Below are 72,089 nucleotides of genomic sequence, written 5' to 3' on the forward strand. Positions count from 1 at the left end.
TGTTAGTATGTGAGGCTAAATGAAACCTATTCTAATCATAAGAGGTTCACTGACTTGATTGGTATCGTGTCACCGTATCCTGGTGATATGGGATGCTGCTCATTATATCAGTCACTAGATTGTCAAGTTCAGACGAAACCATTTCAATACATTCGTCATAAAGCTTGAAAATTGGTGAGTTTGGTGTTGAACAAGACATCCAGTCAAGCAATAGAACCAGTAAAACAATACGAGGGTATTCTTACCAGCACAACACATGTATGAAGTATCTTTTAACTAACATGACAATGTTTACACTTCTGCATGTCGCATTATGTGAGATGGAAGTGTTGCAGGACGCTAACGGTTTGGTAAACCGAAAGCAATAATGAGGTCGAACCTGAGGCTAAAAGACACAATCATAGAATTCTGGCTACCCAAGGGACGCAACTCTTCAAACTCCGACTGGACTTTTCTCTTTTAATACGTTTCTTATAAACAGGCCAGTGGGCCATCGTACCCCTTAAAGAAGAGGTGAATATAGGAGAGTGTCAAACTAATCATACGTGATTAGTGTCCGCAAGGTCATGAATTTCTTTAATACGAGTAAGGGAGGTTCTGCTATTGTACTGGAGTGAGTCGCTTCTCTTCTGGAAATATTCTAGTATTCAAAATGGCGGTGGACACAAGACATTGGTCTTTACATATCATGTGGAGTATGATCCATTAAGCACGAGAAACCTCGACACGATTTTGTAACATGCAAGCAACACAAATGAATATTAGTTTTACTGTTTGTTTACTATTGTCGACACCCCGAAGAGACCAGTGACGCCATCACAGCCTCCAATGTCCATGATGTCCATGATGTCCTCGGTGTCTGGACTACTGATGTCCCCTGGACTCTTCTTCCCAAAAGATTGATGACGTCCTCCCAACAAGGCATCGAAGGCGATCCTCATCACCAAGACACTTTTGTTGTTCTTCAATCACACTTGCTGTTGCTGTTCCTTGGGCCTCTGACAAACAACGACGGGCACGTGTGAGTGATGTACGATGTAGTCGCTAACGCTGCCGAGTATCTTCCTACTCATCATGCCGCGTCCGCGCGTTCCCGTGACGACGTAATCAACCTCTTCTTCCTCCGCTGCCTTCACCAGAGACGAACCAGGATGACCATTCAGGCGCAGAATACGACCCGGTACCTACATGCATAGACTGACTTAGTCCCACAAATAACGTCAATATATTCTTTAAAATATGTTTATAAAAATGCATAAATATTACATAAAAGTCCAAAACAATTCTAAGATCTGAGGCAATATAGGCTTGCACAGTAATTCTGGAGTTGGACTTCTTTCTGCATTCAAACTATGGGCTACAAAGCTATAATGCAAGCCCATATCTTAAAGTCACTTATAATGTATGGACCCCTTACAGCATCTGATCTATGTCGTAACATTATCTATAGGAGATGTCTGTCAGTTAGATGTCATTCTGAATCGCGGAATTTACCAAACTGCACAAATCATTTTGTCAGCGAAATATACTAAGCAGCAAATTTTCCTTCGCAGAAACGTATAACTGTAAACACATTTAATGTTTTGATTGTATATGTTGGACACCATCTCCAACTTTACGTGAGCAAAGACATTCCTTCCCAAACTCAGAATTGAACCCAGGAAATGGTCTCAAAAACGCAACCTGACCTCGGAGATGGTACGGTGTTCTCCATGTTTTTCATGCAACTCATGCTGCACGTGCTGTTCACAAGGTCCAGCCCTATAAATTGCCCCCCTAAACCTGGTTGAAACAATCACATTACAACGTCAGCAGGATGCCCCTTCTCACGACAGCTCAGAGGAACCGGGCGTTAGGAAGAATTGAAGCTGGCCACACTGCACAAGCTGTTGCCAATCACTTCCAGGACAACGTTCTACAGGCTGCAGCAACCTTTCTGGGCCATCAACACCACAATGATCGCCCCGTACTGGCAGACCAAAACAAGACCGCCATGTTGTGCGACAGCATGTACAGAATCCCTTTATGCAGGCATCCGAAACAGCACGACAGACAGGGGGAACACACGGAAGACCAATCAGTACTGATACAGTACGCCGACGTCTTAACAGCGGGAACCGCCATTGCCGTAGACCTTACCGTGGACCTATCCTCACCCTCGTCCTCGGAGTAAACGTCTACAGTTTGCCCTACAACACCAAAAACTGGCGATTCAGGCAGTGGAGAACTGTTCTTTTAACAGATGAGAGTCGGTACTGCGTATCAACGGCAGAACAATAATATGGCGACGACGTGGCCAGCACAACTCAGACCAATGTTGTATGGAAAGAGACTCATGGGGAAGTGCAAGCATCATGGTAAGCGATGGAATAGGCCTGAACCAGAAAGTGGGTCCTGTGGCGTTCCAAAACCTTGGTCCAGGGAGACGAGGCGGCATCACAGCGGTGCGCTACGTCGACCCATCTCTCACACCCAACGTCATACCAAATTTCGCACGTCAGCGGAACAATATTTTCCAGCATGATAACGCTCGGGACCATACTGCCAGAGATACACGGGACTTCCTGCAGCAGAACGGTGTCAACATTATGTAGTGGCCAGGCCTAAGTCCTGATTTAAACCCAATTGAACATCTTTGGGTTGAAATACAGAGGAGACTGAATAATGTCATACCAAGGCCAATCACAGCCGATTTATTTCGCCAGGTTTTTGTCCGCGTGTGGTTCCATGTGCCAATGGCCTTCATCGATCGATTGGTGCCTTCCATGCTTAGACGCTGTGCTGCAGTTATTGGTCGCACTAGATACTGAACTCAAGGGTCTGAATGGACTGCAAACGTACACGTAATGTCTTGAAATTGTGCTGAGTTATTCATTGATGTGCCAAGATATTGCACACAAAAACAATTTTTGATCCGCTTATTATGTCAATTTCTGTAATGATTTAATTACAGTGCCTATCTAATTTTGAATTCGTACTGGCGTTTGGGGTTTTTTTGCTGCTGAGTATACATGCCTGCCCCCAAAAGCATTGCAATAAATACAACATTACTTGGTTTCTGGTTTACCTCCACACTGAACAATATTCCATACCTCTTGTGATGTACTCATACTTATCTATACATTTAATAACTAACACAATGCATTAAATAAACTAAAGCATTTATATGCATTACGATTGGAACTTTGGAAATACAGTATTCGAACAAAGCTCGTGACATAGTAGCCGCGTGACTTATCTTACCCCGGTTTTAGTCAGCCTCTCCCGCAGTTTGTCGACAATGACGCCGATTTTGACAGCCTCTTCTCGAACGAGCTCGGCAACCAGGGACGGATCGCCACTGATACCGGCTGAAGATGAAGATGGGCAATATGTTATGGTTACATACGTAGTCATTTGACTATTCAGAAATAAACACTAAATTATCTCTAGGAATGGATTCCGGGCGCACTCTAATAAACCTAAGCTTGAGGGTCTTTCCAAGCGTACTGCTGAAATATTGCTAAAATTGACGAAAACCCTAATCCACAATAAAGGCTCTAATTGTTATTCAGTTATGGGTAATAAAAATTCGTTGGATTGATTGTGGACCTTTGTTACTCACGCGTGTGATAGATGGCGCTGTAGTCGGGACAATGCGCCACCACTACGTCATTCCCCATCCGGTGAAGCCTGTCCATGTACCCTGCAAATATACTTCAAGGTAAACACGTTATGGTGGTACAAGAGTGAGAGAGTGAGTATGGTTTTACGCTGCTTGTAGTTACATCACAACCAGTGGGCTTCACACAATGTACGCATGTGGGGAACGAACACTCTGACCACTACGCTGCACCGCCGCCCCAGGTGGTACAAGAAAAAGTATACAGATGCACACGTGGTCCTCTGTCACGCAATCAGGTGCGTAGCAAGCCAATGTTTTCGTGTAAGCCCCATAGGTTGAAAAGCTTTATATTTAGATAATTTTGAGGGCTTGCCCAACCTTTTCATCAACAATCATGTGTAGCCCGGATCTGTTTTTCATAATGGTAGCTACGCCCCTGACAATCTCTGTGTCATCCTCGATAATCTCTCGGGCATTCGTTCCGATAAATCACTAGTACCCTAGATGCATCTACGGTAATTTAGTTACCTCCCTTTGCTTGCTTTTTATCTAATCAGGTGTCTTCGTGGGAAAGTTGAGCGTACCAATCACAACTCACTTCCGTTTCTTCGGTAAACAGTTGTTAAGAGGTTGGAGTTATTGCCTATATATTTGAAGGTTTCTGACATGTCAATTTATCAGTATGATTTTCCCAATAAATCTGATTCGCACAGCGATCAAACCTTCGCGGATGCGGCCGCAATCTTTGTTGACACTGGCAAGCTCGATTGTAACGGCTTAATCTGATTGACTACTGTGAGAAGGCGGAGCCAGCAAAGGGAGTAATAAAAAAATATCGGGCCGAGCCGTAGATGCATCCAGGGTATACCAGGTATACCCCGAAGATTATCGAGGATGCCTCTGTGTTGATGGTAAAGCTGTTGTGGAGGTTGTTTCATTTATATCATGGCGTATCAGCTTAATTAATGTGGGAAGAAAAACAGTGGGTGTTTATCCCGTAAGGGGATCAAACCAAGCTGCATACCAGGATTCGACCCCACTGTGAACAATGTAAAGTGCAAAGCAGCCACCAATCAGCCACAGCGGATGAATGATTGTTCTCATACTTATCAGGTTCTTTCATGAGTTTCCGGTAAAAATAATATTTAATACCAATCGTTATATTGCGAAAGACATTCAGAGATAAACTGAACTTAAAAATGAACTGTAAAGTCGACATAAAATTTTGGCAACGTATTGTTATCAATCTGTGACGTTTCATCCTATTGCACGACGAAGCATTGCTTAGAATGAACAAGTAGAATCGACAAAACAAACGCAGGAAAAAGTGAAAACTGTTATATTATTCATGATCTTTCATCCTTAAGATTAAATATAACTAAATTCTTTAACGCTGTACTCAATTTCTCATAAATACCACACGAAAGGTAAATGGGCTTCTCCACATCAAACCAGTGGTGAAGGTCTCAAGCTTTTACTGGCGATACCAGTTCGACAAGATACACAGAATACCATAGGTGTACGCTAGTACCATAGGACATGTAAACACACACACCACACACGTGACCTGCTAGGCAAGGCACTAACGTTCCACGAAGCAATTTATGCGTCACCACAGCCTGAGTCTATTAAGGATGGGAGCTCCGGAGACCACGTCGCTGGGATGACTTTGTGAATCGTATCCCAGTACAGATATACCACAACAAACATTGGAATGAAAACATGTCTGGAATTGAGGGAACGCTATACCGGGGATAACCTGTCGCTCTATTTAAAAGAGAGTGAAATATATAACTGACATATATGTTGATACGTTAACTGACAGAATCCATACGTCTACCAGTCTTCTGATTGTGAGAGAAGTGCTATCGACGAAGAGGAATTCCTCGTGTGAGAGTACAATATACCACTGTCAACACTAACAGAAACCTGCATGTTCCAAATATATATATTGCACATGCTCTGTTGCAAAAGCAATTTATCCAAAATGCCAGTCTCTGTAATCAACCTGCCCCTAAATCACCAGCAGCCTGTACATATTCCGCATTTCATTGTAGCTGTTATTGACTCGTTAGCACGAGAGCCTTTCAACAAGAATTACCCATCAATTACACATTGATATATTCGATCGCGGTAACAGATTAGCAGGATCGATCGCACTGTGCTGAGATATTATCCCACGTTTTTCCTGGGGCCTTATTGAATCACTTCAGCGGCTTCACACATTCACTAGAACACATATCAACATGATTAAAATTGACACTCTGGTTAACATTGTACAACTGTGGTGTTGCAGGCGTTGTGTCTCGCCGATGATGTTGTGCACGGGCGTTCTATGAATACCTCAGTTCAGCAGTTCTACATACTCGCCGATCATGTTGTGCACGGGCGTTCTATGAATACCTCAGTTCAGCAGTTCTACATACTCGCCGATCATGTTGTGCACGGGCGTTCTATGAATACCTCAGTTCAGCAGTTCTACATACTCGCCGATCATGTTGTGCACGGGCGTTCTATGAATACCTCAGTTCAGCAGTTCTACATACTCGCCGATCATGTTGTGCACGGGCGTTCTATGAATACCTCAGTTCAGCAGTTCTACATACTCGCCGATCATGTTGTGCACGGGCGTTCTATGAATACCTCAGTTCAGCAGTTCTACACACCAGTTCATTACATATCGGAATTTCCAGTGAGCTGTGAAGTTATGTATTACGTACAAAACTGAACCGTATCTTAATAGTAGCAAGTTTATATATAGTATTTTATGAAAATTGCAAACCATCACCCCTGAGTAAGCTCCCCTTACATACACACGCACAACATGCATCACACACATAAGCTACACGCCACCCACCAAGAAAATATACACTAAGCAAAAGACATACTATCGCATACATACTCCCACATACACATCTAAATATGTTCTCCGTACATACAAACATACAAAGATACATACATACATAAATACATACATACATACATACATACATACATACATACATACAGACAAACATACATACATACATACATACATACATACATACATACATACATACATACATACATACATACATACACATACACATACATACATACATACATACACACACACACACACACACACACATACACACATACACACATACAATACACTATTTGCATACATATAAACGGTAACCACACAAGATATCACACTGCTGACTGTCAGGTTCCCTGTACACAAGTATCGTGAGATGTCGATGTACATAAGACTTACTAAGAGGCACAATGTTAACAAGCTGTATTAATCCAACCGTAGACGATAGACAAGCGACTGCTATCGAGAAGCCGCCCTCCTGTCATGTTGATGCTAGCATCATGTCAGTGTCGCTGCACTCCAATATACGGCCAGAGTGGTAACTAACCTACAGGTACTTACAGTCAAATGCGTAGTTGGAATGGTCGCTGCCATCCATGGCTATCAGAACTTTACAACAGTGCTCGGCCGACATTTTCCGAGTGTATATCACGTGAGAGTCGACGAGGTTGAATGGACCGACTTTGAGGGCCGACCATGCGGGGGCAGGTCACGTGATCTGTCATCAGAGGTTGACAGGGAAGGTTGTAACAACAAGATGAATGAAGGGAAACGAAAATTTATTCATAGATCCCCTTTGGGGGAAACAGCCTTCTGTTGTAATCAGGGTATATGTAGTTTATGATACTCCTGCAGAATCACCAGAACTGATAAAGTACATCAAGCAACGGCCGTGACTGTGGGCAAAGTGGGAGTAGGCTATGTATATAGGGGAGGCTGTCAGTACGTCACCGGTGAGTAAACGATGCCACATTTCCGGGAAATTTCTCTGCCAATATGTCTTCTGTGACGTCTACATTGGCCGACATTATACTGCGTTCACAATAACACACCGGCTCTTCTCGTTATGATGTCAACATGAATGGTTTCATCTTATTGCGTCTGTAAGTAAAAAAGTTTATGGGAATATCTCAACTGGGTCATATACTCTGAACAAGCAGAGTGACAAGCAAGCTGACTGACAGCACGGAGTGGTGAGAGGGAGAACTTACTGAGACTATTCATGTTTAACTGTATGTTTTCTGAATATTTTATGTCTGTTTCAGTTGCTAATCCCAGTTGTCACACGGGAACATCATATTGAAAACGTGGGTCACCTCTTAACAAATAAACATTGGACATATTTGTTGACCAACAAACCTGTGTAATAAATAACGTTGCTTTATGAAGTTTAGGAACAAAGATTGGTTGTTCACCGAATGAAATAAAAATCTATGAAGTTTAAATTTATGCTCGTGGACGTACAACGGTTAAGAATTAATTTTTCAAGAATAAATTACCATTCATTCGTTTCTGTCCCAACTGCCTAGATCGATGTTATAATGTCAGTCACTGCATTGTCTGGTCCAGACTCCATTATTTACATGTCATATAGCTGGAATATTGCGATGTGCAGTGTTAAATATAAGCAAACAGACTAAACAATAGAGACAACAGAAGCTGGTAGGCCCACATTTCGGGTAGCCCTAACTCATTAAACACTGAAAGCTTTGCTAGTTGTTGTTGCTTGCAGTGTTTTAGAGGTCGCCTTCTGCAATTGCAAATATCGGCTTACCTCCTCCTTTCTGTGACCACGGGTGTGCTAAGTTGTAGGTACACATATCAATAGGGAGTTTTAGTATTTAAATACTAAAAGTAAACAAGACTTCTATGTTAGTAATGTTATCATTTAATGTTTGATTTTTAGAAATTGAAAAACAGCAACAATATTTGGCTGTTCTATTTATCAACGTTCCAGAGACCATCTTTCAGAAATAGATTTTGGCCTTCTCAATTGGATCTCTTCCCTTTTAGCAGTTCTGTGACAGATACCGGATTTGATTGCAATTCTTGTTTTAATTGAGTGGGGTCTGGGGCATGGTCTCGACATTACAGTAAGAGCAAGCAACCTATGCAGGTTTATGTCAAGATTTCCTTTCATATGAGTCTAGCATTACTCACATGTATATGAATATTTTTCTCTCACAAAACATGTATAAATGTGATATTTGTCACAAATGGGAGCTCTCAAACAGAATTTGAAAATGATTTAGAGCTGTAGTTTGTGTTTATAAATATAACCCAGTCATGTACAGCCACGTATTGGCGGTTGTTGTGTTAGCAGGAACTGATTTAAGCTTGTATACACAATACCCTTTTCCTCACAGTGTCGTATATCCATTAGTCAGTCATTGTTGGGAGAACAAAACATGAAACTCTGGAAATGTCTCCTTTCCTCGATAGATTGTGATCCTGCGTGAAGTAGGTCCCCAGCAACCCTTGCTTTCTTCCTCGTACGGGGTCGGGCACAGAAAATGTCTCGAGTAACCCTTGGTTGTCTCCCAGCTGCGAGTCAGGATTGATCACAGTAACCTATGCCAGTCGCAAACAGCGACAAAACTGATCGGGTGGTCAGTTTCCTTGACGTCGATGGACCCTACGGGATGGACGTTTCTCATAATTATAATCACTGGTTTGCCTGGTTCAAACACGATTTACAGGATGAGAACATATACATTTAAGCTCACCTGTCTGAAAGGCTAGTGGGTTTATGACCCACGTTTCCGGCGAGGAGAGCGCCTGTACATACCTGCTACTCAGAACCACCTGACCAAGGCTGAAACTACACATGCTAGTTCCTTACAATGTTCCTGATTGTGTTCCAGAAGTTCGTTCCCGATTTTGCACAAGGCAGTTGCGACCTGTATTTGGCTATTCAAGTTTTTACTGTAATCATGACATTTTGTTGGGGGTTGGGGGGTGGGGGTGTTATTTGTTATGAGACCAGACACATAGTTTCAACTTTGCTTTTGTGATATTTTAGAATTTGACCTTGATCTGGCCTTTGCACCATTTTACCGTGCTCTTAAATTGGGTAAAAAATATTGTTTACGTTTTGCAAAACACAGCATGCAGCGTTACTTGTGTCTTTCCTTTGTGAGTTTTTCAGAAAATGCTGACAGCAACCTTCGTTAAGTGTCTGGTTTTGATGGCATTTTAAACTGTTTCCGCCATATCCCGACTAGCTACTTGCCCTGGCACTATGTTTCTGTTGCTCAAACATATATGAGGCACATATTAACACTGGTTTTCGCCACAAGTATAACCTTTGAATTACAATTATGAACAGCGGGCCACGCCGTACATTGGACTCGTCGCCTGACAAAACTTCTCTAGGGGCGGTGCGTATCTCACTTATATGTCCTAGGAGGTTTCCTGTTAAAGTCACATGTTTCGAATGACCAGGAAACTGATACTGATTAAAATAGAACTAGTCAGATATATTCGCACACTAGTCACCGCCTACTGGCCACTGGGTTCCAAATAACGAGAGAAAAGGACGAAGTTTTCTGGATATTTCATAACAAAGGTCAGTAATGTTTGTGTAGCGGCCATAAAATTTCCGAGTCCCGTGCTGGGATTCGAACCACGGACCTTCTGATCCGAAGTCGGACGCCTTGTCCACATAACCAAGTTAACCCCGTCAGCAAGCTGACAATGTAAGGATGTCATCTGTGGGATGACTCCACGCCCTGCTTACTCCCCGTCATCCGAAGTTAGGTACTGACACTTATTTTGCTCAAATTTGATATGAACGTGCTCTTTGTGTAGCACATTTCCGAGTCCCGTGCCAACCTTCTTATCCGAAGTCGGACGCCTTGTCCACATGACCAAAGACGTTAACCCCGTCAGCAAGCTGACAATGTAAGGATGTCATCTGTGGGATGACTCTACGCCCTGTTACATTTGCAAAACGTATCCCCCCGAGAAACAAGGGTATCTTCTGACTATCTATTCGTGGGTATGGGTGCTGTAAGCTGTGAAGTCATATGTATCTCCTGCACTGCATATAATGTGACATCAACTGGTCGCAAATACATAGCAATGATAAACTTATGAAGATTTGCAGCTACACTCAACCACCGATTTGTCGAACGTATAGTTGTCTCCGACTAAAAGCTAGGTCCCTGTGTATTCCTTATTTAGGCATCCCGTTACGGTTGTGTCGAGCGTATGGTTGTCTCGAACTAAAAGCTATGTCCTGTATATTCCTTATTTAGGCATCCCGTTACGGTTGTGTCGAGCGTATGGTTGTCTCGAACTAAAAGCTATGTCCCTGTGTATTCCTTATTTAGCCATCACGTTACGGTTGTGTCGAACCTCGGAAAACTCGAAGCATCTGCCTAAGTCCCTTCAACTTCGACACAGCGGTGTTCGACTGTAGTTGGTGGGTAAGACAATTAACTCTGTCATCCCGGAGCACCGAAATTACGTGTAATATAGATGCAAAAACTGAGACATGTATATACTGTTTTAACAGCAATTAGTTTCCCTCTAAGCTGCGTCAAACTGTTGTGATAAAGGTATTCATTTCGTCTTATGGTATTCTCAAAGCGGAACACGGTGAAAAACGAACTTTTAGGCGAAAAGAGCCCAAGAGCTACGGAAGCGTAGGAGGGCCACCGTGAATTTTTTTGGGGGGTCACTATCTCCTACGTAGGACTTAGTATCTCCTACGTAGGACATACTATCTCCTACGTAGTACTTAGTATCTCCTACGTAGGACTTAGTATCTCCTACGTAGGACTTTAGTATCTCCTACGTAGGACTTACTATCTCCTACGTAGGACTTTAGTATCTCCTACGTAGGACTTACTATCTCCTACGTAGGACTTAATATATCCTTTTTAAGGATGGTTATTAAGTTGAGAAATGTTTGGCTATGCAGGACGTTAGATAGTCGAAATGTGAGTCAGTGAATATTCATGACACTGACGCAGTGTTACTGTACAGTGTTATTGTGTGTGTATTACGTTAGGGTGACGTGGACCCTGTTCTAATTGCAGTTATGGAGGTTTGGGTATGGTTATGTTTAATCTATCATACATACATCTATTCACACACACAAACAGACACACACACACACACACACACACACAGGGGTGGGTGGGATGGTTGGGATGAGGTTGTGATATGAAACGTGGGTTATAACACGACCTCCGCAAGTTGTTGCTTGTCTTTATAGGGCTAGGTTGGATCGGATGCAACGCTCGTTTGCGGTTTTATTCGTAATTGTTTACAGGTTGACTTGACTGGGGTGGACAAGTGTTGAGTGCGGCGTAAAACAATACGAAATTATAAAAGGCAAAGAATTGTCATTATAGTTATTTGTATAAATATAAGGGGATGCGTGCACATAGATTGCCACCTATAGTCTAAGACACGTCTGTACACGCAAATTATGATTCATGTGCAACGACCTCTGAAATATCCAATGCATAATAGTAAAGTGTAACAAAGTGCAACATATAACAGTAAACTAACTGCAACGCGTAATAGTAGAGCAAACTGAACGCAAGGCAGTAAAGTATAACAGTCGGTCCAAAACCGTACTAATGTGCAACAATTAGTTGAACACATGACTCTAATAGTGAAGGAAACAGTAGACTCTAATAGTAAATTGAAACACATGATAGTAGACTCTAACAGTAAATGAAACACATAACTGTAGACTCTAATAGTGAATGAAACGAATGACTGTAGACTCTTACAGTGACTGAAACAGTGAAACAGGAGATTGTGTGCGTGTCTGGGGCTTTAAGTCGGCCGTTTCAGATTAATCCATATAAACGTATATCGATCATCTCCTACAGGAAATTTTAAGTACTACGTAGGAGATACTAAGTCCTACGTAGGAGATACTATGTCCTACGTAGGAGATACTAAGTCCTACGTAGGAGATACTATGGCCTACGTAGGAGATACTAAGTCCTACGTAGGAGATACCCACTTAGGTGATACTAACTCCTACGTAGGAGATACTAAGTCCTACGTAGGAGATACTAACTCCTACGTAGGAGATACTATGTCCTACGTAGGAGATACTAAGTCCTACGTAGGAGATATTAAGTCCTACGTAGGCGATACTAAGTCCTACGTAGGAGATATTAAGTACTACGTAGGAGATAGTAAGACCAAAAAATATTTCACCGTGGCCCTACTACGCTTCCGTACAAGAGCTGATCAAGAAATAAACTGAATTATTTTAGTGTGAGACATCTTTTCAGCACCTCCTCTTACCGCTACGGGAGATATATTACTTTGTTTTCTACTTGGTGGTCGCCCTACTCAGTGTACGAAGGACCTCGACTATGAAACATGGGCAATGTGCATAAGCCGAATATGCAGAACTATTAAGTTGTGGTAACGATATTTCTATGAATGTGTATAATTTCTGACATGTGTAAATACCATACACATAATACCATATGTGTATATTCATGTAATACCATATTGATTTACTTGTTGTAATGTACTTGTGAACGTTATATTTATATTCATATGCTATGGAGGAAATAAAGTATATCTATCTATCTATCTATAATATACTTAGTTTAGGCACTTGGCTCTTCCGAGATGAAAATTATACCGGTGTGATTAGGTATGTGTTTCTCATCGCCAGGCCGTCTATGGTTTGGCCGCCGACCCGCCGAAACAATTTCTAAAAGAAAGAACCTACTATTCGTTTGTTTTGTATATCTGGCTAATTAAAACCTGGAACTTGTAATACCACGTGTCACGTCGTGTAATAATATACATCAGCTGTTACAACCCTGCCTTCATTGTCATCCACAGATTCCAGAATGGGGTATTCCTCCACACCGACGTTGTCGTGGACATTCTGTGTGACGGTATGTTTCTGTGTATTGACCAACACAGACGGGATGAGTGTCTGGCGTAGCAGGTCAGACGCATTGACTAACGGGAAACATGGCTCATTCTGCTTCCGGCACATCTGTGAGTGTTCGGGGCCATTGGCTAACTGTGGGTTTGGTCACCTGACTTTTATTCCAAGCTTGTGGGACAACATTACTCAGCTGAACTTCACAGACAACAGCTTGCATCGGATATCGAGGGCTACGTTCGCCAACATCACACATTTGAAACTGGATTTCCTGTCTCTTGCGTGGAACAAAATAAGGAACATTTCTGATGACGCTTTATCTGTACTGGTTGAGCTTAAACACTTGGACCTCACCGGAAATGATCTTCTTACCACGACAGATCTAGCGACGGCTTTTCATGGTCTCGATAATACACCTCTCCAAAGTCTGACATTACGTGCTATGAAGTTGAAGCATATACCAGTGGACATGTTTCATGGGATGAGGAATAACACACTCAAATATCTTGTCCTAGAGAGAAACCATCTACAGGAATATAACCAAGAACCGTTTTCAGTACTCAGGAATATACGTGTTATAGAATTAGGGGGTAACAACATACGGTCATTGAAGTGGGGCCATTCTCCCCATCTGAGCAGTCTATCGCTTCCTGGCAACAGAATCACAGAGGTTCCATCCTTCTGTGGTTTCAACTCAAGCTTTTATCCCATGTTAAAGAGACTTGCTCTAGAACACAACCTTTTAACGGACATGAGGCCACACATGTTCAGATGTTTACCACACATCAACGTTTTGGGACTCAATGATAACCCTATAGAAGGGATTGAAACTAACACCTTTTCAGAATTATCCACACTCAAAACTATCTTTCTACAAAATCTTAAAGGATCAACATTTTTCATCAAGAATTATGCGTTCAATAATAGTAACATCCAACGCATCAGTATGAAAGGTACTCGGATTGTATACCGCTAAAAATGAATCAATATCGAATGCATTTCTTAACAATATACTGTTCCGTACATCATCCAAAATAGAAGGAATGTTGCAAATTTCATATTTCGCGCCCATTAGCAAACAGTCAAAATCTTACAGTATATTATATTTTCCACCAATCGGATGGCCCAAATCAGTTTCTGCGGATATGCTCAGATCACTTGAAAGTCAAGGCCATCTATGGCGGACAAGTGGTTTTGTAGAAAATGCCTGCTTACTGTCGAGGAAATGATTTGTAGATGTTGCAATACGTTTTTAGACCCTTGGAAGGCCGCTGCCGATCGAATCTAGCCCTACACAGGTGCTGTCAACGTGGCTGGAATTAATTGGTCATGATTCAAATACATATTTAACTACGAATAGAAAGAAGTTTTGATTTTCTAACTTGATGAAAACAAATCATAATCTCATTAATTCAAACAGACTTTAGCCCGTGACTTCACGATTTTTTATAATGGCGGCGCCCTGTCGCGAACTTCCGCCAGTCTGAGAATAAATGCTATTTAGGTTTGTTTTCACCGAGTTACAAAATCAAACTACTTTCTACTGGTAGTAGGGGCGGTGGGGTAGCCTAGTGGTTAAAGCGTTGGCTCGTCACGCCGAAGACCCGGGTTCGAATCCCCACATGTGTACATTGTGTGAAGCCTATTTCTGGTGTCCCCCGTCGTGATGTTGCTGGAATATTGCTAAAAGCGGCGTAAAACCAATCTCAGTCAGTCAGTCTACTGGTAGTAAAATAGGTATTTGATTGATGGCCAATAGGACTTTGCATGACATAGCTTATAACAATTTCCCTCGTGGAAGCGAGGTGGGTGTGAATATTATACTACTTACAATATTATTGTCACTTCGACCACAACCTCGCTTCCGAGGAAGAAATCGTTATGTTACAAGTTGTGTCATGGAAAATCTTTTTGGTCATCAGTAATATACATATTTTACTGCAACTAGTAAGTATTTTTGATTCTTTAACTTCCGTGAAGCGATCTGAACACAAGTAAGATATCGTTCCAGGCTGCAGTGCTCTGGCGACAGAGTTCCGTAACCTCCCTGTGGTTTCGTTGGCGGGCGAGAGTGAAGCAGGCGACTTTTTAGCAACTTTAATTGCTCGGTATTAATTAACGACAAGTTTTTTAAAGAACCACTAAACTTTGTTTTTTGTTACTCTTTTAACCATTACATATGAAAGATTTGTGGTTAGTCTTATGCGAAACACCAAATTTATTCTTTAAAAACTTGTGGTTAATTAATACCAAGCGATTAAAAGTGGCCAAAAAGTCGCCTGCTTCCTCTCGCCCGCCAACGAAACCACAGACAGGTTACGTAACTCTGTCGCCAGAGCACTGCAGTGACGTCATATGAGGAACGATTTTCAGTTAGTTGTATAGAAAATGTGTAGCACGCTCATCATTTTGATGATTTCTCGACATCAACGACGACATGCCGAATCGTTGCTTTGTCGTCAGTTGCTCCTAGGGGTCGGGCGATGGTGTCCCCATGTACAGATTTCCACAGGACCCCGCAGTTCGTGCTAAATGGGTTATGTTTGTGAGTGCGAAGCGAGCGTTGTGGAAGCCTTAAACGATATCTTACTTGTGTTCAGATCGCTTCACGGAAGTTAAAGAATCAAAACTACTTACTAGTTGTAGTAAAATATGCATATGATTGATGACCATAAAGATTTTCTATGACACAACTTGTAACATAACGATTTCTTCCTCGAAGTGAGGTTGTGGTCGAAGTAACAATAATATTGTAAGTAGTATTATATTGACACCCACCTCGCTGCCAGGAGAGAAATTGTTATGATATACGCTATGTCATGCAAAATCCTATTGGCCATCAATAAAATACATATTTTACTACCAGTAGAAAGTAGTTTGATTTTGTAACTCGGTGAAAACAAACCTAAATAGCATTTATCCTCAGACTGGCGGATGTTCCCGACAGGGCGCCGCCATTTTAAAACTAAAAAAATCTGTTAGAATTAATGAGATTATAGTTTGTTTTCATCAAGTTAGAAAATCAAGACTACTTTCTACTCGTTGTTAAATATGTATTGGAATCATAACCAAACGGATTTTGCATGACACAACTTATAACATAACGATTTCTTCCACGGAAGCGAGGTGGGGGTCGAAGTCACAATACTGCGCGATAAATTTCTTGTTACATTCCCATGGTTAATGTCCACTCACCAGTATGTAGATACTAGTCAATGTGCGTCTTTAAATTTGGTCTTATAATCCTAATTAGTTTATTATCATACTTGTATGCATTTTGAAACTAAATAAAAAGCAGACGATCTGCTGATACTTATAGTGAATTTATAACAGAACTGTAATATCTAGACATTTTATAGTTTGCCAATGTGAATCATAATTCGCACACACACCCTAGTGCATGTTGTCTGTCTCATTACACTTCACGGCGAAAACAATGATTCTGTTGAATGCTACGACAAATGAATAAAAACAAAATGCAAATATTAAAATTAAAACAGATTAAAGTTATAGGAACAATATCAGGCCATTACCTTGTTCGAGGAATGTATCCATCAATATCCACAAAACTGTTCCAAATGATGTGTCTTTTAACAGTTTAATATACGAAAAAGTGATAAATCTTTTCAGGTATTGGTGTATAGTCTCATTGGTCACCCAAGATAGCACACCTGGCAACTAATTGCATAATGTCCGCCTTTCTTTAAAAACAGTAATTTAGTTAGCCAATAATGGGCAATCAATCAATGCATTGCCGGTTAATCCTTTGAAAGAAGGACGTTGTTTACACGACAGTGTATTCAGTATAGATTAGTAAATCTACATACATAAACACTACCTTTTGACAATTCCGCTGTGTAAGATAAAAGTAATTAATCAATCAGCGTGTTATCGGTTAATCCTTTGATCGATGTTTATAATGTTGAATATTTACTCCAGACACAAGAAATGCCAAATGGGAACCTTTGTCGGGTAATTTAAGTGTGTTACCACTAATTATACCTGTTATAAATTCATTAACTGACCATCAAGTGAATGATGACAAATAACATGTGTAGTATTAATTGCTGTATTGCATGTGAAAATGTGCTTATTGCATGGAATGGGCCGACACTGTTTTGAGAATACAAACAGATTTTTTACATGACATGATTAAATATCGAGGTAAAAAAACACAGAAATGGGATCAATTTAGATCAGTCATTATACAAATAGGGCCTAAGGACACCAATCGATTTTGACAGAATCGTCTATGAAAACAAGTTGTAACTCGGAAACTAGGCAAAGCAGGAGACAAAATTAAATGACAGTAGATTGTGAGAACATATAGCTTTCATTTTCCACAACAATTGTCACGATTTCAGGTTTATACAAGCCTGTAAACAAGATAATTTAACCCCTAAAATGTAGATGAATTCTGCACAGGCCCTCCAAGCTATTCCTCATATGACGTCACAGAGGCGCGCCGCTCTGATTGGTTGAAATTTCGTTCGCGGGTGAGAATTGTGCACTGTTGTCAAAAAGGTCGATTTAAGTCAATTAAAGGTCGAAATGAGTAGTTTTAATGACGGGGTTTCATTTATAACGATGCGAGTTAGTGATTTAAGTATTTTTACCCCCTAGGGTTTATGTGACCTTTAAGAACGAATTTGGTGTTCCGCTTACGACTAATCACACCCCTTCCATATGTTATGGTTAAAAGAGTACAAAAAACAAAAGTTTATTCGTTCTTTAAGTCTGGGCTAGGCCAAGCAGCCACACATACACAAGCATGTACATCGTCCTATGAGCGACACGTTTTATAGTGCAACTCACTGAGATACCATGCCGCAATTAAACATGAATACCCCACTCAGTCACATTACACTGACTCCGAACCGACCAGTCCTTGTTTTACCAAACAATGCCGAGCGCCAGACAGGGACCAACAAGTACCATATTTTAACGTCTTTTAGTACGACGCGGTCGGGGATCGAGCCCGCGACCTTCCGCTCTCGTAATACGACGAACCAGTTAGGATCCAATAAGTAGCTCCTAAGAGATCATTTACTATTAGCAGTTAAGACACCAAATTAGAAACAAATTGGTGAATGTGGCCATAAGCTGGGTTACCAAAGTAAGAAACATTTTATGCTCTAATGTATTAATGTATGTATGGGCAAATCAAGGGGTACAAAATATAAACTTATTTCTCCAAGAATTTAAACAAAGAATGAGAGATCTATTCATATCAGATTGGTTTAATTCAATCCATAACTAACTACAAAACTACAAATTGTTTAAGTATAGATTTGAAACTGAAGAGTATATAAACTCATTACAAATAAATAGGTTTTGTCAAACTGTCGTTGTGTGCAATTGAAATAGAAACTGGTAGGATGAACGGTGTTGAGAGCAAAGACTGTGTAAATTATGGAAATCGGGAAATATAGAGGATGAATACCACTTTCTTTTGGGTTGTAGATCATTTTCAAACATTAGAAAACAATATATCAATGTCACAACAATTTCTATACATCAGTTTGTTTACCTAATGTCAAACAAAAATGAAAGCACTATTAAAAATGTTTCAATGCATTTAACATCATGCCATGAATTATAGAACTTCTATATTATTACCACACACGTGGATTATTGTATCAATATATTACCCCACATATGAATATGCATATTTTACGCATGTGAAATGCTATCATATTGTCTATGTAATCTATGTTGTAATAGGCCGTTGGCCTAAATATCAACTGAAATAAAGAAACAAACTGATCACTGGATTGTCTGATCCAGACTTGATTATTTTCAGACCGCCGCCATATAACCAGAATATTGCTGCGTGCCGCATTAAACAACAAACGAACACAGTTCGACACAACGGTGTTCGGCTGTAGCAAAGTTTTAAATTGTAGGAGCAGGTTTAATACTTCCACCTTTCTCCCTGCCACGTAGGCCCTGCTGTGGCTGTTGTCTGGTTTGATTCTTCCTCGCTCGTCTTTGGCTCTGAAACAAAAAAGGGGAAGCTGCAGATGAGGCATTCCTGCCATGTACGGGCCAATATTGAAGGCGTGGAGGAGTAGATTTGTCTTTTCATCCTCGGGATTTGTCTCGTGAAAGCAACAAGAGTCGTTTATATATGGACATTCTGTATTCTGTGATTACAGTGACTGCCATACATCTTCATTAGAATGTGCTGCTGTTCGGAAACGATTGTTTTTAACTTTGTATATATTTTCTGAAAAGATGAACCGCGTAATGTTTGAAGATCCGAGTTAGAATTGGTCTTCAGCAACCAATGCTTGTAAGATGCGACTAACGGGATTGGGCGGCCATGCTCACTGACATGGATAATACATGTCATCGTATCTTAGTTGTGTAGATATCGATGCCCATGCTGTTGATAGACTAATATTCCCATAATATCTAGTATGTCCAACGAAATCACCTTGTTGATGACCGCTGGATTAGCCTACCGCCTCTAATTCCTTCTTCAATTGTTTCTTCATTGTCACCAAAGCTTCGAGTGGAATTACAACATTGCAAATAAATATACCAACGTGAATGTCATTAAGGAAAACCAAGTTCTATGAATAGTCATTCAGTGAATGCCATTCACGTGATTTAGTAATTGGCTGGCGTGAGTGCCTTTGAATGTCGCGCTGAGACAAATATATCCAAGAAAGCCCACGCTAGAGTCTAGAAAATGTGGCAAGTCTAGATTGCCACAGCTTCTGAAAATGGAGAAAGTCTCAGGGCTCCTTTTCATTATAGTTTATTCTTTTTACTATGAGCTTTTTTTCTGTAAAATATGTTCATTTCAGAGACTAGTTGTTAGTCTAACTGCATATATGCAGAGTAAGATATTGAAGTGATAATCCTCTACAAATCTTTATATGGAATGGCTGGAATGTACATACCTGGTGAGACTGTAGCCTGATTCCCAGGGGATGACACCCCCCTGACTGTGTTGTTTACGCACTGCCGTTTGCATGCAATGAGTAAGTAACAAAATAGAATCAGACAGGAAAATGCAATCCCCACATACTTCATGATAATCCCGATGTTGATGCTTGACGAGGATCTACAAGGGAATAAAATAGTCTGATGTGTAAAAGAAACTAAACTGATGCTCCGAGAAACAAGTGAAAAAACAAAACATTCAGGCGCGAAGCAAGCCATTTTTTTCGTCTAAGCCCGATAGGTTACAAAGCTTCATAGTTATGCTAAACGTCATTAGTGAAGGGTCACCTATATAATTTGATGATTTAATTTACAGCAGTTTTCATCAATGTTGATAATGGCTTTGTAGTCTCCTAGCCATTAATTAACATTGCACTAGACCTTACTTTGTCGCATGCTCTCCTAGCCATTGATTAACATTGCACTAGACCTTACTTTGTCGCATGCTCTCCTAGCCATTGATTAACATTGCTCTAGACCTTACTTTGTCGCATGCTCTCCTAGCCTTTGATTAACATTGCACTAGACCTTACTTTGTCGCATGCTCTCCTAGCCATTGATTAACATTGCACTAGACCTCACTTTGTCGCATGCTCTCCTAGCCATTAATTAACATTGCACTAGACCTCACTTTGTCGCATGCTCTTGTGTCTCCACGGTTGGTTAGATCATAATCCCAAAAAAGGAAGTTTGAATGAAGATGAATTTTCCTGAAATTTGGTGTGTTGTTTACATTGCTCAAAACAGCTCACGCGAACACATCCAGTGATGTGCCAATGCACGTGGAAAATGTGTAATGGAGGTTTTCAAGTGACATCGGTCTTTGCACTTGAGATCCTGTATCTTTCCTCACAGCGTGCTTTCAAAATGAGGCGTTTTCTGAGTGTTGAAGAACGAGGCCAAGCAGTAGGAATGCTTCATACAGGACAACGTCAACGACAAGTTGAGTGTCATTGGTAGACTGTGGCAACGATTCCAGGCGAAAGGAACTGTGGCATATGCTTCAAGGCCAGGTCTACCTCGTGTCACCACGCAACGTCAAGACAGGCACCTCAGAAACGTCGATCTCCATAATCGATCCATGACTGCAACAGATCTTCAACCTGAACACTTTAACGCCAACAACACCGGGATTAGTGTATCCACCATACGCCGTCGTTTACGCTCTGTGGGTCTTAGAGCTCGGCAACCAGCAGTCAGAACTGGAATGACCCCTCGTCATCGTCACGGATGACGTTCTGTCGTGCTCATATTCGTTGGAATCAACGCCAGTTGTCATTTGTCCTTTTTTCCGATGAGAGTAGGCTTAGCCTGTCATTTAATGATGGTCGTAGACGGGTTTATCGATGTCGTTTTGCTGATGCAACTGTAGCAACACATGACCGATTTGGTGGCGGTTCAGTGATGGTATGGGGTGGGATAACGGCTACTGGGAGGACTCCTCTTTATGTTGTCGAAGGAAATCTCACAGCTCAACGATACAGAGACGAGATTATTGTTCCATCTGTGGTACCATTTATGCGCCAACTTCCTGCATTTCGTGAGTCTCCCCAGTTTCAAGATGACCACACAGTGGACGAATTGTGAATGACTTCCAACAGCAGCAGGGTATCATGAGAATGGAATGGCCAGCTTGCAGCCCGGATCTTAACCCACTTGAGCATGCTTGGGATGAGTTAGGCCGCAGAGTTTACAGAAACCACCCTATTCTAACATGACTCTTGCTGACCTCCGTCTAGCGTTACATAGAGAATTATCGGCCGTGCGACGTTGTTGTGACATTAGCTGTTACGTTTAATAATTAAACTTTGATCCATGACAAACCTTGTTTGGTGTTCTATCAATTGTGATTGGTCAGATTAAATAATATAAGCGACCCTTCACTAATGATGCTTAGTATAGATAGTGTTGAGGGCTTGCACAGCCTATTTAGCAACAATCATGTGTAAGCCCGGGCTTTTTTTGTTTTTTTTGTTATGGTAGCTACGCCCCTGACATTGCATGTTCGAAGGAAATAGTGGTAAACACGTGATGGTCCAAAATATCTTTCAAAACATGCGTCCTACATCATTATATAATGTCTGTGAAACGTCAGTAAACGCTGGACAAATGTCAAGTTCGATCCCCTCGTTTATCAATGCACGGTTCAACACGTTGTTGGAAGTCCATTCAAAGAGGACAGATCACTCCATGGCCTGGCGGCTGACTGGTGGTACTAGTCGTCAACAAACAGCATCATATGTGAGACTTACCTCCTGTGCCTTGTCAAAGGTTTCGACATGCTCCAAGTTCTAACTGAGTTCCATGAACCAACTGGTTTTTCGTGGCAGCAGTCCCTGCTATAGACTGAGTCGCAGCAGTAGTTGGTGCAGAAGTAGGTGGTGTAGGAACTACTGTCGGTGAGGCTGTACTGTTTACAAAGCTGAATTCCATCGCATCCTGGAAGCAAGAGGTAGGGATGCAAGAGGTATGCCCTGGGTTCCAAGCTGAAGAAGTGCTGTTATAAACTACCGGGCAAAAGTAAGTTATCTAGTTAGCTTTTAAAGTAATGGTATAAACAATAAATGCTGGTACAGGTTTGAACCCAGCAGAAAACATTCGCCAAAACGCAACATGGTCCCAATAACAACGCAGCTGACCGAAAGCTTTATACGAATCGTGCATTTCAAAATGTGAACATTGCATGTGCATGATGCTCACATGACTTTACTGTTAGAAAAAGAGTCCGACAATATTTCATTCATATCGTGAGGTAGAAAGAGAACCCAGGTTCCAAGGACCAATCATGTGGAGTTTGTTTCCTTCATAAGGAAGGAATTTGTCTCCAGTAAATGGTCGTTAGGTTACATCCCAGAAGTGCGGTTATATGGCAATGCACTTATTGTTAAACGGTGTTGTAATTGTATTACATTGTTTCTGTTGAGTTACAGTAGGAGATCATAACAATTCGTTTTAACAAGAATCAGTTGTCAGGAATGTATCAATGTCAAATGTAAGCAGTGTTGTACAGATGTTTTGTGCTCCTTCAGTCGTATGTCAAATGGGCGGGATGTTTCACCTATGTATGTGGAGACACAATCACAGTGTAGTTTGAATATGCATCCCCTGGGTCTATTTGGGGTTTTTTAGTAGAGGAAACACGTCCATTGGCTTTCAGAATGGTTTTCAGGGTCTTATCAGAGTGGAATGTCACGTCGATGCTGTGGTTTTCTTTATGAGACGGCCGATGTGGTGACTAATCTGGCCATGGTAGGGTATGTTGAAACTACCCTTCCTTGATGTGTCCCTAAAGAACTCTCAACAAGATCACCCCTACAGTCTACCGGAAACCCACCCATACAGATCAATACATCCACTACCTCTCCAACCATCATCCTCAGATCAAACGAGCCATAGTAGCAACCTTGACTAGACGAGCCAAAGCCATCTGTGACCCTGCCCATCTCCCAGCTGAAATAGACCACCTCAGAGCAACATTTGTCAACCTCAGCGGCTACCCCAAACATCTGGTAGAAAGAACTATAGCCTCAACTCTCCAGCAGCAACAAGATGAATGCCCTCCTAAACCTGAACCTTCTCCTATCAGAATCAATATACCCTACCATGACCAGTCAATGGAGTGCGTAGGGTAAAAGGAATAAAGAAGAAGTTGTCATCCATAATATTTGCGTTCTACTTGAACACCAACTTCTAAATGCCTCTCAAGAACCTCACCAAAACTATGTAGCCAATCCATGTGGGACTTAATTATAATTATGTATATGACGCTAATCTGCCTTCTTGAGATCCTTATCACTACTGCAGTGAACATTGTCTTGTCAGCCACCCTGTACTACTCTGTCACTTTCATTAATTAATGTACATGACATTTATGGCCTTAATTGGTCATCCCCCTTGGCCGTGTCTGCCATCACATCAACTGGTTCAAGGAAGTGCTATTGTCTCTCTGTCTGTCCATTGTTGAGTGTTCGCCTCTCCATTGTCGTCAAAAACATTATATATGCTCACATCTATATTGGCAAGCAGTTCGGAATTCCGACTGTCTGTGTAGGGACAACCGCGAACAGGATAATGCTGCTCGTAGGAAACGCCCTAGGGTTGAGCTGGAACTCCGTTCACCTCATTCATGTATACTTGTTTATCATTACTGTATAGTCAACTAGAGAGGTTTGAACTCAACCTATTCCTCCGTCTTCGTCAACGTATTGTACGTATAATTCTGAGCTGGTTCCCCAGTCGACGCGTTGACAATAGTTTTGCCAGTCCTGCTAAAAAGGCTGATGACGTCACTTGTGCCATTCTTCTTGGATGGTTTTTAGCAGTTCTTGTCGGTTCCTGGAGGATGAAATCGGTGTCCAACTCGACCATCCATGTCGTGGCCATGGGGACATGTCAGGGCCATGGCAACATAATGTTGCTGGCAGCAAGGACGTTCTCTACAATTCGGGTTGTATGTGGGTCTGTCGTATTGATGAAGGACACCACGTGGCAACTGTACATGTTACACCGTCTCCTCCATTTGGCACGACATCCTCAACGCAACATGCTGCCTTTCGTACTTCCCTTCGATGGTAAACTGGCTATCTTCAATCAGCTCGGAACAGGCAGAACCGACTTTCATCAGGGAGGCTACCCTCTGCCAATCACGTCGCTGCCAACAACTTGCAGCTCGGACCCATCTCTCTGTAAGGTCGCATTCATCGATGATGACGTCAATGTCCGAAATTACTTTAATCGGCGTAGTTTTCCTGGGTCTGCCTGCTGTTGGTCTGTCTCATGTCAGCCTTGTCTGACTGTAATCAGTGGTGATGTTTTTATCAGTATGAGTGTCTCATGTGCCGTCCGTATCATTGATGATGCCAGTGATGTGTTTCACGTTCCACGGAGAACATCGTTGTGTTTGGGCGGTACGTTTTGTTTTGATTTAGTTTGAACTTGTGTTTTTATATTTTTGCGGCTTCAGTTTTAAAGTGGTAAAGTTTCTTTTGTCCGTCAGTTAATTTAGTCTTCATAAATGGGCAAGCACATGCCTTTCTCTCTCATTATATTACACCAAGACCAGCGTATGTGTCAAGATCACATCTTCAACCTGAATATCCAGCCATCTTGGCGTCTTGACCAAAGCTGCTGCTAGATGACGTTATTACTATTTCCAATGCTGCCTGACTATATACAACAGAGAAGGATAATGCATATGTGAGTGTATTGTATCTTGATTTCCGAAACACTGCACATCATATATCTTTTCAAATCGGGAAAGATCCGGGAACTTCGGTGATTAAAGAGCGGATTCCAAGACATCATGGCGTGTATTAACCTTGTCTAGTTTAGAATTTGTTGCATGTTGTATATTACCGAAGATAAGGTGATAACTGGCATACTGGTAACATGAAATATGGTGACAACCGTCCCAGATACAAATGTGCATAGCAGTTAAAGGCATTACGACATATTTAAATATTTGCAGTTAAATTATTTTTACTTATTTCAAGATTACTCAAATGTATAATTGTGGATGCTCACCTTTCATCAAAAGAAGTATCAGACCCAGTAAGGTGAACTTTCCTTCCATCGTGCAGCTATTCAATCTCCTGTCGAGCTGTATATTTAACGCACATGCCTGTCGGTGTTATTTCTTAAAACACATTCCTCGTATGCAGTGTCGCTGAAACTACCAGGAAGTAGATAGATTTGTGTACATTGAGCTGTTTTGGATATGACCTATCACTTCGCACACATGTGTTACAGATAGGTTATCAACAATTCGATTGTGTGTCTAAGTTATTGATAACAATGTTTATACACTACGGAGGCATTCTGTATGAAGGAGGTAAGACGAAGACATGACAGCGGTTCGAGACATATAACGCTCATCTTGAAAGGCAAACACCACCGCATATTAACATTGGAAAAGTACACTGCACGTAATTGTAAACTAAACGTACAACGATGCAGAAAGGCATTTGACTATTAAATCACTACCCGCCACAGATTCCAAGAATCACTTAAACCAGTCGCTGTATTACAAATGCATATACAACACGTAGTTTCATGACGTCATGACGTCACATTGTTTGATGTGACTTCACTTGTTTGTCACATCGTTAGCACAACGAGATACCATTTTGAGAGAGTGATTATGGTCACAAGGCCGATCTTTATGTCACACATATACACCACTGATCAAAAGAATATATACCTCAAATTATATTTCATATGAAAGGAAAACGAGCAAATACAGTCACTCATTTCATTTGAAATTTATTCGGAATATAAAACGCCTGAGAGTAACCAGTCTCGGTTATCTGCCGAAACAGATTCATGTCTGACGTAAAAGGAAAATAGCAGTTACAATTATATCAGTGGCTGGGTAATGATCAGTGATGACAGCACCAACTGTACGCGAAAAGGGTGACCATATTCTACCATAACATCCATCGTTTAGGATGGTTAAGCCGTGCACAACTTTTCACTCACTGAGGTAGGTCTGATAACAATTTATTTGAACGCTTCCATAGCACCTCGGTAATGGAATCAATTTTTTCTGTGTGACCTCCTGACGCAACTCTTGACACAAGTTCCCTGATGATAGCATTGGATTAGCGGTCCCACTTCGCCAATAATACACGCTCCTCTAAGACACGCTGTGGCACTTTGTACTGCATGACGCTTCTCCTCTGTCGTACACCAGTTATCCTCTATTGGCGTGATATCGGAAGAGCTAGATGCACAGGAAAAACCCATGAAGGTCCGGGATGGATTTGGTCTTCAGTAACCCATGCTTGTCGTAAGAGGCGACTAACAGGATCGGTTGGTCAGGCTCGCTGATTTGGTTGACACATGTCATCGTATCCCAATTGCTCAGATCGATGTTCATAATGTTGGTCACAGGATTGTCTGGTCCAGACTGAATTATATCGAACATTCCACAACGGAGCACGCAGCCCGTGAACTAAATGCAGCACGTGCTACACGAGCCTGTGATATTGATCGTCGCTGCTACTAGAGGAACCTGACAATGTGATTGACTATGGCCCTATTGGAAATACTCAAACAACCGCTTCCTGGTCTCTAATGACGTTATGGCTTCAAGTTGTTTGTCAAATCGTTCTCACTTAGAGCTACCATTTCTGAAGACCGGTTATGACAAATATATTTGTCACACAAATAAATACTGATCAAAAGACAGCACACCTCGAAACGAGAAAATACAGTCACTCATTTTATTTCAAATTTATTCTGAATATTAATAGTCAAAACAGAGATTCACCAGTCTCGGTTATCTGACGAAACAGATTCATGTCTGACGTAAAAGGAAAAATAGCAGTTACAATTATATCAGTGGCTGGGTAATGATCAGTGATGACAGCACCAACTGTACGCGAAAAGGGTGACCATATTCTACCATAACATCCATCGTTTAGGATGGTTAAGCCGTGCACAACTTTTCACTCACTGAGGTAGGTCTGATAACAATTTATTTGAACGCTTCCATAGCACCTCGGTAATGGAATCAATTTTTCTGTGTGACCTCCTGACGCAACTCTTGACACAAGTTCGATGATAGCATTGGATTAGCGGTCCCACTTCGCCAATAATACACGCTCCTCTAAGACACGCTGTGGCACTTTGTACTGCATGACGCTTCTCCTCTGTCGTACACCAGTTATCCTCTATTGGCGTGATATCGGAAGAGCTAGATGCACAGGACAAAACCCATGAAGGTCCGGGATGGATTTGGTCTTCAGTAACCCATGCCTGTCGTAAGAGGCGACTAACAGGATCGGTTGGTCAGGCTCGCTGATTTGGTGGACACATGTCATCGTATCCCAATTGCTCAGATCGATGTTCATAATGTTGGTCACAGGATTGTCTGGTCCAGACTGAATTATATCGAACATTCCACAACGGAGCACGCAGCCCCTGAACTAAATGCATCACGTGCTACACGAGCCTGTGATGTTTATCGTCGCTGCTACCAGAGGAACCTGACAATGTGATTGACTATGGCCCTATTGGAAATACTCAAACAACCGCTTCCTGGTCTCTAATGACGTTATGGCTTCAAGTTGTTTGTCAAATCGTTCTCACTTAGAGCTACCATTTCTGAAGACCGATTATGACAAATATGTTTGTCACACAAATAAATACTGATCAAAAGACAGCACACCTCGAAACGAGAAAATACACACATTTTATTTCAAATGTATTCTGAATATTAATAGTCAAAAACAGACATTCACCAGTTTCGGTTATCTGACGAAACAGATTCTATCGAGCATAAAACGGGAAAAGGCGATGAAAATTATAAATGGATCACTGAAAATCCGTGACGACACCAAATGTTCGTGAAAACTGTACTAGGCATATTCTGGCCTATCGGTAGTACTGACAAAACAACATGATCGCTGTTGATTCGCTGACCAAGTCATTCCACATCTCTGAAGAAGAAGAGCGGATGGTCATTTATCTTGTCTAATCTAGACATGGATCATGCCTGGCAGTGCTGACTGTGCCGGTGTCCTTGCAGCTGATGGTGAGGTTGATGCTGGGCCGGTAGTCCCTGGATATTGGTTAGAGGAGGTGATACCTGAAACTGAAAGTTGAGGACGTAGCTGAGCGCTGTGTAGTTGTCAGTACATCATCATACCTCTTCATCATACCAGCTTCTAAATGCCACTTAAGGAAGTTGCGTGTCAGGGCTAAAGGTTGACATGTGGTTTCGTATTTGACCTTGTAGCTTCGGACGTTAGTCATTATGCATGATTTTATTGATAAAATATAACTTTTATTGAAGAATGTTGTCTGCTGTTTACACAGTTACCGTTGATATGTACATTCAATCCTGGCAGCAAAGTATTGAATCATCATCATATTTGTCACACTATTCTAGTATAAAGAACTTATTCCAATGCGAAACATATATCCATAAACTTGAAAATAGAAACTTAGTTAGATCGATGTGTAAATTTCGTATATCTCTTCATGATTTCAGGGTAAATCAACAACGTAAAAAGAAAGTCAATGATAATTCTAATATAGAATCTATTTGTTTGCACTGTGATATGAATGTTGTAGAAAATGAATACCATGTTTTCTTTATCTGTAATAGATATTCTCTACTCCGTAATGAATACTTCTTGTCCATCAAAAAATATTGTAAAATTACATTAACTTTGCAACAAATATTAAACACACATGATGTAAATATATTACGTATATTAACATCTATATATCTGCTAAAAATATTTAGCTTAAGATCTTCTTAATGTAATTTTGGTCATGTGACAACGATTGTATACCTTGCAACAAAATAGTACTATGGGCCATCCGGCCTAAAATACGGAATAAAATTTGAAATAAAATGTACAGTTACCGTTGTACCTTGTCATACAAGTTGCTATCGGAAAGAGAACTCAGATTGAAGGGATTTATTACCCTGGGGTTTGAGGCTGGCTTTTTGTTCGATCTATCCGTTTAATCAGAGCTTCAGGACAAACAGAGCAAGGATGAACCACCAATGTGTCGGGACCGATATGTCTTGGCAGTTTAACATTTACAGTACATCTTTCCTTAAAATTGAACAGAATCTAATGTTCTCGGATTTGTATGTCTTTCATCAAGTAAAAAAGCGTCGAATATTTGTACTTGAGCAAACAAAGCTTGATAAAACCTGTGTAGTGACTAACGGCCGGAGGGAACCTCACCTTGTGCAGAACACGAGGTATACTGCACGTACTGATCAATGTGGTTGACTTGAAGAGTGCCTCGAGAACGGGCGAAATACACCAATTTGACATCCTGAACAGGGCAAGCGAAATACCCTCGTAATTCAGAATATTGGCCATGACTATAGTTAAGATGATGATGATGATGATGATGATGATGATGATGATGATAATGATGATGAATGGAATACATTTAACAATTGCTTTGTAGGTGGAATGTGACAGGTTTCGGATTGCAGCAGGTTCCACGCAACTGCCTCTGCCACAGAGGACGTTACTCCATAACTTCATACAGGGGCCGTGATGATTTTTTTCTGACAATAACGTGAACTGGATATTTGCTTGTGAAACAACTGGGTCACACCCGTAACTCGGAGTTACTGTGGGCCAGAGGTACCTTTCACGAAGCAACCGTTACTAAGGTTAACCTTAACACCCATTCTTTAACATTGCACTAAGGCTACCTTAGTGACTTACGATCACCTTAGTGCTTTGTGCAAGGAGGCCCTGGAAACTAAATGTGATGATTTCTGACTGTTCTTGGAATTCTTATAAATATACCTTTAGCAGAACTACGGCAAGACGGCAAGTGTAGATAGAAGTGACAAAAGTCTTTCCTCATTCATAAGAAATCTTTGCTAAAAGCAGAGATGATTGTACAGCTGTGACTACATCATGAGCATATATTTGTTACAGCAGTACTACATCTGTACGATGTTAATTGTAAACAAACCAAGTCTGGGCCAGACAATCCAGTGCGCATGTGCGAAAAGGTGATTATATCCTGGCCCACTGGACATCATCTTTGTCACAGATGCATCAAGTTTCGAAATGTCCTCCATATGTCCACCGTAACGTATGAAAGCTTTACTCAGGCCGTGAATGTTGTAACCTTGATCAAACAACTTCTGAGTAAGAGTGGTATGAAGGTATTTGTGGTGGTATGAAGGAATTGGTAGTGGTATGACGGTATTGGTAGTGATATGAAGCTATTGGTAGTGGTAGGAAGGTAGTGGTGGTGGTATGACGGTATTGGTATTGGTATGAAGGTACTTGTGGTGGTATAAAGGCATTGGTAGTAGTATGAAGGTATGTATTTGTGGTGGTATGACGGTATTGGTGGTGGTATGAAGGTATTGGTGGTGGTATGAAGGTATTGGTGGTGGTATTAAGGTATTGGTGGTGGTATGAAGGTACTGGTGGTGTATGGCGGTATTAGTAGTAGTATGAAGGTATTTGTGGTGGTATAAAGGTATTGGTAGTGGTACGAAGGTATTTGTGGTGGTATGACGGTATTGGTATGACGAACACACGTACCTGTTGGGTGGGTATCCAGATTCCTTGGGTATGATTGTACCCTGCTTTTCTTCTTGCTGATTGACAAGCAGGCACAAACTAATGTAAGAAATGTTGCAATGCCGCCGATCGAATACCCCACAATCTTTCCAACATTGCTGGGACTAGATTTGGATGAGGAGCTGAAAGGGTTCAAAGTAAATATATAACGTTAACGCCATGGAAAGATAGGTCTCGAACAATATATTCAGTTTGACTGAAAATGGCCATAGTCATGGTAACACTTCAATACGGACAACTGAAAATTCGAGAAATGGCAAATATGACCACGTGTATCACAATTATCCTTTTTCATATTGCTATCTGGAAACGTTTCTTGGTATGTACAATTTAATCAATTGCTGACGAGATTATTCAAAATTACACGAAAGGATGAGACACAATGAGAGATCTAAAACAAAAAGAATTATAAAAATGTGATAACGCATAATGACGATGACATTACTGGGAGGTACACAAGAATATATTTCACAATGGTGACATTACTCGGAGGCACACAAGAATATATGACATTATGACGATGACATTACTCGGAGGTACACAAGAATATATTTCACTATGGTGACATCACGATGACACTACTCGGAGGTACACAAGAATATGTGACATCATGATGACATTACTCGGAGGTACACAAGCTATGTGGCATCATGATTACATTACTCGGAGGTACACAAGAATATATGACATCTTGATGACATTACTCGGAGGTACACAAGAATGTGTGACATCATGATGACACTACTCGGAGGTAGACGAGAATATATGACACCTTGACAATAATATGAAGGCAATCAGGGCTACACAAGAATAGGTAGACGTGTATGAACTGTAGGTGAACATGTAATATCACTGAGTCACACAGAGGAACATAAGAAGAGAAGTTATAAACAGACTTCACACAGAGACACTTAAGGTGAGATTGTACAATAATATGATTTGGAGCTACTAAAGAAAATGTGTCATCAGTACATGTCAAGGAGCCACAGAAGTAGATGCCATACAATAACGGCAAAAGTAGAAGCTACATAATAAGGAATGATAGCATGACGATATGGCTAGGAACTACACATGAAGATGTAATTTAACATAGCAGCTCTGAGTGAGTGAGTGAATGAGTTTTATTTTACGCCGCTTGTAGCTTGTAGCCATATTCCAGCAATATCACTGCGGGGGACACCAGAAATGGGTTTCGCACATTTTTGCCCACGTGGGGAATCGAACCCAGGTATTTGGCATGACGAGCGAACGCCTTAGCCACTAGGCTACCGGATCGCCCCAGGGCAGCTCGGGCTTACCCATAATGAGATGAAGTAATCATAAGAAAGTGAGCAAGAAGGTGTGATATAACAAGAAGATGGCTGGGACGTGCACAAGACAATGTGATATGATAGCACAACTAGACACTACACAAGAAGAGCTTTCACTAATATCCTGCTATTCTGTGGCCTCATGGCAAACATGTACGTACATATATGTGACTTACCCACTCCAGCGCGACGGGCTCGAAGTGCTCGAAGTGGTCCAAGAACTCCAGGAACTACGTGGGTCGTAGAAGCAGCAGTCGTCGTCATATAGTGAACCGCAGCAGTAATGAGGGCAGTAGTAAGTGATGTAAAAGCTACTACCGTGGGAGAGGTACTGTTTACAAGTCCAGCCACCTTCAGACGCTGGAAGTAAGACGTGGAGAGCGTGTACAACGTAATTATTCCATGACGACTACAGGGGCAAAAACAATGGGCCATACTTCCGTCATTAAAGCTGGGATAATGCTGAACGGCATAAATCAAGAACAATTTTTAAATTAATTAAAAGCATTATTTTAATATTATTATAGGATATTTATATAGCACACATATCCACGCAAATAGTACATGCTCAAGGCACTGAACTGGTCCCCGATACAATCTATACACCGATACACTTCCAGACAGTTCGAGGTATTATAGCATGTTTAATTTATCCATTCTTTCACTGTTTTCAAGTTTACTAAAAAAATATGCCATTTTGGAAACCCACCTTCCATCCAAAGAAATAGCAGAATCAGTAAGTTGAACGTTGTCCGCATGATGCAGCTGACCACGCTACTGTCCCCTCTACCGTGGATGCCTGTGAGTGGTGAGTCCTTGTAGATCTGTTGAAAGGCTCACACCTTGAATGCAGTGTCGGTGAAACAACGGTCGACTATGTTTACCAGGAAGTACGTAGATTTGTGTACAAAGCACTGTTTTGGATATGATTTATTAGTTCGCACACATTTTAGAGGTTAGTTCCCATGAAGTAGAATTCTAAAAACACAGGAGTGAGCCTGTGGGGGATTACCTTCAAAAGACAAACAAAGGCCGTTCTATGTTTTAACACGCACAAGGTTGATAAAAAAAGTTGAAGTGGTAAAGAAACGAAATAAGTCTAAACTAATATTTAACATTTCATGACATAATTTATTTGATGAAAACTTATCATATGAAATATCAATATATTAAATATTGCACCAAACATTACCAGTTACAAATATGTATTCTATTATATGTACAATTTAATTCTGACAAGATTGATTAATTGTTTCATCAATATCACTATAGAGTTACAATTCTGTTACACATATTCAAACATTCAAGCTAGTTCAATTCCATATCATTCATTCCATACTCGATCTAAGTAGTTACAACATATCAATGTCTCCAAGCGCAAGTCTATGTTTCAGGGTGGACAGTTCTCTCTGGAGGTGTGGATATTTCTTTTTCTTTGACTTGAGAGTCAAACACTTTCCACTCGCAGTCTCTCCGATTTCCACTCAAAAAAAGCACTGATCATAATCGTAAAAGTAAATGTAAAATGATGTACACAGGCATGTGTCACAAGGCGTTCGAGACCATCTCAGTGATCCGGTCCTCTCTCCATGATACAAATACTCATACAGACAGATTATTACACGAGCAAGTGTGTCATATGCCTTGTACGCAACGAGTGTGGAATTTTGCATTGCCCGAGCAAGAGCTAAACAAACTGGGGAAGGAGTAGGATATAAATGATGTTTTGCTTTTATGCTGTGCCAATCACATGACAATGGCCGGAGAGCGGAAGGTCGCGGGTTCGATCCCCGACTGGGTCATACCAAAAGACGTTAAAATATGGTACTTGTTGGTTCATGCCTGGCGCTCGGCATTAATGGGTACAACAAGGACTGGTCGGCTCGGAGTCAGTATAATTTGTCTGAGTTGGGTATTCATGATTCACTGCGGCATGGTATCTCAGTGGGCTAGCACTATAAAACGAGCTTAAGTCTGGGCTAGTACAAGCAGCAGCACATACACATACACACGCATGCACGAAATATTCTCAAGCACGACGATAAACCCAATTTCACCTCACCTCACCTCACATGACAATGACATGTGGCCTGTTTGGTCATGGATTGTGCTACGCCGCGACTGGGAAGCTTTAGGTTTGGGATTTGTATTGTGCCAACGACCGATCTCCATTGAGAGGGCAATCTCAATTTGACCTATGCCTTTTCATCATGCTACAACACTGTTCTGGACTACATTTCAAATGACAACGCTACTTCTTACGAAACGCCATTGTTGATGTGATGGACTGGCTTTTCCGTTCCGGGTCGAATCCATCAATGAGCTGGGAGTTCGATCTGGGCAGCAAATCAATCAGTCCCAGCCCTTGTAAGATCCTTGATCAAGGGTCCGTTGAGCGAAGGCGATACATTCTGTTGAGAGTGTTCTGTCAGGTTCCCCTGTTCACGACACGTTCTGTTGCCGTCACTGTCGCCCTACGTGATCACGCTCGTTATTGACTTCATCTGTTTCAGCTGATCTATCAGTGTGAAGTTCGAGTTTGGGGTCACAGAACGTCATGAATTGTTTCCACACTGTAATGTATTGTTACCTGGATGATATCAGAATGATACGCATCAATTTTCATAATAATGCACATGCAGCTTATATTGCGGGATTCAATTTAACAAGAGTCACATTATATATTTGGTTGATTACATGTGTTGTAAGAGGGGGGGGGGTTCTGGTTCATATCCGCCATTTTGTTTTTATGACGTAACATAGCTGTGACCTTTGTGTGACCCATCCTCCTTCGGGAGTCCCCTACTGGTGTGTGTGTGTGACCTTCAGGTTGACCTCATTTCGAAATTTAGCTGCTATTTATTGGGTCAAAATATCAGGGCGCATTTTGTTAAATCTCTAGCCAGTTTAAAATACGCTGTCACACAAGCAACAATTCTTAATGTTTCGATATCTGTCGACAATAAACGATTGTACCTGTTAATATTCATTGACAATTGATAATACATCGCAGTTAATTTAGCAAGTGGGTAGCATTAGATCAAATCCCCGTGTTAAAACAAACGTAGACCTTCACAAACGTCTGGTCTTGAGGGTGTTTTTTTATGCATGTACTATGCCCCGTTGACGGGTGTGTTTAATCTGTGCGTGTGGGGTATATTCATAAATAGAGAAGATCAAAGGAATGAAAGAAACATCAAAATGCAGGTCCCCGTAGGTTTACCAGATAAGACGGTAGGTATGTCAATACCTCACGCGACGCGGTTTGTTTGCCTTTTCCGGCGAGCGCCGGTGAGCACTATCTTAAGTCAACGAGATAAGCTACATCCTACTGGTCACTGAATATCTCAAGTAGTTTGATTGTACAGTGATGAAATGAGTGAATTAATGAATGTCTTTATTTCCTCCAGATAGGTCCGAAGATCCTCAAAACATCATGGTTATATAATTATATAATTAACAGAATACTCAACAAACATACACACACACACACACATATATGTATACATGTACATACATAGAATATGGGAACATTTCCCCAAATATATACAGGTTACTTACAGTCAGGTATTGGCTAGATTATTAACCATATGTAAATTGAGGATATCTTTTAGTTTATACAAATACTTTGAGAATTCTATAATAGTGAAATGCCTTGTTATTTCATCAATATCATTGTTATTGGCCCAAAGAAAGAATGCCAGCATGTAATGCTCTTCCATTATCTCTTATTTTGATATACATGTAAATATCAAGATTATCGATTAGAGTTGAGAAAAATACATCTCTCTCTGAAAGTAGAGATCCACAGTTTAGGATAACATGGTGATAGAAATCGTTAGCGAAGGTATTACATTTTTTACATTCTTTTGATAGTTTGCTTCCGGATTCAATCCTTATTACATATTGCAATTCTTCTCTCAGTTCTGGATATAACAATGCCATGCTGTATAAAAAATGAGGTGAAAGTGCTGTATGGATTTTAGAAGATCTGGACACGTCAGCTCTGCATGATAGTTTATATTTCCAAACTTCTTCCTCGTGGTTACTTATTTCATTTACTACAATCTTTCTCCACTTATGTTTCTCCGGGAATTCTCCTGTGCAGATGTAGACAAATACATAATGAAGTAAGTTATTTTTCTTAGCTGCTGAAAGCAGTACTCCACATACACTGTCTAAGTTCTTGGTATGAGACTAATAGAGTGAGGTAGATGCACAAAAGATTGTTTTACAGATTGGGACACATGATAAGCCTGTTCACCTGTAAAACTTTCACTTTTACTCAACATTTTAAAACTTTACTCTCAAATTTCAAACATAAAAAACACCATCTTATGTCCATGTTTATGACACTATTTGACATCATGTGACACATATGTTACTCACATGCCGTTAGCCGCTCTTATTCCACAGACAGTACAATGAAATACTGGTGTAAGCTTCTTGTGACTGTATTGTGTGGGGTATGAAGAGGTTAGGACCTCCTTGTGTTAAGAATTGTATTGTAGCTTAAATGTATTCAGTGACATAGGGAGGATTATTTATCAGTTGTAAAACAAAGATTTGTACAAGGAACAGTTGTACAATCCTCCAGCAATGCATTAAGCGAGTGAGTGAGTTTAGTTTTATCTTGCACTCAGTAATATCCCAGCTATATGGTCTGTAAATAATCGAGTCTGGACCAGACAATCCAGTGATCAACAGCATGAGCATCGATCTACCCAATTGGGATATGATGATGAGATGTGTCAATCATGCCAGCGAGCCTCACCACCAGATCCCGTTAGTCGCCTCTTACGACAAGCATGGGTTACTGAAGGTTCATTCTAACCCGCACCTTCACGGGTACAATACATTAAGAAACAAGAACGATATACAGATTTCATTGTTTATTAGCTCCATTTCAAATTAGTAGGCTTTAGGTAGGAGCTCTCCCAAATGTCTACTTTTACATGTTGTGCTAATTGTATTATTGCCCTTCCTCAACGTCTTGTCCTTCACTCTCTACATCAGATGTCATGTCTTCATAATCATCATCAGTTAAGTCTTCTACCCAAGATTTATATTGGTACAGCTTGGAAAACACGTCATGATAAAGATTATTCGTGTCTTGTACTTGTTTCAGTATTCCTGTTGCCGTGTGTGACATCGTTTAATGATTCATCATCATCATCAGTTTCCATTTCGGGACATTGTTTATCCTGTAAATGTCTTTGTAAGTTGTGGTTATTGCTAAACACTTGACCACAATAGTCACAATCTGACAGAGGACGTGGTCTCTTCACAGCAGAGAAGTTGTCTTCTTCCTCCCACTTCCTTTTCACTGGGGATATTTCAGGTGGACCCACTGAAGACTTTTCAGGACACCAGTTTCTTCTGTGTTTTTGCAAAATATTCACGTCTTGAAACACGAGTCCACAGTCATCACAAGATGGCATTGTTGGGAGGTTTTCTTCACACGTCTGCTCACTCTGAACGTCTAACTCGGACTGAAATGTCCTAGCTTGGAGGCCTCCTTTTAAACCTTTAAGTCATGATGGGTTGTTGGTCAATATTGTTGTAGAACAGAAGAAGAAAATGACAGTTTCTTCGTTGTGTGGGATCCTTACTGTAATACAAATTCTGGTTCAAGGCTATGACTGAGAGATTACGATGATGACTTCCTTCGGTAAAAAAGATCTGTAATGCGTGGATCTTTGCTGGCAGTAGACATTAAGTCATCGAGGATAACCACGTTCACAACACAGGGGTCCAGAAACGCATCCTTTTCAAGGTGAGAAGGAATGCCTTGATGAAATTCAACGTAAGGATAAACACAGGCTTGAATGGTGTTATACAGTGGCTGCCATCGTTTGTAGAGCCACATAATACGTTCAGGATAAGGTGTAATGTTCATCCTTTCTAGAGGCTGCTCCACAAAGTAGGTTTTCCCACAGGAGGAGGGCCCTGAGACGATCATGGTAAATGGATGTAGGAGCCTAAATTCTTCCAATGACTGGGTAGTACTTTCTGATGAATGTGGTTGCACTGGTTGCATCATAGGTGATGGTACTTGTGGTGGTGGTGGTGGTGGTGGTGGTGGTGGTGGTGCTTGTGGTGGTGGTGGTGGTGTTGTGGTCGTTGTGGTTGCTGCGTTGCTCGTCTGTGTTGATTTCTGAAATGTCTAAGCATGACATCCCTTCTGGAAAAGTCTGATTGCATACGGGACACGTTGTTGACTGCATGGTGGTCCGAGTCTAAATGGCAGGGAACCATGTCTACAGGCTGCTTTTATCTAAAAAGTCGTCTTTCATTTTTTTCATTGGAATCTGGGAGGAACTTCCAGCTTTAATCCCCCTTTCTTCTGCATCTGAATAAGAGCCTTGGCCTGTTCGACCACTTGTTGAGTAGGGGTAACAAATTTAATCGTAGGTTGCTCTATTGTTTCTTTTGGTTTATCTTTCTTCCACTCTGGTCATACAGTTCCAAATATCGATCGACATCATGGTAGGTTTTTCTCCTCCACTTATTAGAGAATGATAAGGATCTCCTTTCCCTTCAGCCTGGAGCATGTAAAACCGGGTCCATTTATCGGCATCGGGTACAAAGAGTTTGTATTGTGGATTATTCAAGATGAAAATGTGAGCGACTTGACGTGATGTGTCATTGTCACTGCTCCACGGCTAAAGGAAGCTAGATATATATAGATAACCAAGGCCACCAGGGCCAAATACGGACAGTCTGGAGACCATTTTTCATGTTCGACCAAGGGATCGTCATCTACTTCCCAGTTCTTGAGAACGAGACCACATTGAAAACACTTGCAAGTGTCCCCTCTGATTAAGTACACAAATCCGGGCTGGGCCATGCGACTAGGACTCTGTTTCATCTGCACTGGCCAGTCCTTACACGAATCGAGTCTGTTCTGGAATGAAGCCCATTCAGTACTGATTGCGCAGCAATCGAGTGTCTTGTGGAGTGGGTAATGTCCACACACATCCATGATATCCCAGAGCAGTGGTAACACGTCCGCACAGTACAGTGTCTAAACCAAGAATGGCTTTACACCCAACGAGTGTAGTCACTAGGGTTACAGAAGGAACACATTAAAGCTCCCATCTGGTTTTGATGATCGTCCTGAAGGAGACAGGGAACCATGTCTTTGAGTTCGGGCACGAAATCTGCCATCACATCACAACAGTCTCTCAGTTTCTTCCACTGGTCCAGGGACAACAATATACCCTTAGCCGTAGGTACCAGTCTTCCCAGTTGTTCATATTTCTTCCACTGTCGTAGATCCACACCACCATTTGAATCCAAAGTAGCATACATATTGGCTCCCACATGAGCATAATCATGGGTCCTTCCTTGACTGATGGCCTCCTGAAGCTTGAAATGGACTCGACTAAGTTCCAGTCAATGTTTCAAACTCAGGACAATACCACGTTTGGTAGGATAACTTCTCCCACTATTTTTTATAGAATATACATCGTACTTCCTTACATGAATGTTCAGTACATCATTCCACATCTTGGCCGTCACAAATATATCATTGCCTAAGTCTATATGACAAAGTGGATCCTGTAGCTCTGTCTTGTCTTTCTCTAGTCCCAGCAATGTCCTTGCCTGTATCTCTCCGCCTTCCTCCAAAGCTTTACAGAAGAGAGTGTAGGCTTCTGTTCCCCGCCGGGGAAGGGTATCTAATAAAGCTCTGACCCGGTCAAAGGAGGTTTATGGTTTCTCAATAATCTCGGCTTTCATGAGGCAAGTGAGAACTTCAAACTGTAACAGTTTGTCGACCACCTCTTGTACACGCTGTATAGCTTGCACTAGGCCGGAGTAATTCTTCCTCAGGATATCACGGTGAACGGCTTCCATCTTTGAGGTAAACGGCTACCAGAATCAGAAGAGTCAAGAGCATGCGTGCGTTGTCTCTGGCGACTGAATGATATGGGGACTGTTCGGGGGCCTTATATTGCCGACACACGAGTCTAAAAATACCTCTGGGAAAGTGCCACCGTCAGCTCGTTGTGAAATGAGGTAAACCTGAAGGTCACACACACACCGGTAGGGGACTCCAGAAGGTGGATGGGACACACAAAGGTCACACCTATGTTACGTCATAAAAACATAATGGCGGATATGAGACACACACACACACACACACACACACACACACACACACACACACACACACACACACACACACACACACACACACACACACACACACACTTACAACATACAAGTCAATTTGTCACTTGAAATACATTTAGAAAACTGGACAAACATATCCAGCTTAACACAAAGTCAACCAATGACCGGTTTTAAAGTTCTGCTTCGGAAAAGAGCACTAACACCAATTTCAGTCGAAGTCAAACTTGTTGCCATGGAAACGACGATTCAGTGACAAAATATAGACAAAAGACTTATGACAATAGGGATGACTTCGACATTCCGGTTAACGAGTTATCAAGCAATATTTCACTAGCTCTAGTATTTCGTGTTAAGATTTCACAACTTTTGAAGTACAAACGAGCATGTACGTTTTCGAAGACTTCAAACGAGCCTTAGATGACTCTTATGTAAAAACTGTTTGATAAGGCCTTCTGCCTTCAAGGCCTCAGTACACTTTCTACAATGCTTAATGGTGGACCATAGGAGTGACATGATAGGTTGGGGCAACTTCCGAACTCTTACCATATGCTCCCGTGTTGTTGTTGTATTATTACATAGAATTAATGATTGTGTTTTTTGCACATCTTTACATGTGTTTTGCACGCCTGTCTGACTCGTGATTCATAAACGCACGCATATGATCGGAATAGTATCATATCATGAACACGATGAACACGATGTGCAGCAAACTGGGGCTCCTTTCACGAAGCAACCTTTATTAAGATTAACCTTAACTCCCATTCTTTAACATTGCACTAAGTGTTACCTTAGTGACTTACGATCACCTTAGTGCCTTGTGAAAGGAGGCCCTGGTGCATAATAAACCTATTTACTTCGGCGACATGCAAGGACTCCCGCTGTGTTACACAGATAATAGTAAAACATTTTATATGAATGGATTACTGACAACCAGAGATGAACAGTAAACAGACAATGGTAACACAAGATCCACCAAAACCCCTGCCTGGTCAAGAAGAATTTTTTAAAAAAGGATGTCATGGAAAACGCCTGTAGTTCCGTGTCCACGTCCTGGGGGCGATATTCCGTGAAGCAGACATAATATCCCTATATTTACACACTTAATTCCTCTTAGAAAGCTGATGGTGTCATTGTATCAAATACCCTTCCCACTCAATTTAGAGTTACCTCCCTTCAAATAAGCACACGAAATGCAGAGCTATTGTCCCGATGACTATTTGGAGATGTGATCACGCATTAAATCTGTCTGCGACCTACTGCTCATCGGCAGTGCAGGGGTGGTGGGATAGCCTAGTGGTTTAAGCGCTCGATCGTCACGCCGAAGACCCGGGTTCGATTCCCCACATGGGTACAACGTGTGAAGCCCATTTCTGGTGTCCCCCGCCGTGATGTTGCTGGAATATTGCTAAAAGCGGCGACAAACTAAACTTACTCACTCACTCATCAGCAGTACAGCACAACAACACAATTTCTTCATTGTAAATAGATTTATTGTGTATGAATAAAACGGTGGAGTTAATGAATCTGTGTATTACAAGTTTATAAAACAAACCCTTGTGATAATATAATGGAATGTGTCTAGATTAGAAAGTTGCGATACTGAGTTAATTAAGTCAAGTCCAGGAACTGACATTGTTTCATAATCAGTTTATTGAAAGTGCATGTGTGCCTTTGTAGATTGATGTGTGCCTTACACAAAGACTTATACTGACGGACAAAAGAAAGTATACACCCATGTTTGATGGTGGCTATAAAACTTAAATTTAAGCATTGTAAATGTTTGAGTTTGGAGGTCAAATCCAATTTTCGTACTGAATACTGCGTACTTTCTTTTGCCTGATTTTTTATTTTTGTTGTTTTGTTTCAGTTTATTTCTATTTTCAAAACCTAATACTGAAGTACAAAACAAACAAACAAAACTAATAATGGCACATTCATCGTCGTCTCCGTTATAAAAGTCAGCTCGCCCAGCGCAATATTCCAATCAATGGTTTTGTTCATTGACTGCATCGTTTGGTTTCACTTTTTTCAACATACTCTAAACTTAACACATATGGGGGTTTTCTTAAAATAATGTTTGCACGTTTCTCGTCTCAACCCTGTAAGTTAGTCAGAACAGTGTGAAAACCTTTTTAATGACCGCTTGTCTCAATGTGACTTTTTTCGAGCTCGGATGGCTGGATCTCGAACGCGAAGGCATCACTTCGGGATTTCCTCCCTCATGAAACAGACACGCCGTGATATAACGGGAATATTGCCCCAGCCGGCGATAGACGTAAACTACTCACATACTGGTATGACGATCTGCCAATAAGCAGTTAAAAGCGGCCATGTTGTGTAAGGTTTACTGGGTGAGATGTACAGTGTAAGGGTCCCAGTTAGGTGAGAGTAAAGACATGTAACATCATAACACTAAGGCGGCATGAGGTGGTGTGCAGATACCGCCCAGTACCGTGTGAGGCGGTGTGTAGATACCGCCCAGTACCGTGTGAGGCGGTGTGCAGATACCGCCCAGTATTGTGAGGTGGTGTGCAGATACCGCCCAGTACCGTGTGAGGTGGTGTGCAGATACCGCCCAGTTCTCTGTGAGGCGGTGTGTAGATACCGCCCAGTTCTGTGTGAGGCGGTGTGCAGATACCGCCCGGTATTGTGTGAGGTGGTGTGCAGATACCGCCCAGTACCGTGTGAGGTGGTGTGCAGATACCGCCCAGTACCGTGTGAGGCGGTGTGCAGATACCGCCCAGTACCGTGTGAGGCGGTGTGTAGATACCGCCCGGTATTGTGTGAGGTGGTGTGCAGATACCGCCCAGTACCGTGTGAGGCGGTGTGCAGATACCGCCCAGTACCGTGAGGAGGTGGTGTGCAGATACCGCCCAGTATTGTGAGGCGGTGTGCAGATACCGCCCAGTACCGTGTGAGGTGGTGTGCAGATACCGCCCAGTACTCTGTGTGAGGGCGGTGTGTAGATACCGCCCAGTTTCGTGTGAGGTGGTGTGCGCAGATACCGCCCGGTATTGTGTGAGGTGGTGTGCAGATACCGCCCAGTACCACCGTGTGGTGAGGCGGTGTGTAGATACCGCCCAGTATTGTGTGAGGCGGTGTGCAGATACCGCCCAGTACCGTGTGATACCGTCCAGTGAGGTGGTGTGTGCAGATACCGCCCAGTACCGTGTGAGGCGGTGTGCAGATACCGCCCAGTACCGTGTGAGGTGGTGTTCAGATACCGCCCAGTATTGTGTGAGGCGGTGTGTAGACACCGCCCAGTACCGTGTGAGGTGTGTGCAGATACCGCCCAGTACCGTGTGAGGCGGTGTGCAGATACCGCCCAGTACCGTGTGAGGTGGTGTGCAGATACCGCCCAGTACCGTGTGAGGCGGTGTGCAGATACCGCCCAGTACCGTGTGAGGCGGTGTGCAGATACCGCCCAGTACCGTGTGAGGCGGTGCAGATACCGCCCAGTACCGTGTGAGGTGGTGTGCAGATACCGCCCAGTACCGTGTGAGGCGGTGTGCAGATACCGCCCAGTACCGTGGGTGGTGTGCAGATACCGTGTGAGGCGGTGTGCAGATACCGCCCAGTACCGTGTGAGGCGGTGTGCAGATACCGCCCAGTATTGTGTGAGGCGGTGTGCAGATACCGCCCAGTACCGTGTGAGGCGGTGTGCAGATACCGCCCAGTACCGTGTGAGGCGGTGTGCAGATACCGCCCAGTACCGTGTGAGGCGGTGTGCAGATACCGCCCAGTACTGTGTGAGGTGGTGTGCAGATACCGCCCAGTATTGTGTGAGGTGGTGTGCAGATACCGCCCAGTACCGTGTGAGGCGGTGTGTAGATACCGCCCAGTACCGTGGTGACCCAAATGGCTTTAGGGATCCGGTATCGTGGACGACCCAGGTTCATTACTGGTATAATATCATCCAGGCCTTATGTATGTCAGTCAGAAAAGTTCTTCCTTTCAGGCACTGATTTATGTGCACTGCACAGTTTCAGTGCGTCCTGTGACTAGTCAAACAGACAGGGATGACAGCAAGGCGCTTATGTGTTATTGAACCGTCTAGTAGCCATGAACCGTCTAGCATCCTTCAATGAATGCATCAACCTTCATACAATTTGGAAAATCAAATTGGCTCGGACCACACAAACCTCATAGCCTCGCCTAAATTGACACAATAAGTTAAAGTGAGCAGAAATAAATATAAAGTACTGAAACAAAAACATGCATATTTACAAGATGTTTTCAAATTTTACTCAACAGGATTACGAGCAAACTAAGGCAGTAAGAATTCATAACACACGGTCAACTGACCATATACCATTCTATGGGACGTCATGGAGCCTGTGACGTCACTGTCTTAACTCACACATGTCAGTACGAAATGAAATTTATCCTCGTTCATGAATGATCCAATTATGAGATAAAACATAGTTTGAACTGAAACTCGTCACCTATAACCTAGACGAGATACCTATAAGCTACAATGAAATCTGAGCGCGATCGCAATGATGTTTTGAATTTGATGAATTTGCTGGTATCGAAAAAAGTGTGTAAGCACCCACACTTACTATTTCCCATACCAATATCCCCTCAATACCTGTAGTAATCCATATGTACCCTGTATGTACCCTGTATGTACCTTCCTTGTACCCTCATTCTACCCTTGTCCCTGCAACCCAGGTCCACTACATTTGGGTGTTAGTGTATACATATTTCTCCGCGGACTGTTGACTCTGTGCCCGGTATTCGTCTCTCTTCGCCGGCGTCATGAACAACATTTCCACCTCCTCTAGCGTCTTCCCCTTCGTTTCTGGCACAAACACTAGCGTGAACAACATCCCCAGGAAGCAGATTCCACCGAACAGCCAGAACGTGCCTGAAATACATCCCATATCAGTGGTTAATAACATTGCATCCAAACCCTCCATCAGGTTCTCAGTAGTCACGGTGGTAATATATGACTATAGGGTATGCATGTGTAGCAGCCATAAAATGTGGGATTCGAACTAAGGACGTTCTCATCCAAAGTCGGACGCCTTGTCATATTCTCCACATAAATATAACATAATATTGTGTAAGGGTGTAAGAGGCAGTCCATGGATATAAAGTCAACTATATGCTTATAACTGTTTGTTTTTGTTCCTGCTACGAGGGGCGGAGGGGTAGCCTAGTGGTTAAAGCCTGCGCTCGTCACGCCGAAGACCCGGGTTCGATTCCCCACATGGGTGCAATGTGTGAAACCCATTTCTCGTGTCTCCCGCCGTCATATTGCTGGAATATTGCTAAAAACGGCGTAAAACTAAACTCACTCACTCACTGATGCTACGTATTTTAGTCGAAATGAGTATAACGAACAACGGTTATAACGAACTAGAATATGTGGTCCCCTTAGTTCGTTATATCCATAGTTCACTGCATAGAGATACTCCGTATTATCTGATGAATATACATGTTCGGTACGTACCAACTATATGGCTGAAATAATGCAGATGTGACGTAAAATGTTAACTCACTCACGTTCAATTAAGACTACTTCGCTTGTGCATGTGTGCGTGCGTGAAGCACTACCGCGTTATATCGTGTTTATGGTATGATGCGTCCACTTCCTACCGAGTCTTTTTAGTATGAGCAACTTAATGTTACCACTATCAGTGATGAGGGTTTAGATAGAGGCCACTGGCGGCTGTCAAGTTATAACGACATCAGTTTTGTCTTACCGTATTTTGTTATCGTTTCAGTGAGTGTGAGGAAGGTGAAGGACACTATGAGATTACAGATCCAGTTTACAGCTGTTGTCATGGCAATGCAGGTTCCACGTGCCCAGAGGGGAAATATTTCTGAATTTATGGTCCAAGGCATTGGTCCTAACCCTGGAGAAGAAGCGTTTACAAGCATGAATACCGATATGCAAAGTTGCAATTTATGTCTACACAATGACCACTGGCAGCAATATGTGACAACTAGGTTAATTAATTTTAGTCACTGTCCGAGTCCCTGTTGCAGAAAGTTGGAATAATGTTTACATCAATCGAAATGCCTTCTCCAAACACCTGAACGCAACACACTGACATTAGACCTTTACACAACGACTATTCAGAGCGCTTTGGCAAATAAATAATGCCACGAAAAAGAACCCTGACAAAACGCACTCACCTGGTGATAAAACACACTAATCTGGTGACAAAACGCACTCACCTGGTGATAAAACACACTAATCTGGTGACAAAACGCACTCACCTGGAGATAAAACACACTAATCTGGTGACAAAACGTACTCACCTGGTGATAAAACACATTAATCTGGTGACAAAACGCACTCACCTGGTGCAAATCCCATTAAAAAGAGCGTCAAACCGAGGATTGCCATCCAGGAATAGTCTGTGGGGCAGTAGCCGACGGCGTAGGTGAGGTCGCTGTTGGCTGTGTCATTACACCGACCGAACTCGGAATCTATTTCCTTCTGTTTGTCAATGTGAGACGGCGCAAGGCATGTGCCACCTGGCTCTTCTGAGTTTGTTTCAAAACAATAACCACACTTGTTGTTGTTGATACAGGCCTCACATAGACTGTGGACATAGAGAACAGAGGACATAGAGAACAGAGGTGATTAATACAGGCTGTCACATAGACTGTGGAGGCAGGCGTCATGGAGACATGATTAATACAGGCCTCACATAGACTGTGGAATAGAGAACAGAGGTGATTAATACAGGCATCACATAGACTGTGGAAATAGAGAACAGAGGTGATTAATACAGGCGTCATAGACTGTGGAAATAGAGAACAGAGGTGATTAATACAGGCATCATATAGACTGTGGAAATAGAGAACAGAGGATGAATACAGGCGTCATGGAGACTGACTAGAGAACAGAAGAGAATACAGATGGTGGAAATGAGAGAACAGAGGTGATTAATACAGGCATCACTGTGGACATAGAGAACAGAGGTGATTAATACAGGCCTCACATAGACTGTGGACATAGAGAACAGAGGTGATTAATACAGGCATCACATAGACTGTGGACATAGAGAACAGAGGTGATTAATACAGGCCTCACATAGACTGTGGACATAGAGAACAGAGGTGATTAATACAGGCCTCACATAGACTGTGGACATAGAGAACAGAGGTGATTAATACAGGCGTCACACATAGACTGTGGAAATAGAGAACAGAGGTGATTAATACAGGCGTCACATAGACTGTGGACATAGAGAACAGAGGTGATTAATACAGGCATCACATAGACTGTGGAAATAGAGAACAGAGGTGATTAATACAGGCATCATGGAGACATGGAGAGAACAGAGGTGATGGAATACAGGCGAGAACAGAGACTGTGGACATAGAGAACAGAGGTGATTAATACAGGCATCATGGAGACTGTGGAAATAGAGAACAGAGGTGATTAATACAGGCATCACATAGACTGTGGAAATAGAGAACAGAGGTGATTAATACAGGCATCACATAGACTGTGGAAATAGAGAACAGAGGTGATTAATACAGGCGTCACATAGACTGTGGAAATAGAGAACAGAGGTGATTAATACAGGCGTCACATAGACTGTGGAAATAGAGAACAGAGGTGATTAATACAGGCCTCACATAGACTGTGGACATAGAGAACAGAGGTGATTAATACAGGCCTCACATAGACTGTGGAAATAGAGAACAGAGGTGATTAATACAGGCGTCATGGAGACTGTGGAAATAGAGAACAGAGGTGATTAATACAGGCATCACATAGACTGTGGACATAGAGAACAGAGGTGATTAATACAGGCATCACATAGACTGTGGAAATAGAGAACAGAGGTGATTAATACAGGCCTCACATAGACTGTGGACATAGAGAACAGAGGTGATTAATACAGGCATCACATAGACTGTGGACATAGAGAACAGAGGTGATTAATACAGGCCTCACATAGACTGTGGAAATAGAGAACAGAGGTGATTAATACAGGCCTCACATAGACTGTGGAAATAGAGAACAGAGGTGATTAATACAGGCATCATGGAGAGAGAAGCAGACTACAGATGAAGGATGAAGAAGATGAAGCCCACTGACCTGTATGTGGCGCACTTGTCGTGTATAGCTGTTCCGTTGTCCATCAGTTCTGTTGTGTTTTTGTTGATGTGTGGGGTGTAGACCGCGGACAGCTGGAAGCCCACTGCCAGGACGACGAGGGCGATCGTCACAGCTGAAGCACCAACACAACACAAAGATAAATGACGCGTGTTTCAGGTTAAATGTCTTAACAGTGGGAGTGAGTGAGTGAGGTTTTACACCGCTTTCAGCAATATTCCAGCAATGTCACTGTGGGGCACACCAGAAATGAGCTTCAAGTATTGCAACCATGTGGGGAATCGAAACCGGGTGACGAGCGGACGCTTTAACCGCTATGCTACCCTTGTATAACCAATTTTCAGCGTATTCTTTATCATTTTACTTCCTGGTAATTATATTTACAAGTATATGTGTAAGTATGCGTGCGCACATATGTTGTATGTGTTTGGCGTATGTGTATATGTATTGCCATGTGTGATATATTCAGCATATGTATAGAGTAAACGTGTGGCTAATAATACGTGAGGCATTTCAGGATTGTGTCGGACATATTTTTCCTCCTTTGGCTTAGAAAACTGCTTCCTCTTTTGGGGAAGGAACAGAATCCTGAAGAATTAGCTCAGCGTCTCACCTACGAAACTGGCCACTGTGAGAATCTTCCTCCCAAGCCGCTCCACCAGCCAGATACCGAGGAACGTGGCAAGGAAGTTGACTGAGTTGGGCACCATCACCAGCCAGATGGCGTACTCTGTTGGGAACCCTGCCATCTTGATGATGGAGCCGCTGTAGTAGCTGCAACCACATGGAATACGGTAGTTACACATCTCTAGCATGTAGGTGGGTTCACTGAAATACTGCGTAATGGAAAACAGGTTATATGCCATGACCCATCGTTACATCTCTAGCATGTAGGTGCGTTCACTGAAATACTGCGTAATGGAAAACAGGTTATATGCTATTACCCATCGTTACATCTCTAGCATGTAGGTGGGTTCACTGAAATACTGCGTAATGGAAAACAGGTTATATGCCATGACCCATCGTTACATCTCTAGCATGTAGGTGCGTTCACTGAAATACTGCGTAATGGAAAACAGGTTATATGCTATTACCCATCGTTACATCTCTAGCATGTAGGTGGTTCACTGGAAATACTGCGTAATGGAAAACAGGTTATATGCTATTACCCATCGTTACATCTCTAGCATGTAGGTGGGTTCACTGAAAATACTGCGTAATGGAAAACAGGTTATAATGCTATACCCATGCTCTCTAGCATAGGTGGGTTCCAAATCGCGTAATGGACAAACAGGTTATATGCTCCCTCGGTAGTTACATCTCTAGCATGTAGGTGGGTTCACTGAAATACTGCGTAATGGAAAACAGGTTATATGCTATGACCCATCGTTACATCTCTAGCATGTAGGTGCGTTCACTGAAATACTGCGTAATGGAAAACAGGTTATATGCTATGACCCATCGTTACATCTCTAGCATGTAGGTGCGTTCACTGAAATACTGCGTAATGGAAAACAGGTTATATGCTACTACCCGTCGTTACATCTCTAGCATGAAGGTGGGTTCACTGAAATACTGCGTAATGGAAAACAGGTTATATGCTATTACCCATCGTTACATCTCTAGCATGTAGGTGGGTTCACTGAAATACTGCGTAATGGAAAACAGGTTATATGCTATTACCCATCGTTACATCTCTAGCATGTAGGTGGGTTCACTGAAATACTGCGTAATGGAAAACAGGTTATATGCTATTACCCATCGTTACATCTCTAGCATGTAGGTGGGTTCACTGAAATACTGCGTAATGGAAAACAGGTTATATGCTATTACCCATCGTTACATCTCTAGCATGTAGGTGGGTTCACTGAAATACTGCGTAATGGAAAAAAGGTTATATGCTATTACCCATCGTTACATCTCTAGCATGTAGGTGGGTTCACTGAATTACTGCTTAATGGAAAACAGGTTATATGCTATTACCCATCGTTACATCTCTAGCATGTAGGTGGGTTCACTGAATTACTGCGTAATGGAAAACAGGTTATATGCTATTACCCATCGTTACATCTCTAGCATGTAGGTGCGTTCACTGAATTACTGCTTAATGGAAAACAGGTTATATGCTATTACCCATCGTTACATCTCTAGCATGTAGGTGGGTTCACTGAATTACTGCTTAATGAAAAACAGGTTATATGCTATTACCCATCGTTACATCTCTAGCATGTAGGTGGGTTCACTCAATTACTGCTTAATGAAAAACAGGTTATATGCTATTACCCATCGTTACATCTCTAGCATGTAGGTGGGTTCACTGAAATACTGCTTAATGGAAAACAGGTTATATACTATTACCCATCGTTACATCTCTAGCATGTAGGTGGGTTCACTGAATTACTGCGTAATGGAAAACAGGTTATATGCTATTACCCATCGTTACATCTCTAGCATGTAGGTGCGTTCACTGAATTACTGCGTAATGGAAAACAGGTTATATGCTATTACCCATCGTTACATCTCTAGCATGTAGGTGCGTTCACTGAATTACTGCTTAATGGAAAACAGGTTATATACTATTACCCATCGTTACATCTCTAGCATGTAGGTGGGTTCACTGAATTACTGCTTAATGAAAAACAGGTTATATGCTATTACCCATCGTTACATCTCTAGCATGTAGGTGGGTTCACTGAAATACTGCGTAATGGAAAACAGGTTATATGCTATTACCCATCGTTACATCTCTAGCATGTAGGTGGGTTCACTGAAATACTGCGTAATGGAAAACAGGTTATATGCTATTACCCATAGTTACATCTCTAGCATGTAGGTGGGTTCACTGAATTACTGCGTAATGGAAAACAGGTTATATGCTATTACCCATAGTTACATCTCTAGCATGTAGGTGCGTTCATTAAAATACTGCGTAATGGAAAACGGGTTATATGCCATTGTACATGTTACAGCTCTTTGGTGTCAGTGTTTTCCTGGAGCAGGCACAATGGTGTAGATATGAGGTATATACATGTAAATGTCAATTGTTTTCTCTCTACCGTTGCTTAACTGTGCTTACATTCTGCAGAAATATCACTGGACACACCACCTACTTCTTTCCATATGGTAGATGATGATGATGGAATCATGGCATTGCGAACAACCTCTTTGTAATCCTATTCACGTCAGTATCCAGGGCTGTTTTTCTACTCACATGACCGTGTTGATGCCACAAAGCTGCTGGAAGAGTTGTAGTCCGCTGCCAATGAACAACGCCTTCCGCACGTGGGGGGTGGTGAAGATCCGACGCAGCGCGTTACCTGCCATGATAAGAGCCGTAACGGTTCATTTCCCAGTCCTGAACTCTAGGAGAGTTGGTACTGCTCGGTTACCTATCCTCTTACCGAAGTCTGTACTGTTTATCCTGCCCATCCTTACTGTTCATCTTGAGAGCCCTACTGTTCGTCTACCTATCTACCTATCCACTTATAGACTACAAGGACCGAGTGTGGATAAAAGTAATGCAAGAGGCATGTTTTAGTAGAATTTGGTATCCAGGCTATGTTACCTATTTAAAGGGTGCTGATCACGAAACAATAGGATACCAAGCTGAAAAAAGTGTTTTTGACGCTCAAAAGTGAAAAACAAAATGGCCGCCCAAATCGCCTAAAATAGTGGTAGGTGTGCACAGTATTTTCGCCTGTGACTGTATCTCTATTTTGTAAACTTTGGAAACTTGATCTCTACAGAAGAGTTCTCCCTGTTCTCTACCCTATCCCCCAGCCTCTAGTTTCTACCCTTACCTCCAGGAGAGTTCCTCCTGTCAGTGTCGATGTTGTCCTGAATCTCCTGCAGTTCTGTGTGAACGTTGACTGTGCCCCGGATCTTCTGTAGCACGGCCCTCGCATCGTCCAACCGGCCCTTGTCCACCAGCCAACGGGGAGATTCGGGGAGGAAAAAGAACCCAACGAACTGGATCACCCCCGGCAGTCCGGCCAGGCCAAGCATATAGCTGTGGACCAGTGTATAATGAATGAAAACAAAAGGAAAAACAAGTCCAGAGCAGTCCGATTCCATTGTGAGCACTGGATTTCTAATCACAGTACAGGGATGACACCAGGTGTCCAGACAAGAAACGTGTCTACAGCTACACTTATTTAACAATATAATCAGAATGGAATTTTAGATTATATTAGTCGCAGATACGGGGTATTACGTTTAAATATTTCCGACATTTAGATTGTTGATCTGCTAATTTGTTTATTTACATGACGCCGACCTCAGCAATATTCCCTCTATGACGGCGGCCTGACCAAACAATCCAGTGGTTAGTATAGTGAACAATTACTTATGTTGTTGGTATCCTAAGATACACACGCATGCAAGTGACCATTTTGGTCCTCTCTTAAGACCAACAGAGGTTGCTGAGAGCCAAAGCGGCCCCCGAATCCCCCGAATCAACCGCATTTACAAATCATGCTGGACGTACCGCCAACCCTCTGGTTTGAGGAGGCTGAATGCGCCCGCGATGAGGCTGGAGACGACGATGCCGATGGTGATGAAGAGCTGGTTCAGGGTGACAAGACGTCCCCGGATGTCTGAAGGAGCAGCCTCGGCGACATACACCGGCACCGTCATGGACGCAAACCCTGAAAACAAACACTATTAATGCAACTCACTTGCTACTCTGTATGGCTGATGTCATCAACTACAGGCCCTGTATCTATATGACCAGCTGCCATTGCTACGTCTCATCGTTTCAGTGAGCTTGCATATCTGTTTTGTTGTGGCAGCATGTGTAGTTCTCTCTCTGTCAGAAGCCTTTACATCTGCATCTGTTTTATTAAGTCACGAGGTAGACATCATTATCGTATAAACGAACAGCTGGTTTGGACCCGTTCTGACAAGACCTGCTAGACCTGGAACCCGCAGTGTAGAAAGCCCTGTACTGATGACACTGTGCAACCTGTACTGTACATGCCACACCCTGTATCTGACTCTTTAATCAGTACAAGGTGGTCATATCTGACGCTATAATCAGTACAATGTGGTCACATCTGACGCTGCAATTAGTCCACTGTGGTCACATCTGACGCTACAATCAGTACCAGATGGTCACATCTGACGCTACAATCAGTTCAATGTGGTCACATCTGACGCTACAATCAGTACGAGGTAGTCACATCTGACTCTACATTCGGTCCAGGGTGGTCACATCTAACTCTACAATCAATACGAGGCAGTCACGTCTGACACCGCAGTAACTTTGATGGTTGCAATTAGAAACATGTGAAGATAATTGAAACGAAATACGAAGAAAACAAAACATTGACAACTGATAACATGGGCCCCAGTTATGCGGCTGCCCCCGCTATGCAATAGTCATTAATCATGCCTGCAGTGCTTTCTTTCGCTGTTTGGCATTTCTGTTGTGACAGACAGCTGGCCCCAAATAGCAGGCGCTGCAGAATACATTGCTCAGATAGAGTGCACATTCGGACAGGGAATGAATGTATTATATCTAATATTGCATCCACAGTAGTTGGGAAGACAGGCCTGGTATGGTTGCCTATCAATATTTACACCGTGGCCTTGTCTACAAACGTCTTGTATTATACAATGACAACGTCATCGGCGTTCGGCGTTTATGTGGATTGTAGTGTCTTAATGCCACGGCATGATATTATCGTCATTGGGAATTGATTCCCATACGTCTCATCGCACTTTGCTGTAACGAGGGACCCTCAAGGAAGACATGAGTGGATTAAACGCAGGCTAGTGCTGCCATGTTTCAAGCCAAAGAAGTATTTAAGGTGTAACATGAGTCAACAAACAAGGACAAAACCTTCAGAAGACACGCCAAGACAAGGAACTACATGTCTGGAAACAATCGTTAAGGTGACGATTTGATCGGGTCCGGCAGTAGAATTAACACATCATTGTCATTCGAAAAGAACATAATGTGAATTTTAAACCAAAGACCTGAGGGCTAGGATTCCTCTTACAAGATAATGCCAGGCGCTTGCTTCATGATGAAATACCTTCGCTAATGCTGTGGAAAAAAACCACCAGGTGCTCGCCAGTGATGAACATGGTTAACATCCATTCCAACGTCTATGCCCTTTGTTGTGCTAGTGCCGCTGTCAGCAATTCCCTATCAATAAGGAATCGAGTTTGGTGAGTGAGTGAGTATGGCTGAACGCCGCTTTTAGCAATATCCCAGCAATATCACGACTGGGGACACCAGAAATGGGCTTCACACACTGTACCCATGTGGGGATTCGAACCCGGGTTTTCGGCGTGACGAGCCAACGCTTTAACCAATAGGCTGCCCCACCGCCCCAAATCGAGTTTGGACCAGACAATCCAACGACTGACATCATGGGTATCGATCTGAGGCACTGCGATACAACAACATGCATCATCCGGGCGAAATCGACTACCCGACCCCGTAAGTTGCCTTTTGGCTGCTGAAGGCCAATTCTAACCCAGATCACGAGTAGCAAGTCCTGTCCTTCCTTTGACTTCAGCCTTTGACATCATTCTTCAGAGGTGTCATGCATTGCAGATCTGAAGGAACCCTCCAAGGGTCTGCACCGAACTGGGTGAAGTCCTGTCTGCAGCCTGCACACATTGATGAGCAATAAATGGAGTAGTTCCTGTGTCGTGCCGAGACATTGGGGTATGGCTGTTTCGCAACAAGCTAGGCTTTATGGCGAGAAGAGACAGAAGTTGCAATATCCATGTCCTTCAGTTTAAAGGAAGACGTTTCTGTTGAAGCAGTGTAACATCGGCTAAATTAGACCCTGTTGAATAAAAGACGCCACCACAATACTTCCTCCTCTCCGGGATTGATTATGACAACACCCTTCGAATAATCTAGTCAACGTACTACAATCCACCCAGGACAAAGCTGCATGGTTTGTTTCTCTCTTCCCTAAACTATAGCACATCATTGCGATTAGTAAAGAACGCCAGTGGCTTCCAAACAAAGGTCACATTATTGTTTCTATTTTGCCTATTATTTCCATTGTCAAACAGCGCTACCATTTGTCCTTCGTCAGCTCGGCAGTTCAACCAGATATCTCCATTCAGGATAACATCTCCTGCCTCCACGAAGCCATTCCCTTGAAGTCCACTTTAAGTATCAAGTGATGTCACGGCCAGAGTTGATCAACATCACTGAATGGAAGTTTCCAGAAAGGTTTACTGGTATGGTAGTTGGGGTTTAAGGCGAGTTGGATCTTTAAAGATCTATTTGCGCCCAACACATCAAGTGACTTTAAAGAAGCTTCATGATATAAGGTATATTGTAGAAGCGTGAGTAACTATACTACCCATCAAAAGTTTCGACTCACTAAAACATTCACTATATGTTATGTATGAAGATGAATTTCTCCACTAACTTGGGGAAAAAAACTGCAAACCTTATGCAGATTAATTGCACGAGGATAATGCATCAAACTGCTGAAAAGTATATGCAAATATCGTCCACGTGAACAGCTGCGTTTTGGTGTAAAGTTAATTCGCCATTTTAAACCGAGTTTCATCAATTATTGAACGCATGACAATAATCTTTTCAACGCTATGAATTTGTTTTACAATACATCGGTTCATGCATAAACAGCGCCTTTAAACAGCATGGAATATTTTGCAAAATTTAGTTTAGAACAGTTGCCTGAAGTAAGTGGCTACATGTACACTAGTGAGTCTAAACTTTTGATGGGGAGTACACTATTTCACTTCTGAAACGTAAGAACTCATTCAATGCAAAATAAGATCAGAAAAAAGAAAGAGAAACCATTAAAATGGTTTAATGGCCATGTACTCATCAATTTTTCATTACATAGCAAAGTTTCCCGATGCAGACACGAAGACTATTATTGACCACTGAACTGAACCATAAAATATGTTTGGGGTCAAAAGTGTAATTAGAAAAATGAGCTCTCCTTCTCAAGTTCTGCACTTCTTAAATTTAATCTGATATGCTTGTGGACTGGGTATTCAATGAGACCATGTTTCACTGTCTCGAGACTACTTTCATCACAGTGTGCGCACATACACAACGGGTTTGTACTAGGATCGGGTTATCTGTCGGTGGTTGGCATAACTTGGTCGTTCAAGAGGTCCCAGGCTGAGACAATTCCTTATAGGCAGTCAGTAACCATATACGAGAGACATGAGTGTGATTCAAGGCCTGTTTGGAAACAACAGATTCACAGAATTCCTTCCAGCTGCCATTACTATTCTGGATATGTGAAAGAGAGACAGAGTTTAAATAAACCGTATTGATTTCCTATTGATCTCATTGTCATTTGCTGTTTTCACAATTTACTCCATATAATTTAGTCATCGGAGTTTCGATTTTGAATTACCTTGTAAAGTTGCTTAACAGCCTAACATATAATGTTAATTAATAACCTTTTCTGTGGACTTGCTTATAATTCCTATTCCGTTTGGTTTACCAATTGCTGGAACCTCAGTTAAGACATGCCTTCATAGTAGCAATGAAGCAAATGTACGATTACCAGGTGCTACCAGGACGCTGTTCAGGAAGTATAGTTGGACACTGATAAATGATGACACATTGAAGTGCAGTATAATCAACATCTCAGAGCTACGTTCTCATTCTTGAGAGGAAAAGAGGATTTGATAAAGTACAGGCAGTGTGGCCAGCTGGTATCGATAGTACGTATCACATGGTACCTTAGTGACACACCGTTAGCATTACACCGCTTTTTCTGAATTGGGTCATTCTCTAAGGTTTCGATTTATTTCTACTCGATCACAGTCATAAGCCTTGGCAAGAGGCGTCTAACAATTGGTACCATAAATAGTTCCTTTAATGAACATATCCTTTACCATATTTCCATTAGTATTTTCGTGTAAAGGATTTGTTTGTTTACATACGTTGTCCTTTCTGTTTGTTTCTGGGTTTGGATCAACCATGGACGTACATAGCAACGTATGCTGCAGCGTCAGTGACAATAGTTTCTATTGAGCATGTCATTTTCCAATGAAAATTAACTGATTTAACCACGTGACCAAATCAAAAGATCACGCCTCTAACGATCACATGACTGTTGCATCATGGGAATACATATATTGTTTAAAATGTTTCATACACGTATTTAAGAATTACAAGAACATCAAAAATACGGATATAATATTGTTTCACACCGACAGTTTGCTACTGTGACAGGTATATATACAATTCCTTCCTATCACAACAGCCAGACTGTTTGAACATGATAAAGCATTTTGAACTGACATTATTGTCCATAACTAATGACTCTTATCCCTGGCGGTATCGGCAAATGGAAACGTTCAGTAGTCAATTGCTACCGATCAGGTGAGGCTCATCTGATATACACAGTCGTAATGACTAATGGGAGATAAGAATCGTGTAGGTGTTTACACTGCAGGGAGTGCTCATACAACTGGTGTGTGTCTGTGAGCACCGCTTGACCTACACGTCACATCCTGATAACCAGGGGAATACTTTGTAACAATATATAATTTACTCCTTGATAGTACATCATGAAAAGCTTCATAACAGACGATGTACTGTTAGAATATCACATACTGCTTGATAGTAGACCACGTGATCCTTGATAGTAGACTAAGTACTGTTTTATTGCTTAATAGTAGACCACGTGACCCTTGAGAGTAGACCATGTACTGTTTGATCGTAGACCACGTGACCCTTGAGAGTAGACCATGTACTGTTTGATATTAGACCACGTGACCCTTGATAGTAGACCATGTACTGCTTCATTGCTTGATAGTGGACCTTTCACTGCTTGATAATTTTTCACACACTATAGGTTAGGATATCATGTCAAGATTTACATATAGTATGTATTGCTGCTGCAAGATATACATGTAACTTTTTGTTAGATAGTTTGTAATGCATGATATGTGTACGTATTTCTTGATATACGCGCCATAATAGTTTCTCAGTCCCTAATTAAACCTGTATATCTTGGCTATAGATCATGCACGATTGATCACTGCTGTTTAGAATTGTGTGTTATGCTACTCTGTAATACCGTACATTCACCGACATATAAGTAGTATCAACAACAAGGAGAAAAAATCCAGAGCGTCTGTAGTATTTAACATATCTTGCCCTCGATACGTTATTCTTACTTGTGCAAGCAAATGAAATCACTTGGCTGCCGTGACTGATGGCGTCGCGTGGGCTTGGCTACACGGTAAGCGGTGGCCATCATTCGACAATTTACGATGCTCAAACAACTGCATTGATCATTTCAGGGCACAAGAGGCTGATTAGGTTTTTGCAAAACATCCGCTAGTTTTGATGTTTTGAAGTATTTAATCAAGCTGAGCCGATAGAGGCCTTATGCAGGTGGACACACAACGCTCGCGTCTAATACCACCACGTAGCCCGTCAGTAATTACTTCCCAGAAACACAACTTCCTGTCACCCGTCAGACAATGACACAACGCAGCCCTGCAAGTGAGCGGGTAGGAGGAGATAACTCTTCTGAACAGCGTTTTTCATAACTGTCCTCAGGTCATAGGGGAGTTGGTCAGATCGGGTCGGGAAGAACTCAAAACGGACAGTACTCACGTCCTTGCTACAGCAAACAGTGCACTTTGTGCGTGTGTGTGTGTGTGTGTGCGTGTGTGTGTGCGTGCGTGTGTGCGTGCGTGCGTGCGTGCGTGCGTGTGTGTGTGTGTGTGTGTGTGTCTGTGCGTGCGTGCGTGTGTGTGTACTATAAAACGACCAATTGAACTTCTTTTGGCATTTGATTCACACTTTCGGGAAAACCGCTTTTGTTCATGTTCAGCTAGCTTTACAATACCTGGTTGTCATGGTGACAAACACAATTTCGTCTGCTGGTGAATACGTGTGTCAACATAGTGTAAATATGACAATAAATAAAATATACTCTCCTAAAGTGACCCAATGCTAAAATATATTGTTTTTATCAATTTCACCATCTACCACGATCTGTGTTTAATTAACCATAAGATAGCTCTTTGTAAAATAAAGATTCTCAGCCATGTGGCTTCTTGATATGAAGTATATGAACGAAGAGCTCGCTCCGAGGCGTACGAGAATTGCAAACATATACAGTGGAATCAGTTCAATCCGGACTCTGTGTAATCCGGTTTTCTCCATAATCCGGACTACTCTCTGAGTCCAGGACAAACTGTTCTTAATTTATCATTAAAGCTTGCTTCATAATCCGGACTCTCTCAGTTACGGATTGCGGACTAGAATAATGTTCAGTATTGGTTATAACATAATACTGTTCATCATCGAAAAATCATTTCCCCAACCGTTTCTGTATGTAATCAGTCATAGGCGATGTCTTGTGTGGACAAAGTACATACACCTAGCTTTAGTGGCAGGGGCATTAGTAATGGTAGTTAATTGTGATGTCAGGGTTATCAATGATGACATAGAGTGCATGTCACATACCATGTATCTTAAAAGGAGTTGTTAAAAAACTTATCTAAGTTGTAAGATACATGGTATGTGACAAGCACAAGTGCAGTAATCTGTTTCTAACACACCCTAAAATCGCGCAGTGTCAGTATCGAATCGAACTGTATTGCCTGTATACTCGCAACCACGTTGGCGCATTAATACATCACACAACGGTCATGTGTGACGTCATCAAACTTACTGCTTATTTATCACGATGATGCAAACCACGAGATCCAACCATTCCACCATCAGCAAATCAGGAAATAGTAGGCGTGGTCTATTAGTCATTTAAATAATTAAATCGAAAGAAATTTGTATATTATGGTTATAGAGCCGAAGTGTCAGCTAACTTGACTGAAGGTGAGAATGGCTTTTGCTCGTTCTTACTGTTTCATAACTAGCAACCTACATTTCATACAGTGATAAAGATTGACAGAGAATGTACTTTGACATGTCTAGTCGATCGGGAATTATGGTAGTTGATATACAGGTCAGAGTTCACTCCAGTGCATATACTTCAGTGCATATCTGATTCTGCTGTAGGTATCTGAGTGCATCCAGGTTATTACGCGAGTGTGTTTTGGAATGATTAATATCCTGCATTATATTTATTCCTAATGCAGGATATTAACCATCCCAAAACACACGTGTGATCACCTCTTTATCATGCAGTGTCATTCTCTTACTTTATAATTTAAAAATGCGATTTCAATTGCCACAAATCATGAAACTGAACTTCGTGGAATGTTTACAGATATATATGACGTCACAAATATGTGCGTAGTAATACGTTACGTCACAAGCTCGGTGACACAAGTATCCACTGATCACCCAATTGACTGTGTTAGGTCATCTAGTCCCGTTATTTTGTCAACAAATCTTAGCTTACGTTTGAAAAATAACAACAAACATGTGGAACTTCAGAAACCTTTATTGACCTTTTGAACAACAAATACACTTTAATGTTCGTGTGACATTCTGCACCTGGATTCCTGTGCCGTCTGCTCGCTAACACTGACAGTCGGTCGGGAATCTGGTATTGGTATCTTCGTAAGCCTATTAATTTCTATCTTCGCTTCGTAATCCACTCCATCTATCATTATCAGACATGAATTTTCTTGGATCATGAAGCACTGACAGTACCGTAACCACTGCCGTTAATCCGGACATAGTCGCCGATAGATTGGCGTGACACCATTTGTTTACACTGTGAAAGTAATCCCTAACATTTGCATATGACTTCTCTAATTTTAAAAGGATCGATGTATTTAACATTACATAGATCAGTTTTCTTCCTTGATTTTGGATTAGAATAGGTTGCTAACACTTCAAGAATCTTCTGAGCAGCCAGTATACTGGGAATCAATTGGGTTGGCTCTTGGCCAGGTCCATCGTGTCATCATCGTAAGCGGCGTATTTCATAAATCAACCACTACGTTTCCTCGCCTAGATAACTTACAGGTAATCTAGGGAAAGCAGTAGTCGAGGTAAATCATAGCTGATATGAATGTTATAATCGATTGTGGCGTTACCTGCCACAACACTTGCACCATGATAAGATTGGCAACATCAGACCCTACCACCTGAATGAGATCCAGCTGGCAATACTGATGCACCATATTACTGGTCGCGTTGATTGAAAACATGACACATATTTTCGATCATTCCTTTTAGGCTCAACGTTAAAATGTAACGTCATCATGATATGATCATTACATAATCATAATCACAACGTTATGACGTTATGACCAGAAACGATATGGTGTCGCCTGCCGGTGAGAAAGCCAAGTGCGGTAGTTGAGAGCAAACGTATGTGATCGAATTACAGATCCGTGATTGGTTACATCACGAAGATGATCTAAGGTCAAATTATGGCGGACTACTGTCCGGATTGTAATCCCATGATACGTCTTCACTGCTTCATTCGATTTGAAGAACGTCTTTGATAAAACTGGATTTTCTTTGATTTTATCTAGTATGCATTATCACGATTGACTTGACAATCCACAGTTGTAACCGACTCATTCTATGTGGAGAGTCACACTGGGTGTGCGTCATGAGCAGTATACCAGATGACGTCACTCATGACCGCTGTGTTATGTATTAATGCGCCGCTGCGACCATGACGAAAATAGTGCAGTTTATGTGCACATTACTCCACTCGTGACAGTTTGGTAGTCCTTGTTTACGCTGTGTACAGCAATCATTATCTTACCTCACACATAAATGTCGCTTTCTGATTGGCTGAGCGCTCTTCTATTATTTTCAATGTACCCCGCTTACAGGCGAGTAACATTTCAATGTACCCCGCTGTCAATGGCAACTCATTTGGTACTTCGTGGTAGTAATTCTTTATCTCGAATGACATTGAATGATGTATGATGTACGGAAATTACCGATGTTTTGCGAATGCAAATCGATGTCAGCAAAATGTAGCGATGGCTACGAAAAGATTTGTACCCGTGCTTCAAACAATCCAAAATTAACATAAAGGTGTTCGGTAAGATAAATGCATTGTTCACGTTGTCCCTCGGGGCCCATTGGTTGATGTACCCTCGATGTTTGTTTATGTTCCCTGAGCTCAGGGAACATAAACAAACATCGAGGGTACATCAACCATTTGGTGGATGTACCCTCGATGTTTGTTTATGTTTGTTTATGTTCCCTGAGCTCAGGGAACATAAACAAACATCGAGGGTACATCAACCCATGCTCCCCTCGTGACCAGTAAACAACTTATAATATTCACCTACAATCCAGTTGTAACTGACCCGTTCATTATGTGCAACTATACATCGTCAAATCGAGTTTAGTATAGATTGAAACCTGTTATCAACAACGTATGTTTCTCTCAAAGAATAGTTTTGTCACCTGTAGATAATTTGTAAAAACGAAAAATCACTTTGTTTCCCTTTCGACACAAATAGATGTGACCACTCGTTTTAAGCACTGTCCCATCGGATCTCTCATACCTTTTTATGTGCAATAAAGTGGTCGTTTAATTCAATAACAGTTTTGCAAATGTTATCGGCACCAGTTACATTGTGGGCAATATTCATTACACAGTCTTCTTTGTGAGACACACCGCTCAACCATCAAAACACATTCAATTCTTATATACATACCATATAGAAACTTGGCAACTGATACATAAGCTCGTGCTGTTCTATATTTCGCTTCGTCATGTTTTACTTTATGCTATATTAACCGTACATATCACAATATCTGCTGGGGTGTTTCTGGGTGGGCTGGGTGTCTGTTGTGTATTGTCATGTAAAACGACATTTGTCTGTGTTGTATTGTCATGTAATACATTTGTCTGTGTTATATTGTCATGTAATACGACAATTGTCTGTGTTGTATTGTCATATAATACGACATTTGTCTGTGTTGTATTGTCATGTAATACATTTGTCTGTGTTATATTGTCATGTAATACGACAATTGTCTGTGTTGTATTGTCATGTAATACGACATTTGTCTGTGTTGTATTGTCATGTAATACATTTGTCTGTGTTATATTGTCATGTAATACGACAATTGTCTGTGTTGTATTGTCATGTAATACATTGGTCTGTGTTGTATTGTAATGTAATACGACATTTTCTGTGTCGTATTGTCATGTAATACGTCATTTGCCTATGCTGTCCTGTGCTCTTATACGATACTGGTACGTTTACGTATAAATTTATAAATTCTCCTACTTGAGGCAACATGTGTGGCGTGACAAAATAGTTAGAATTTCCTGAAAGAGAAAGTTGGTAGCTTCACAGGTAGAGTTTTGTCTGCCGTGGACATCACCCAGTTTCCACCTCAGCAAACTTAATTGATATACGATTACCTTAGAATTAGCTAATTTGTGTCAGTTGCGAAAGGTGCGTTTAGATTATTAATGAGTAAGAAGTTGGGGTACTTTTTTTACATTTGTGACAGTTGCAAAGTTATCTTCTTATTTTGGATCACTTTCTTTTCCTTTTTCTTCCACACACCAAGTTACGTAACAGACGAAAATACTTACCTATTCCAATTCCAACGATGATTCTCCCAACCAACAACACTTCCTTGTCAGGTGCAGCGCCCATCACAATGGCTCCAATGGTGAACACAAAACTCGCCAACATAATAGTCTTCTTCCTGCCCAGAAAGTCCGTGGACACACCGGCCACTAAGGAGAAGATCGCCGCTGCGGCGATCGTTGCACTGACAATAGCTTCCTTCCATACTGTTTGGTCTTCTAGACTAAAGTAGGGGTTAATCAACAGCATAGATCCAGATACTATCCCGGTATCATACCCGAACAGGAAGCCCCCGACGGTGGCGAAACACGACAAGAAGTACACATAAAACTTGCTTCCCTGACCCTCCTTCGGATCACCTGCTTGCACCATCTCTGCCACGGAGTCTACGCGGCCGTCGGAGACGCTGGTCAAAGAACCGGCTTTTGCGTCGCTCATCGTGGATTACCCGCGGTGCCAACAGCTGATCGGAAATCAATCGATGAGGATGGAGAATATAGTCTTCAGCGGAGAGCTTGTAAGACAGTAACGCTGTGCTCTGCTTTATATCCTAAAGATAAGAACGTTATTATAATAATACAATCTAATAACAATGGCAAAAAGTGCTTTCTTTAGATATGAGGCTTAATATCTGTGGACGGCTCTGGCGGTGTTCCCACCCGAATGACTGTTTCTTTTACTCTGCGGGTCGATCTTGACAACGACAGATAACGGGAAAGGGGTAGACGGAATACCAGGGTTGCAGGGTAGGTACGTGTATGTACCTATGTAGATATAACTGCACTGACCGGGACATCTTTGGGGACACCCAACATTTCGTTCAAGAATAATTCAGATACGCCTAGCAACATTCTGGTATTTGCACTGAAATGAAGTGTTTGCATACTTTAGGTTTGATAATTGTATTGAAAAGGTAACTTACAGAGATGCAGGTGGAGAGCAGACTCACTCACTCACTCACTCACTCACACACTCACGCGCACGCACTCACTCACTCACTCACTCCGGATACCAGTCAGTTAGCTTTAATGTGATTGACTGTACTGACCAACAAAATACATTCGACCATTGCATGACACTGTTTAGATTATCTGATAAGCATTTGACTGCCTCTTCAACTATACCTTTATGAAGTACCCTGAGTGTACTTGGCCCTGAAGGCACACACCGACAAAGCAATGTAGCAGATATACCCCTCAGAGTCAGGTGTTCACTTGTGAAAATAGTATCTGGATTGAACCGTACTGACTTGAACTTGATAAAAAAAACAATTTTAGAGGAAAGAAATTAAGGCAGCATTATTGAGAAGCAAATAGCCATGGGTCTACAAGCAACGCTATTTCGTTTCTGTCCTTACCCAATTTCTCTACTGGACCTGGTCATCTCTACTGTTAATGGCTACCTCTCTTACATAAGACCGTCTTCGTGGTCAAGAGGTTCAAGCGTCAGACCGGATCCTCCGTCTCCAGCCATCTCATGCCAAAGACGAGACAATATGGTACTTGTCGTTACCCTGCCTGGGGATAAAGGCTCTGCTTGGAATCGGTATACTGTACATACGCCTGAGCAGGATGTTAAACTGTGGCAGGGTATTTCAGAGAACAACACAACAGAATTGGCGTACATCCGAACTAGTACAAGAAGCCACACACACACGCGTATATGCGCGTCATCTCGTCCTTCACTTAAGCCCGGCACCGGATATAGGCGTATATTGCCTTTTGATGTCGTACAGATTCCAAAGTTTTAGACAACTGAAACCGGTATAAGATGGTGGTAACCAAAGCCATTGGCCAAATAGGTACGTGCAGACGCTGTATACTTACGTGAGTGCATCTGCAGCAAGTTACCAGCTATCCGTTGACATTCTCCCCTACAACCAGCCCGTAGGACTGGTCTAAACCTGACTTCTGTCATCTATCACTCGACGAGAACACGCCCATGACGACATGGGTGTACGGTACCCCTAATTACAAGATTACAACAACAAAAAGTGCTGATGTATACTTGTTTTATTTCCCCTGATAAATGTCTTTTAATGCCCTCCTTCGCCTGCGATTAGTCCCGCAAGGTGCAAGTCGGTCAGCGCAGGAGATTTTGGCGCGTCGTATCAGCAGTGCCAGTATTAGAGCAGCTGCTTCACGTGCCGAGTCTGAGCCGGACTAAGCCGATAGAACGTCACACCGTTCCTCATATTCAGAGCGCAATAAACGCATTTTCAGCCAATCATATACTATTTTACAACACAAACAGCACTTGTAAATGTTACTGTGTTCTGATCTGTTGCTTTACACTTGAACTAGTCTGAGGATGAATCATGAACGATGAGTCACACTTGGGATCATTTGTGTAAAGGATTTGTTATTTCGACAATTATGTCACATGTTATATAGTAAATATGATAAGCACATATAAAGGCCCTTGTATTATTTAAGAGCGGACTGGTTGTCCCGTGAACTCACTGACCGCATTCATTGCTGTACCAGGATCCCTTAAATCGCCATGATGGCTATGTGTTGTATCTGGTGTCTTTGTTATGTAACAGTATATATTGTAAGTTTATTCCTGATAATTGAAAGTGGCAACATATCAAAAACTCCAAAATGACGTCAACTGTTGTGATATAGGTTTTTTTAGTAGTTAGTGGCATGCCTACCCAACTTGTGAAATAGAGTGACTTCAATAAGAGTCCAAAACTCCTCCCCAGCGCTCTAAATTCCGTCCCCGTATTGACACCTCCCCTCGAAGGAGCTTGTCGATTCACTTCCGGGACGAACTCCCTTATTCTGATACTGATAACTTCCGGGACGAACTCCCTTATACTGATACTGATAACTTCAGTATTATCCAGGACGTGACGAATGGAGCAGCCTCTTTTCAGACAAAATGTCGGACACATGTACCGCGATAATAATATCAGAGCACCGAGCTTTTGATTTGCCTGGACACTTGTTCAGTGGATTGCCTGCATGCACGTGCTTGCTTATCTGAACACTGAGCAATGACACAGTGGCTTATCTGAACAGTGGTACCTGAACACTGGCACAGTGGTTATCTGAACACTGGTACCTGAAGACTGGCACAGTGGTTATCTGAACACTGGTACCTGAACACTGGCACAGTGGTTATCTGAACACTGGTACCTGAACAATGGCACAGTGGTTATCTGAACACTGGTACCTGAACACTGGCACAGTGGTTATCTGAACACTGGTACCTGAACACTGGCACAGTGGTTATCTGAACACTGGTACCTGAACAATGGCACAGTGGTTATCTGAACACTGGTACCTGAACAATGGCACAGTGGTTATCTGAACACTGGTACCTGAACAATGGCACAGTGGTTATCTGAACACTGGTACCTGAACAATGGCACAGTGGTTATCTGAACACTGGTACCTGAACAATGGCACAGTGGTTATCTGAACACTGGTACCTGAACAATGGCACAGTGGTTATCTGAACACTGGTACCTGAACAATGGCACAGTGGTTATCTGAACACTGGTACCTGAACAATGGCACAGTGGTTATCTGAACACTGGTACCTGAACAATGGCACAGTGGTTATCTGACTGTACCTGAACAATGGTACAGTGGTTATCTGAACACTGGTACCTGGTACCTGAACAATGGTACAGTGGTTATCTGAACACTGGTACCTGAACAATGGCACAGTGGTTATCTGAACACTGGTACCTGAACAATGGCACAGTGGTTATCTGAACACTGGTACCTGAAGACTGGCACAGTGGTTATCTGCTTGTACCTGAACAATGGCACAGTGGTTATCTGAACAATGGTACAGTGGTTATCTGAACACTGAACAATGGCACAGTGGTTATCTGAACACTGGTACCTGAACAATGGTACAGTGGTTATCTGAACAATAGTGGTATGCTGGATAAGTGAACAATGGTACAGTGGCTTACCTGAACAGCTGTACAGTGGATTTCAGGGACACTGATGTAGTGGCTTACCTGGATGCTGGTCTCTGAATAGTGATATACTGGATTACCTGAATAGTGATATACTGGATTACCTGAATAGTGATATACTGGATTACCTGAATAGTGATATACTGGATTACCTACTGGATTACCTGAACATTGGTACAGTGGATTACCTGAACATTGGTACAGTACAATTACTAGTGGATTAGCTGAACACGGGTACAGTGGCTTACCTGTAGTGGGCTGTCTGAACATCGATGCATGGATTTTTCTCAAGCGTATTGTAGAATGTTCCCTGCCACCAAGACATGAGGCAGCAGTATCTAATCTCAGAGGATGTGTTGTCTCTTCTGTACCCAGCTGCTGGCCAGGGTGGCGCATCCCAACAACAGGTGTTCTCCATGGATGTCGTGATATGAGACCACAGGTTACACAACATTATCTAATCTGACTCTATCTAGTATAGTACAGTGTCACTCTGAATGCCATTGTGTACTTCAGACTGACTGACTGACTGAGTTTGGTTTTACGCCGCTTTTAGCAATATTCCAGCAACATCACGGCGGGGGACACCAGAAATGGGCTTCACACATTGTACCCATGTGGGGATTCGAACCCGGGTCTTCGGCGTGACGAGCCAACGCTTTAACCACTAGGCTACCCCACCGCCCTTGTACTTCAGAGATATACGGAACGCTAATGATATGAGAGTACAGAACAATAATTATTCCGGGCCTGTAGATTTGATTCCACTTCAGGTTAGTTTGACATGAAGGTGTTTAGCTTGCCTTCTGCATGGACTTTCTGAACTCAAACCCACTAACTGCCAAACTGTTCTCCTAATCTAATCACACAAAATGTACGGAATGTGATAAAGTAAATATGCCTTGATACATGATAAGATTATGTTCATCCTTCACAGCTGAAGATGACCACGACTTTATGTCACTGGGGTGTGGGGTGTGCGAAGATGGCTTATTAGACCGATCCTTGCTCGGAAGGGTCTGTTGCATTGGGTACATGATAAGTGCGGGGCTGAACCAGGTTGGGAGGTGGAATTGTCATTGTCTTTTTTTTCTGCCGCTTCTGTACTTTGTCTCTGATGCGTCTCTCTTCGGAAACTGCGACGCCAGTCTTAATGGCAGATCGCCAAGCAGAGCGGTTCTCAGCAGTCTCTTCCCAGACTGAGTGAGGAATGTCACACTGTTTGAAGGGTGTCTTCAGAGTGTCTTTGAAGCGTAAGGGGACGCTTGCCGGAGGACAGTTCTCCGTAGAGAAGCCTCTTGGGGAGGCGACTGTAGTCCATGCGGTGTACGTGGTCGAGATAGATAGAGATACGACAACCTTACGTCAAAATGTACCGTAACGTATGTGACAAAAAACGTATATTGTATATTTTATGTACACGTCTTGATTTATTTCAATACTCACCTCCTAAATAATAATATGTATGGTCACATACTATTATTTAGGAAGTAGCTATGGAAAGATATAAAGCAATCGTACTAATTTCAACCATTGTATGATCTAATGATTGACATATTTCACAGGAGGTTTAGGATGCTTAGAGTACATTCAGGGCGCATACGTTATTACATTACTAGAACCTGAAAATGTTAAATGCCAGCAAACATTTCTAAGGTATTTTAATGCTTGGTCAATGGATCTACCAACTCAAAATGTCACTTTATAAATTTGGAACAAATGACCTTGTAGAATTCGTCACACACTCTATTCAGTCAACAGTAAAATGTTACAGTGGGTTAGTCCTTTCTCAGGCAAGGAGAGATGACTTCAGATTTCTCGTGTTTACAAACAAAGCAAACAGACAATTCGTTTTCAGTTTGGCTACATATCGCAAAATGATTTTTGTTGATCAATCACTCCAAATATTCAGAACCAAGTGTTTTTGTCAGTTAAACCTACCTCATTAAATTCCATATCTGTAATGAATACCAAATATGGTACTTTCAAACCATTTTATGTATCAATTCAGATTCGGAGCTTAGCTGTTGTTTGTTATCTCATCCCAAGTCAGTTCATCGATGCTCACGACGCTCATCACTGGAGTGTGTAGTCCAGACTCGATTATTGGATTATGTACAGACTGCCGTCAGCCGGAATGTTCCTGAGTGTTAAATATAGAAAGTGCAAAAGTGTATTGACTATCCTCAGAAACAAATTCCGTTCGGCGTTCAAACAAGCAATCACTAACAAGCAATCAAAGGAAACACTTCTCCCGATAATCTTGCCTGGTTTCTGGATTCTTCATGCATGGAGGTGATTAGTGTCACAGTCAACTGTGCCATTTTCTGAAATCATTTGAAATCATCAAAATACATTGGCGTTAAAATGTGCGAACACTCGACAAAACCTGGACACATTTGGAAGAATTATTTTTGTGAGGACATATCGAGGTTGAAAGTAAAATTACATTTTTTTTCATTTTTTCATTAAGACATGGGTTACAAAAATCAGACCCGGTACTTTTGTCGATAACTCGTGGAAACTTTGATAACAAAGCCGATAATTCGATAGTAGATGCTACCTTCTCGTAAGTAGATTGTCATATCATTTATGTATCTTCTACGTAGTTTAAAGTTCGTTTAACGTAGATGAAAGTATATTTTCGCAGAAGTAAAGTATAATCTACGTAGATGATATTATTTTTAAACTATGGCACTAATATCCTTCCATAGTTAGTGTTGGCAATCATTGTCAGTTGTTTACCCGTTATACACCGGTATTTCATGTGATCATCTTCCATGTGAGCAGTTTTTTTACACAGAATTCAATAAACTAGAGCAGGGTTTATTTTACATCCGTACCTGTTTCACGTCGACAGTTGGTTGTTCATGATTTCGACAAATATTAATAAGTGTTCGATTCCAAACAGAATTTGGCCAAGGTGGATATATCTCACATATGCGGACTTTGAAACGATCCAATGGGGTAGATGGTATATATCTGCAGAGACTTTGCAGGATAAAGGGTATATATCTACGCCTTAGTATAACATAGAGGAATTATGAAACATATATCAACACATACATTGTATATGTTGTGGTGTAAAATCTGTATAACTGTACAGAGTGAGTGAGTGGGTGAGTGAGTTTAGTTTTACGCCGCACTCAGCAATATTCCAGCTGCATGGTGACGGTCTGTAAATAATCGAGTCTGGACCAAACAACCCAGTGATCAACATCATGAGCATCGATCTATGCAATTGGGATACGATGACATGTGTCAACCAAGTCAGAGAGCCTGACCACCCAATCCCGTTAGTCGCTTCTTACGACAAGCATGTGTTACTAAAGATCAATTCTAACTCAGATCTTCACGACTCTGTACAGAGATATGACCTAGAGGTAAATAGGCCATTTCAGCTAACAGGTCAAGGTCAACGTCAGGATAAATGTAGGCGAAGGATAAACGTCGATTTGCCCAACACATGCGGTTGGAATGGTCGTCACTGTCTCTGTGTTCACATGTACACCTGACACGTGATGCTGGACACCATGTCACACGTGTCACGAACCTCCAGAATGTTCACCTCAATGTCACAGATAACACAGGGAAGATCGTGACCAAGAGAACATTGCCACTGTAGCGGTAGAGCCTTAAAAATAGACAAGCATGTACAGTCAGATAAATTCATAACCAATGGGACCAGTCTGAAGTGGAGGTGGTCTGGGTGTTTGTAGGTCAGATCCGGGTTGGGAAATAGATCGAGT

General features: G+C 41.9%; 5 protein-coding genes across 10 annotated transcripts; 1 reads left to right on the forward strand and 4 right to left on the reverse strand.

The window, feature by feature from the left end:
- Positions 1-765: 765 nt before the first annotated feature.
- LOC124252953 (universal stress protein Slr1101-like) lies at positions 766-7,151 on the reverse strand. Of its 2 annotated transcripts, none has more exons than XM_046686645.1 (4): positions 7,026-7,151; positions 3,605-3,685; positions 3,244-3,350; positions 766-1,184 (listed from the first exon to the last, which is right to left on the reverse strand). In XM_046686645.1, the coding sequence occupies exons 1-4, from the start codon at positions 7,096-7,098 to the stop codon at positions 969-971; spliced, it is 477 nt and encodes a 158-aa protein (XP_046542601.1). In that variant the 5' UTR covers positions 7,099-7,151; the 3' UTR covers positions 766-968. The 2 variants fall into 2 exon arrangements, with proteins under 2 accessions (XP_046542601.1, XP_046542602.1); XM_046686646.1 differs by having other exon boundaries at positions 7,012-7,096.
- Positions 7,152-9,954: 2,803 nt separating this feature from the next.
- Positions 9,955-14,323, forward strand: LOC124253016 (P-granule-associated novel protein 1-like). The gene is made up of 2 exons (XM_046686732.1): positions 9,955-10,032; positions 13,299-14,323. Exon 2 carries the CDS (start codon positions 13,307-13,309, stop codon positions 14,321-14,323), a length of 1,017 nt encoding a protein of 338 aa, XP_046542688.1. The 5' UTR covers positions 9,955-10,032; positions 13,299-13,306.
- A 4,248-nt stretch (positions 14,324-18,571) lies between these two features.
- LOC124253043 lies at positions 18,572-25,962 on the reverse strand. The gene is made up of 4 exons (XM_046686761.1): positions 25,825-25,962; positions 22,554-22,740; positions 20,259-20,422; positions 18,572-19,344 (listed from the first exon to the last, which is right to left on the reverse strand). Exons 1-4 carry the CDS (start codon positions 25,871-25,873, stop codon positions 19,262-19,264), a joined length of 483 nt encoding a protein of 160 aa, XP_046542717.1. The 5' UTR covers positions 25,874-25,962; the 3' UTR covers positions 18,572-19,261.
- Positions 25,963-28,476: 2,514 nt separating this feature from the next.
- LOC124252997 lies at positions 28,477-33,559 on the reverse strand. 2 transcript variants are annotated; one of them, XM_046686712.1, is made up of 4 exons: positions 33,405-33,559; positions 32,872-33,055; positions 31,347-31,507; positions 28,477-28,891 (listed from the first exon to the last, which is right to left on the reverse strand). In XM_046686712.1, the coding sequence occupies exons 1-4, from the start codon at positions 33,451-33,453 to the stop codon at positions 28,782-28,784; spliced, it is 504 nt and encodes a 167-aa protein (XP_046542668.1). In that variant the 5' UTR covers positions 33,454-33,559; the 3' UTR covers positions 28,477-28,781. The 2 variants fall into 2 exon arrangements, with proteins under 2 accessions (XP_046542668.1, XP_046542667.1); XM_046686711.1 differs by having other exon boundaries at positions 28,477-28,897.
- An 11,497-nt stretch (positions 33,560-45,056) lies between these two features.
- On the reverse strand, positions 45,057-68,748 carry LOC124252985 (proton myo-inositol cotransporter-like). 4 transcript variants are annotated; one of them, XM_046686699.1, is made up of 10 exons: positions 68,589-68,748; positions 64,403-64,950; positions 53,410-53,569; positions 52,724-52,932; positions 52,135-52,240; positions 49,537-49,697; positions 48,906-49,038; positions 47,150-47,394; positions 46,546-46,698; positions 45,057-45,704 (listed from the first exon to the last, which is right to left on the reverse strand). In XM_046686699.1, the coding sequence occupies exons 2-10, from the start codon at positions 64,836-64,838 to the stop codon at positions 45,514-45,516; spliced, it is 1,794 nt and encodes a 597-aa protein (XP_046542655.1). In that variant the 5' UTR covers positions 64,839-64,950; positions 68,589-68,748; the 3' UTR covers positions 45,057-45,513. The 4 variants fall into 4 exon arrangements, with proteins under 4 accessions (XP_046542655.1, XP_046542657.1, XP_046542656.1 ...); XM_046686701.1 differs by lacking the exon at positions 68,589-68,748 and adding an exon at positions 66,227-66,244; XM_046686700.1 differs by lacking the exon at positions 68,589-68,748 and adding an exon at positions 65,758-65,913.
- Positions 68,749-72,089: the final 3,341 nt, after the last annotated feature.

Source organism: Haliotis rubra, unplaced genomic scaffold (assembly GCF_003918875.1).
Source record: "Haliotis rubra isolate DU_JTF1 unplaced genomic scaffold, ASM391887v1 Scf53, whole genome shotgun sequence".
Taxonomy (NCBI): domain Eukaryota; kingdom Metazoa; phylum Mollusca; class Gastropoda; order Lepetellida; family Haliotidae; genus Haliotis; species Haliotis rubra.

Coding starts and splice junctions, on each gene's coding strand:
- LOC124252953 (XM_046686645.1), bottom strand. CDS start 7,098: ATGTCGGCCGAGCACTGTTGTAAAGTTCTGATAGCCATGGATGGCAGC. Junction 3,686..7,025: donor TTCCAACTACGCATTTGACT/GTAAGTACCTGT, acceptor GTATATTTGCAG/GGTACATGGACAGGCTTCAC. Junction 3,351..3,604: donor CAGCGCCATCTATCACACGC/GTGAGTAACAAA, acceptor CTTCATCTTCAG/CCGGTATCAGTGGCGATCCG.
- LOC124253016 (XM_046686732.1), top strand. CDS start 13,307: ATGGGGTATTCCTCCACACCGACGTTGTCGTGGACATTCTGTGTGACG.
- LOC124253043 (XM_046686761.1), bottom strand. CDS start 25,873: ATGGAAGGAAAGTTCACCTTACTGGGTCTGATACTTCTTTTGATGAAA. Junction 22,741..25,824: donor GATACTTCTTTTGATGAAAG/GTGAGCATCCAC, acceptor TCTTGCTTCCAG/GATGCGATGGAATTCAGCTT. Junction 19,345..20,258: donor TCAGGCTACAGTCTCACCAG/GTATGTACATTC, acceptor TTTTTGTTTCAG/AGCCAAAGACGAGCGAGGAA.
- LOC124252997 (XM_046686711.1), bottom strand. CDS start 33,453: ATGCGGACAACGTTCAACTTACTGATTCTGCTATTTCTTTGGATGGAA. Junction 33,056..33,404: donor GCTATTTCTTTGGATGGAAG/GTGGGTTTCCAA, acceptor TCTTACTTCCAG/CGTCTGAAGGTGGCTGGACT. Junction 28,898..31,346: donor TCTGGATACCCACCCAACAG/GTACGTGTGTTC, acceptor CTCAACTTTCAG/TTTCAGGTATCACCTCCTCT.
- LOC124252985 (XM_046686699.1), bottom strand. CDS start 64,838: ATGAGCGACGCAAAAGCCGGTTCTTTGACCAGCGTCTCCGACGGCCGC. Junction 47,395..48,905: donor GACAAGTGCGCCACATACAG/GTCAGTGGGCTT, acceptor CTATGTCCACAG/TCTATGTGAGGCCTGTATCA. Junction 46,699..47,149: donor TTTAATGGGATTTGCACCAG/GTGAGTGCGTTT, acceptor CTTCTTCTCCAG/GGTTAGGACCAATGCCTTGG.